Below are 72,089 nucleotides of genomic sequence, written 5' to 3'. Positions count from 1 at the left end.
AGAAGGAATTCAGGAAAGGTTTTGAAATGACTGGTTTGGGCTATGTTCATTACTATCATGGTATTGAAGTATCTCAACATCCGAAGTCTATATTCCTTTCTCAAAAGAAGTACATTGGAGATCTGTTGAACAGGTTTGGTATGACTGAATGCAATCCTCTAACTAATCCAATGGAACAAAACTTAAAGCTCACATCCATTGAAGGAAAATAGTTTGAGGATGCAACAAAGTATAGACAGCTTGTAGGAAGTCTCAACTACCTGACTACTACCAGACTAGGCATTTCGTTTGTTGTTGGAATCCTCTCCAGGTTTATGAAAAATCCTTGTGAGGGACATTGGTCAGCCGTAAAAAGTGTTCTAAAGTACTTGAAGGGAACTCAAGACTTTGGACTCAAGTATAAATAGGTGGGAAACTTTATTTTTATTGTATACTCTGATTCAGACTTTGATGGAGACAAAGAAACTGGGGTATCTACTTCTGCTTATGCTATGAGTCTTGGATCAGAGTTGTCTCATGGAGATCACACAAAAAATCAGTTCCAACGGATTCCACAACAAAGGAAGAATATGTGGAAGTAACTGAGGCAACAGAAGAAATTGTGTGGCTCAAGAAAATTTGGAAGATTTGCAGGTAAAACAAGTACATTCAACTCCACTCATGATTGAAAACACCTCTACAATAAAGTTGGCCAAGAATCCAAAGTTCCATGATCGAATGAAGCACATAAATACAAAATACCATATTATTCGACATCATGTTGAGGCCAAAACAATCCATCTTCGCCATTGTTCCACTGATGAGAATATTGAAGACATCTTCACCAAAGGGCTTGGAAGAGAAGAGCTTGAAACATTCAGAATGATGCTTGGACTCACCAACATCCCTTTAGATTAAGGGGGCGACTATTGACACCTAATCATAGGGATTGGGTAAACATTTGTCAATAGTGTAAATAATAAGTAAGGGAAAAAGAAGAGTCATCGGGAGATGAAACTCAAGAGTCACTCCCTCATGTATATAACTATGAACATCCCAAATGAATAAACATATTCTCATTTGAGGAGTTACCTCCTCACCAGACACTAGCCATTCATCATGAGATTCATTGAACCAATTTCATATAAGGAAGGATAAGGAAAATATGGATTCTTCCTCATATTTCCTTGAAAAGGCATCAACCATTGTATTTATTTACATTTTTTATCCATGATCCCATAATCATATTCAAATATACTCATGGCCCGCTTATGCTACTCTAAGGACAATAACCTTTGTTCTAGAAAAAAATCAAGCTACAATGGTTGGTTTTGATTTGGAAGTTCCTTCCTATGAGATATGAGTGACAAGTCTAATTGCATGAACGATGGCATCATGTATTTCTCGTAGGTATATTCTATCAAATTACAATCACACAACTAATTACTAGTGAATGCAGATGGATGTCATTTGTGCATCACCACCATGCTAATACCTTTTACAAAGGCATCACATTCCAAGACAAAAGTCTTGGTGAAGTTACACACTACTTAAACTAGAGAAGTGTATATGTTATACTCTAAAGTTGACAATGCCTACATAGTGGTTTTGCTGCATTCAAAGGAATAAATTTATAGTGGGGTTATTAAGGAGGTAACACATTTTCCATAACTTACGACATACTTCTTAAATAATAACTAATAATTATAGAGAAACCATATAGCTCCTTAAGATCTTGAAGCATGATATTAAGCTCTAAACAAAGCCCTTTCAATCAAGCTACCTTGGAATTTTCACTACAACTAATTTTTTGGAAATCTTCAAATATATTTTTTTTGGGGAAAATGAAGATAAATATCTAGGTACATGTGGTAAAATTTCAATTCATGATCGATTATACTTTTTGAGATATAGTTTGTAAATGTTGAGGTTTGTGACTACTTTTGAAATCAATGTCAATAGCCATCTTGAAATTTTTGTTGAAAATATTTTATGAAGAATTTCAAACTGTCATATTTCATTATCTTGAGTAGAAATAGAAAATCCCATGTGATAAAAAATTAGGTTTTGTTTCGGTGTACCTTGTAACATATAATTTATGGAAGTTCACACTCTTGACTAGTCCTAAAATTAGTATGAAATGAGTTGTTTGAAAATTTATGCTATAGCATTCTTTTAATGCAGATATATAGACTTTGAAATCTCAAAATTTTAATAAAACATATCTAAGGACATATGGTAGAAATGTATTTTTCTAAGATGCTATAATTTCTTAAATATAAATTGTGGAAATTAGGGTCTTAGTAACTAGTCCAAAACCTAGTCTCAAATAGATGTTCTTGGTAAAACTATTATGTATCTAGAACTTAGAAAGTGAAATTTGAGCTCCATTGGTTAATTTGAATAAAATATGTAGTATAATATTTTACGTCAAAAATACATAAATATATTTGAAATATTGAACAAGTGGCAGTCCATACAGGTTCACTATTTGGAAAGGGCCAAGAATCAACAAGCCTTGAGAAGTTACCATAAATTTCAATTGGAACATAAATGTTTGTCTAGACCTATGGTATTGTAGAGATGGCATATTCAAGTATTTTTGGGAAAAATTATAGACCTAGAAAGGCATAAATTTTAGAGATACATCAAGAGAAATTTTAGCTTCATAAGAATCTCGAAATCAGGTTTTTAAAGATATGTAAATTACCATCAATGTAGGTTTTGATTAGAAGATCTATTTTTTCTCCTTAAAAATGTGATCAAGAGTAAAAAGAGGATTATTATTATTATTCTTATTTCACATGGTAAAGGGTGCTAAAAAAAATTATACTCTTGATAAACATTTACAGATATCAACCATGACTCAGGAAGAAAGAAACTATATTTTTTCACTAGCTAGCCAAATCGAAGAAGCAATTTAATGAATTGAATGTTAGGTCAATACAAATTAATGATTTGAATGATAATAAGGAACAAATGGATAAAAATATGGATGAAAATATTGATTATATGGACAAAAAATATGAAAGAATTGAAAATGTTAATGTCCCTCAGGTTCTTGTGTACTATAAAAGACATATTCCATAAAGGAGATATATGAATGTAAGGAAATTATGAACATTTGTAGGACATAAATAGTGAATCTTATAACCATGGTTATTCATCACCTATAGGTCCACATCATTAGAGGTTCCGTGCAGGAGAAGGGAACTACTTAAATCCCATGATTAATATGAGGAAATTTGATGGGTAAAGATCCTATGGCATGGATATTCTAGATGGAACAATTATTTTATCCACATGAGGTTTCAAATTTACAAAATGTAACTATTGTAGCCTTGTATTTGGAACCTAATCAATTTGTTTTGTACCAATGGATTTTTATATAAAAAAAAATGTCTCGTTCTCTCATGATCCATTTTTATGGATGAACTAAGAGAACATTATGTGGATATTAAGTACAACACATTATTTAGTACATGATAAATCCTTGACAAAAATCCAATTACAAGGAACATTCAACAAGTAAAAAATATTATTCTTAGTGTCAATGATATTCTAAGGGATAATTGATTAGATCTCTTTTGGGCACATTAGTGGACAACAAATAGCATGAGGTGCATCTCTTCAATCCTACATTCCTACAACATACCTTTAGTATGGAAAGGAAAGAAAAAATTAAAAATATGTCTAGTATAAGCCTAGGGGGATTCACTCAATGAACCTCTAACATATCACATGCACTCATGGAATACTAAAAAATACCTTTAATTTGACTACATATTAGAGAATACCTCTAAAACTCAAATTAGTTAACCATGTACCAATACGAACCCAATACACCTTCCCGATTTAAAAAACCCCTACTTTATCTTGAGTGTGCTACATGAAGGAATTTGGAAGGCTAGATCTGCATTCACTAGTTTTGTGACCAAATTTATTGCATATGAAACACTCAATCTCACTCATTAGTGCAGAAAAATAATTATTTCCATTTGCATGCAAAATATTTGGACATTGAGTAACTCTTGATCTATCAACATATCTTCTAGGAAACATCTTCAACCTACAATTTATGGCTTCGTATCTAAAAATATTACATGCAAAACAATAACCGTAAAATAATGTAGGATACCAGACCTTTTGTTGCCACGATGGAGGTGTGAAATTTTATGATCTTGCTTGCTTCAATTGTTGATTTTATGATTTTACTTCAGCTTCATTCTTTTGCTCATTCTTGCTGTTTGTTGCAACAATTTTTGTTTGATTTTCTTTTCCTTTCAAAGCATATGCATAGTTGGTACTTGGCTGATCTTTGACCTTTTGTAGAGGGGGCTTAAACCCCAAACCAATTTTGTCCTCTGGTGACCTTTCCATGTTGAGGATATTTTGTAAGGTTTCATATCCCTTGACGAATTTATGATTGGGGCATGCTTTAGTTTTTTTTTTGTTAGATTGGCCTTTAATGCAATAATTTCTTCCTCAAGTTTGTGATAATTCTCTTTAGATTATTCTAGCTGATTGGTGAGCACATTCTCCTTCCTTTTTTCTTCTTCCAATTCTCTCTTTAAACATATGATGTCTTCTTCATGGGTGCATGCAATGGGAGCTCCTCCAATATGTTACTTCAAATATTCATTTTCTTTCTCCAACTCAGCTAGATTATTTTTTTTAGCCAAAATGTTTTGTAGCAAATTTTCCTTGAATTTATTAAGCTCATGCAACCGGGTCTTCAAAGAATTATCAACCAAATAAGGTTTATTCTACTTTATCTTGCGTATTTCTTATTTCAGCAGCTTGTTTTTGTTTCTAGATTTGCATATCTCATCAAGTGCATTAATGAGCTTACCTTCATAATCAATCTCTCCATCCTCAAAATATGATTCATCTTTGGACTCAAAGCCCATAAGAACACATTCAGTGTTCTCTTCTTCTTCTGATGAATATTTCTCACTAATTTCATCTGAAGTAGTAGTTTATTCTTTGGAGTAGTAACTACTTCTCTTTTGAGATTTAACTTTTCGAAATTTCTGAGTTTTATCCTTGCTCTTCATATCCTTCTTATTTTCCTCCTTTTTTATTTTCGTGTGTGGAAATTTTGCAGCAAAATGCACAACTCCTCCGCATTCGGAACTCTTGAAAGGAAGCATGCCTTTATATTTTCTGGAACCTCTCTTTAAATTATTGGAAAACTTAGAAAAATCTTCATCAGATTCACTACTTGAGTACTCTTCTTCTTCCTTGATTTTCTTTGGAAGTTTCTTGATATTTTTGGTAATACCCTTAACCTTCTTATAGGCCTTGAATGTATCTTCACTAGATTCAAATTTCTCTTCTACGATACACAACTCATAAGCGGTATGAATTCCAAGCAATTGCTCCATAGTGAGAGTACTCAAATCAAATATTTCCTCAATAGAAGAGACCTTGGGGTTAAATATTGCTAGTAAATACCTCAATATCTTTTGAATAATGACTTCGTCTTCAAATTTTGCATCAATGCTCTTGATCATATTGTTCACTGTTTCAACTCTTCGAAAATATTTTGCAATAATTTCATCTTCTTTAATTGTTAAGCTCTCAAACCTCATCCTATAGGATTGGAGCTTCACTTTATCCACCTTCTGATCACCTTCATAGCTATTTTCAAGTTTGACTTTTATCAGCTCATTGTCACCAAGTGTTGCAATGAAGTCATTTATGGCTTTAACATTGTTTTGAAAATTCTTCTTTTCATCAGTGTCTAAATAAAGAACATCAAGAACACCATATCTAGATACCACATCAGAGAAGACCTTACAACCTAAACTCATGTGATGCCCCTACATTATCATCTTCCATACGTTATAGTTTTCAACATAAAAAAATGGATCCATAAAAAATGATAGATGTCTTATCCTCTTAACACCATTCTAATTCAAGACTTCATAAATTGTTTCGATAAGTTGTGGAAAGGGCTAAAATTACAAGACTAAGTATCTCCTCATGCACTCTAGGTCACAAAGATGGGTCCAATGGTGGATATGAGCTAGATGATTTCAAGGTATTACGGGAATATCGAAATAGAGGCTAAATATTTAAGAATATAGGATGCTTTCCATTTTACCATAAATTCATAGGTGGTAATGATAAAGTCATGCTAGAATTCATAATTTCTTTAATCGAATTAGGGCACAAGTTGGTGATTTATGGTTACAAGTGACAAAAATATGTATAGTTGGAGCTACATAATTTTAAAAAATAGGGGGAAAGTGGTTTGATAACCAGAGAATAAAGGAATACTATTGGAAACAATTGTTAAAAAAACAAGATCAAGCAATGAGATATATAAAGGGAATTATAAGGAAATTGTTGAAGAGGAAATGGTGAGTCATCATGTTCATCTTCCAAAAGAATAACTTGTGAAAGAAGTCATGGCCTTATTTTCTTTTACCAGATGAGGTTATTGATGCATTTTTAAGCAAACAAGAAGACCCATTTTCTATTTTATCTATTGAGTAATCTATATAAAATTGCTAAAGGAATGCAAAGACACCTTAGGAATCAAAAAATAAGTTAATATCATTTTGGCTTAGTAAAAGTCATAATTGAAGATGATTTACATAGAAAAAGTGATACATGGGAGGATTTTTTTTGTAAGAATTCACTTTATAAAAACTCTTGTTGAAGCATAGCAGCAAGATGGGAACCTTGGTTTTAACATGTTTGACGTTTCAAAACCAAAAAAAAAGAAACGTAGTTTCAAAAAAGGAAGAGTTAAAAAATTGAACCAAAAAGTGAGAACAATGATTTGAAACCTGAGGAGATAAAGGTTTCAAATATTTGAAAAACTATAAGTCCAAAAGGAAAAGGCCAAGGATTTGAAATCAACAGTAGAAGAAGAAAATAAGTGTTTTAAACCCCATCCTAGAAACAAAGAAGTAATTAAAACGAAAAATAGGAAATATCCCTTTGATGTCATTCCTTCTATTGACAGAAGAGCCACAAGAAGCATTACGAGAAATAGGGGAAAACAGAGGAATGATGAAAGCTATGTCTAAGATAACTAGGGTAATGATATTGAAGGTTTTTTAGAGTAATTGAGCATAAAGGCATAAAAGGGTGATAAATTTATGAAAATATTGGTGAATAAATTTAGGACAAAGTCTACTTCAAACACTTCATGAGGATTTGATAAATATATGACAATAGATATTGATGATAATAGAGTAATAGAACCAAAATATTTTACAGTAGTAGACCTTGTAGAAAACTTTACAAATGAATACCCCATTGGATATTTTGTATTTGAAGAACTTATTTAGGAAGAAGAATTTTTATCCACTGCATCAGAGGTACATAAAACAAGTAAAATTAAATGACTGAAAATATAGACTTAGGAGCTAGAATTACCACACATGTAATTAAAGAATCAAAACACAATGCTCAAAAGTAATCTTGAAATGTTACAAAGAGAGAAGGAACAACCGAAAGCATAAATGAAATCATTATCTAAATAATTCAATAAATGGTGCAAGAAAATCCAAAAAATAAAGATAGGAAACAAGAAACTTAAGATTAAGATGAATATACAAAAACATAAGAAGAAAGTTGAAACATCTCGCTTGGAAATTATAGTTAATGCTTCAGAACATGTTTGAAGTCTTGATATAACGAATTTTTTAAAGTTTTGTAGAGAAGGACAAAGTATTTTTGGGATAAAATAAGAAAATTTGTTGTGTGAGGAAATTAAACACCTTCCATGTGGTGGAGATGCTGGGTCCTCATTTTCAACACCTTCATCACTCTTTTTTCCACAATTTTGTCTTCTGAACCTATAACATTTAATGTTTCATAACACATTTTCACTCCATTTTGTCATCATGCCTTCCATTTACAAGATAAGATACCAGGAAATAATTACAAGGTGAATTGTCTATTTTCATACAATTTTCATCTTTTAATGTATAATTTAGGTTATAAAATTTACTAGTAAGTCACTTCAAGAATATGTGATTCTCTAGTGGTCATCTATTTTAGAAAATAGTTTGTGGCAGATTCATTATCTTCTATGGTTGCGGATATCCGAAGGAGAGAAAATATCTTCGAGGAGATCATAAATGATATGAAGATGGACATGTGTTCTTCAGCTAGTTTCTAGAGTAAATAGATAAGTAGAAGATATCAGGTAAAGCCTAAGTCAACAGGAATTTCAGGAAATACAATGTACCACATCTGCATAGATCTGATTATAGAATCACCTTAAAGATTTATATATGGACTTGAATCAACCAATCATAAATATCATAATAGAGGTAATGATTTTGTGTAATTATGAAGGAAATTGAAGAAATATTTTTCTCTATTTTTATGAATACTTTGTTCTATAGTTGTGTTTAGTTTGTAAATTTGTAGGCTTTGGGATGACAATGACATTGATAGATCAGTTTTAGAAAGAACTTGAATGCTTTATGAAAAATATTATTAAACATTAATGATAATATATCTATCTAAGAAGTCATTTTAGTATTGTTAAAATTATGTACTTTGTTTCCTGAATAATTTAGTACAAACACAATGATTCATGTTTTTCATATGTTTCAATTCTGAAGAAGTGTGCTAAGTTAAGTTGGGTCTATAATGTTTCTTACAATGAAACCTGAATGGGTAGGGACCTCTATGTAATGATACTCATTTCTTAATTGAATTTTACTTAATTATTGATTTATGTTGTAGTTTGTGTTCATGTTGTAGCTTTGATGTATTTATTGCTTACAAATTGATTTGATGAATCTTTACAAATTTTTTATTTCAATATTGTTTTATGTTTTTAAGAGAACTACAAGAAAGTTGATATATGGTTGCAATTGAAAAAATTACTTTTTTGTTATTGTAAACTAAGTCATCATTTGTATTATATGATTAAAAGTTGTTGTGGGATGTTAAGCGAAGTAATTATGTACATGACAAATTTGATTAAATCTTCTAGCATGTTATCCTATTGTTTTCAAAGTTACCATTGAGTAATTAGCCTTTAGAAATAACTACATCGTACACAGATAATGTTACTTTATAATATTATGATTCTATTTAATAATTAGGTGAAAGGAATTCAAAAGCAATTAAGCTAACAACCATACATTGTTAAGAAATAACACACATACCTAATAGGGAGATACTTGAAAGTAAAAATAGATCATGATAATTTGAAGTACTTCTTCGAATAACAATTATCTTTTGAAGTGAAACAAAGAGGAATTACAAAGAAGCTAGGTTATGACTTTAAATTTATCTAAAACAAGGAAAATAAAAGATTGTGAAATATGCACTTTAATAAAAAGAGGAAGACATAGAGGGTTTGGTATCCACTATTTCCATTCCATAATTAGACTAGGTGGAAAAAGTAAGCACAAAATGGAAGAAATGTTAGAAGAAATCCAAAATCACTTTACAACTATAGGAGGATCTAAGTGTGTTAGATAAATTCATGTGGAGGAATGATTTGTTGTCGTATCATGACCACATATAATTATGCAAGAATTCCATCTTAAATAGAATGTCCTTTTGGAAATTCGTTGTTCTTCAAAACTTATCATTGTATTAAGAAGGTCTTCTTCTAGAAAGGTATTAAATGTTATGTTCAAAAGTTTGTAGTTGAATATGTCATTTTCCATAAGAGAGATGATCAATACCCTAACACTCCTACAACTACCAACCATACCAACTCTACGTTAGCTTTTGGCAGAGAATGATACCCATGTCATGTTTTCTCTGAAACCATTTTTTGCACTCCTCTATTTCTACCATTTCACCGGAAAACCATGGTTTAGGATTCTATGTTGTTTACAACCCTATCCATCGAATTCCACTTTTTGTTGGAACATTGATGTGTATGATTTTGTTTGTTACAACCCTATGCATTTGTTTCCCTCCTTCCTCTCCTTCTCTCCACCATTACTACAACTTTAGTTTTAAGTTGTCTCATTTCAATGTGTCGACCACCAGAGGAAGAGGCCATTTCTCTTAGAGATCACCCCAATATAGACCTAACATTTGGATCCATGAGTTGGCTTGAATCTACCTTAATGAAGGCTTATTGAACCAAGCCCCTCCTATTACATTTTTACGTGACAATTGGAGTGTTGATAACCCCTCAAATATAACCTTACAAGCACTCTGCTATTTAAGATATCCTAGGCACTGGTCTACAATCAATCCGTAGGCTATCTCTAGGGAGCTTTCTTTGTCTGCTGCTGCACATGCAATATTTAGCTACAACAAGATCGGTGAAGCAAACAAGATTTATTTTACTTTGTTAGATTGAAAGTACCTCACAGTGATATTGGTTCATGTGTGATATGGAATGAAATTACAATCCTTAGATCTTGTTATCCATGTGTTAGTTAAAGAGTTGATTAAAATAATAACAACGCATAGCAGATCTAAGTTTAACTTATATCCGAGCATGTATGCGTATGGGATATATATAACAAATTTATCATATAACCTGGAAGTAGAAGCACATAAATAATTCTACAAGTGTGAAATAGCTTTTATTCCCTTCTTCTCACATTCCTTTTTTATTTGTATATTATCTAAATGTTTTATTATGAGCACATACATATTAATTCACATGAATTTCACTTTCATGTGCCACATGCACATGATCTATAAAAAAGGCATTACTGAGCATTAACAATTTACTTATTAGCATTAGAAGACTCTACTATACTTTTTTCCAGTTTGATTTAGGAAGTTTTTTATTTGTATATTGTCTAAATGTTTTGTTATGAGCACATACATATTAATTCACTTGAATATCCCTTACATGTGCCACATGATGTGTAAAAAACACTTTAATGAGCATTAATGATTTATTTATTAGGATTAGAAGACTCTACTATACATTTTTCCAAATTTATTTAGGAAGTAGATGAGGGGTGCCATCATAGAAATTATTTATCTAACATGAACATGTCAAGGTCTCTTTGGTCGAGTGGTTAAGGCATGTGTCTGCTAAGTACATGGGTTTTCCTCGTGACAATTTGAATCTCTTATGTAGTGTTTTCATGCTTTTCAATAGTTCAGATCAGTAATGACACAATTATATTAGATATTTATTTATTATTTTTTTATATATAGATATCACATTATCGGAATTGGTAAAAGGCGTTGGTAACCTTTGATCTCTCAAAAGAAGATATTTTGGGAAATCACAATTCTTGGAATATAGGATAATTTCGTTAAACGTAATTCTCACTATCACTTTTATGGTAGAGAATATTGTTTTTTGTATTTTGATTAAGTAATCTTGTTAAAATGCTTCCACGTCATAATTCTCATTAGCACAAAGTTCTCATGGGGGTCTATCATTTCTTTTTCAATGTTTTGCATTGTAGGCTTCGAGAAAAGACAAAAGATAAATGATAGGAAATATATATTTTCCTTCTTGTCCCTTTGTATATTTTATTATATAATGCATGTCTTTTAACACATATTCATTAACCATTAATTTAGTTATATATTTATTTGTATTTCTTTTAATTATACTATTTCGCTCCTCTGCATACTTGTTACTAAAGTTTCAATAGAAGTATAGACAAGTAAATAACTTTAAGTCTTGCTCTTGAAATACAATGGTGATGATATATGGCTCACTATGCGTTGGGAGAGAGGGAGAGTGGAAATGGGAGGTCCCCTTCATGTAAAGGGCCAAACATATTTGCGTACTGTAGTAAGCATGAGTAGTGAGCATGAGTGACAATTATGATAGATTCTAACTTACTCAATGATTCATGCAAACAAAGTTTTGGTTGCCCCAATGTCAAGATACATTTTATGGCAAGGTAGGATCAAATACTAACATGTGAGTCAGTATCAATCGGTAGTGAGCACCAATTCCGCATATTTTGACTTTTTGATTATGGTTCCCGCATGTTTTGGTGGTCAACATGTTATTATAAAAGTGTTTGGTGAATAAAATGTCAGGCTAATGTCGCATTAGAGAGTTCTTTAGGGAATGAGAGAATTCAAAGTAGGTTGGCGGCTACTTATACAGATACCCTTACTCTGCATTTTCAAGTCTGGTTTTGGCAAATGTGTTAGGCATGAAATTTCTATTGGCGATGCCGTGTTAAAACGTCAAATTGATGAGTGTACGATATCAATGAAAGTAGAATTGGTAGACTGCGCCATCCATATTTGTTTGAGGTAAAAGAAGACAACTGGATGAGGTGGAAGATAATCCATCCACTTGCGTCTGGCGCATGGAGGGACCTGTGTGGAGGCCATGGATATGGTCACAATCTTCTGCGTTGTCAGAAAATATTCTGACGCGTGGACGGGCATGTGTGGAGGCCATGGATGTGGCGATGGAAGACGCCCAAGGCAGTGCAAGATATGTGCCGCCTCAGTTGATGTGGCATCGGTAATCGATCCGTGCAGTGATCCGGAGTTGGTGAAAAGCATATAGGTTATTTGTTCCAACATCACCTCTTGCATATATATATATATGTGTGTGTGTGTGTGTTTTGTGAGAGAGAGTGAGACAACAGTTTGTTGATACATTACATTGCAATTAAAAGAAAATTAATTCATTCTGCAATGGCTTTTAGATTTAGGTTTAAGGCTTTGGTTTTCTTTATCATATGTCTCGTGTTTGTCCAGATTGAATGCGATGAACTGCCTCATCGCGGTTCTCTTAAATCTACTAGCGACGTGACATTGGATCCAAAATTCTGTGTTTCGACAATGTCGAGCCTGTTTACTGGATCACTGCAAGCAAATTCCATAGATCTCGGTAGGATGGCTCTCAAGCTAGGCATTACTGAAGGACAAAAAGTGTTACAAATATTTTCTCGTCTGCCACGATTGGCATTCAAAGGCAAGCAACTCGATGCTATTGAAGATTGCATGCAGTTGTATGATCTAACGTTGGACGACCTGAGCAATTCCTTGTCGAATGTTACTCCTAATTCTTTGAAATGGAGGCAGGTAGTTGACATTCAGAATTGGCTTAGTGTAGCTCTTACTAATCAAGCTACCTGCCCCCAAAGTCTTGAGGAGGCTAGTGGAAGCTTGCAAAATATTTTGACTAAGTGGGTGCTTATTATGTTGCGAGTTGTGAGCAATGCTTTGGCTCTTGTCAAAAACATTTCTGTCGTTGGTAAAGATTCCAAGATTCCTCCTGCGCACAACCGACACCTGTTATCCAATCCAAAGAGTCATGATCAAGTTGATGTAGTCGATGATGATGAATTTCTTTCACATTATGGAGTCGTTAATGATGGATTCCCTTCATGCTTGTCTGCTTCAGACCGAAGGAGCCTTCTTCAAACCTCTGAAGAAGATGACGGTGCTTTAGACGAGAATGTTGTCACCATGGCTCAGGATGGCAGTGGTAATTATACCACAATTACTGACACACTCAATGCTGCTCCAAACAAAAGTTAAGATAGATATGTGATACATGTTACAGAGGGAGTCTACCAAGAATACATTGAGGTGCCCAAATGCAAAACAAATATTATGTTGGTGGGAGATGGTGTTGAAATGATAATTTCAACTGCAACAAAAATTAAACAGCGATAACAAACTCTTTTTCTCTTCCTTTGCGATGTGATCTTATCGCATATCGCAAATCGCTGCATGCCCTATTGTTTTTTTGTTATGACCTATGTTTTCTGCGATTGCGATCTTGTGATGCGATCGCAGATCGCATATCGCAACTTTCGCCCATTGAGCGTTAAGCCCTCCGCTTTTGTATCCACCGATTGCGATACTGCAATACAATATCATCGCACATCGCACATCGGCGCTTCTCACCTCACCTCATCCCCTGATAACGTTTTCTTTTGCGATGCAATCCCGCCGTTCATCTGTAGATCCGACGACTGAGATTTGTTCTCGCTTGTGTTCGCCACCGCCATGCCTCATTTATGTTTTAACCTATTTTTGTGTTCCCGAAGAAGAAAGAAGGCTTTGCGCCATAACTGCTCTCCAACAACATTAAAGAAGAATGATCGAGAACAAGAGGGACGAGCCTCGAGCAGCCAAAAGCATTGAAAGGTTATGGGTTTCATTTACTTTTTACTGCGTCTACCCCAGAAGGACAACAGAGCACCAGAAAATTTTGATTTGTATCAGAGGACCATGTTAGATTGTAAATGTGGTTGGTGGTCCATTATGACACCTCCACGCATAACCTAGCAGAGATATTTTTTTAATAGATCATATATATACCTAGAACAACAATGTAACAAGAGGTTAGGAAGTTAGTGGTGAGTTGATGAGAGTTAGAGCACAACAGTGCAGAACGCAGCAGCATAAAGAAACGTTTTACACAGTAGTGTTGTTGTAATCCCTCTGATAGAGGAAGACAAAACCTTTTGTAACAATAGCCTTTTAATGAATACAGAGTTTTTCTGTGTGTTGTTGAAAACTTTGTTCTCCAGCAAACAATTTTTTTTAGTTTCTGTTGTGTTAAGATCTTGTGTTCAAAACAGAGCATTGTTCTCTGTTCAGTCATTTTGTTTTGGAATTTACCAGAAAATTCCCAACATTGGTATCGAAGCTTGTCCAGGCTCTTTGAAGGTGTCAAAGAAGCTGAAGGAAGGATTTTTTGCTACAGCAGCTTCTCCAGCAGAGTGAAGACTCAGTAAAAAATCCAAGGTATTCCTCAAGCCAGTTATTTAAATACTTGATTGTATTTGAAGCCTAGCTTAGAGTGCAAGAATGGCTAGCTCCAGCACCAGCACCAGCAATAGCATGGGTATGCAGCTCCCACTATTTGATGGAAAAAATTATGACTATTGGGCAATAACAATGAAAGCCTTGTTTGCTTCCCAAGATTTATGGGAAATAGTAGAAGATGGTTTTAAAGAACCAACAAATGAAAATGAGTTCAATAGTCTAACTCAGGTAGAGAAGGATCTGTTGAAGAGCTACAAGAAGAAGGATTCAAAAGCCCTCTTCTTCTTGTATCAAGCAGTGCATGGAAGCGTGTTTCCGAGGTTAGCAGCAGTTAAGACATCCAAAGAAGCATGGCAAACTCTCAAGACAGCCTATCAAGGCATGGAGAAAGTGAAGACAACAAAACTACAGTTGCTAAGGAGAGATTTTGAGGATCTATGCATGAAGGAGTCTGATAATATTGACTCATTCTTCACACATGTGATTGCCCTGGTCACACAGATAAGGACTCATGGAGAAGTTCTTGAAGAAAGGAGGATTGTGGAGAAACCATTGAGGATCCTACCCTCAAAGTTCGATGTGATTGTCACCACCATAGAAGAGACAAACGATCTCACAAACTTTTCAGTTGATGAACTACATGCATCACTGATAACACATGAGCAGAGGTTGAGTAGAAATGAAAACTCATCTCTAGAACAAACCTTCAAGACCCAGATGTCCTTTGGAAGAGAAAGAGGTCAAGGCAGAGGAAACAAGAGAGGAAGAGGCAGAAGCCAAAACAGAGGTGGAAGAAACAGCCCAACAAATGCTCAAGAAAGGGGCAGCAATCCAAATCCGAACCAAGGCCATGGCAGCAGCCAACAAAGTGGACAACATCATGCTCAAGGACAAAGGTATGAAAAATCCAATGTCCAATGTTATTATTGTAACAAATATGGGCATTATGCAAATGAATGTAGGAAGAAGCAACATGATATGAACAATAGATCTAGTGCAAATATCACTAGAGAAAATATCAGCCAAGATAATGTGTTGTTAGCTTGTAATATGGCTGAAACAAACAGTGAAGATATATGGTTTCTAGATTCCGGTTGTAGTAACCATATGACAGGAAACATAGCCCTATTTTCTGCTTTAGATCAGAGTGTGAAATCACAAGTCACACTTGGGACTGATAGTAAAATTTTTGTTATGGGAAAAGGAGAAGTAAAAATATTTACAAAGAAAGGTGAAAAGAAAACCATAGGAGATGTCTATTATGTTCTTGGAATGAAGTGTAACCTCTTAAGTATTGGACAACTTGTTCAAAAGGGTTACAATGTTTTCTTTGAGAATGATGTATGCACCATCATGGATAGACCACCCAGCAAACGTAGTATTGCTGAAGTAAAAATGACGAGGAACAGAATGTTCCCTCTCAGAAGAAGGGCAGATTTGAAAAATAAAGAAGTAATTGCAGCAGTTACCCAAGAGGCTTTCCAAAGCATACCAAAGGATGAAAATTGGTTGTGGCATTTGATATTTGGGCATCTCAACTTTGGACGTCTTAGCTTGTTGAGCAGAAAAGGAATGGTAAGAGGATTACCATTGATAGAGAAACCAGACAACCTTTGTGAAGGTTGTATCTTGGGGAAACAACATAGAGAAAGTTTTCCATTTGGGAAAAGCATAAGGGCAAAAGCACCCTTAGAGATTGTCCACTCAGACTTATGTGGACCAATGAAAACACCATCACTAGCAGGTAGCCAATATTTTCTAATATTCATTGATGATTTTACCAGAAAAACTTGGGTCTATTTCCTTAAGAACAAAAGTGAAGTGTTTGAAAAATTTCGAAATTTCAAAGCACTTGTAGAAAATCAAAGCGGGCTGCATATCAAAGTTCTAAGAACTGACAGAGGAGGTGAGTATATCTCCAAGTAATTCCTACGGTTTTGTAGAGAAAATGGAATTCACAAGCAATTTACAGCTAGGTACACCCCGCAGCAAAATGGAGTAGCTGAAAGAAAGAATAGGACAATCATGGACATGGCGAGGAGCATGTTAAAGGCAAAGCATTTGCCAAATGATTATTGGGCTGAAGCTGTACACTGTGCAGTATATATTTTGAATAGATGCCCAACAAAAGCAGTCATGAACAGAGTGCCGAAAGAAGCATGGAGTGGGAGAAAGCAAGGAGTCACCCACATGAAAGTTTTTGGATGTGTGGCTTATGCACACATTCCAGATCAGCTAAGGAAGAAGTTGGACAGCAAAGGGGAGAAATGTATTTTCATTGGATACAGTGAGGAATCCAAAGCTTACAGGTTGTATATCCCATCTACCAAGAAGTTTTTTGTGAGCAGAGATGTTCAATTCATTGAGGAGGAAGCTTGGGATGGAAGCATAGAGAAAACAATGAATGTTAAAAACTGTTTGTCTCATGATGAAAATGATGAGGAGATGGCTGAAATACATCCCCAAATAGCAGCGCCAACACAAGGACAGCAAGGGACACCCTTGAGGAGAAATGAATGTGCTTCTCCAAGCACACCACAAGGAGGAAATTCAAGTGCTTCTTCAAGCACTTGTACACCAAATGAAAGAGGTAAGAAATTCAGAAATTTAAGTGATATTTATGATGAAGGTATGAATTCTTTGTTTGCTTTATATTGTCATGTTGATGACCCTATTCATTTCGAAGATGCAATTAAGGATAAGAAATGGATAGAAGCTATGGATGAGGAGATCAATGCCATAGAAAGAAACAAGACATGGGATTTAGTTGAACTACCAAAGGCAAAAGAAGTCATTGGAGTTAAATGGGTCTACAAGACCAAGAGCAATGTTGAAGGCAAAATAGAAAGACACAAGGCAAGACTGGTTGTCAAAGGATATAAGCAGCAGTATGGGAGAGATTATGAGGAGACTTTCGCACTGGTTGCTAGAATGGAAACAGTGAGAGCAATGCTGTCCATAGCAGCACAAAACAAGTGGAAAGTTTACCAAATGGACATGAAGTCAGCATTCCTAAATGGAGTATTAATGGAAGAGGTTTACATTGAGCAACCTCTAGGCTATGTAAGAAAAGGTCAAGAGCACAAAGTGTGCAGATTGAAGAAAGATCTTTATGGGCTAAAGCAAGCACCAAGAGCATGGTACAGTAGGATAGATTCCTATCTACTGGAAAATGGATTTGAAAAATGTGAGGGAGAACCCACTCTCTACATCAAAGAAAAGGATGGTAAAATTCTAATTGTTGTGTTATATGTTGATGATGTTATCTTCACAGGTAATGATGAATATCTCATTGAAAGTTTCAAAGCAGTCATGAAAGTGGAATTTAAAATGACTGACATGGGTTTGCTGAGATACTTCTTAGGAATAGAAGTAGATCAAAATGAAAATGGAATTTTTATTTCACAAGAAAAATATGTTAATGAAGTATTGGAAAGATTCAACATGTAGGACAGTAAGGCAGCAATCACTCCCACAGTGACGGGATTAAAACTCAGCAAAGAGGACAGCAGCAAGGATTTTGATCCTAGTTTGTACAAGAGCATAGTTGGCAGCCTAATGTATTTGACTGCAACTAGGCCAGATATTATGCATGCTGTTAGTTTAATTTCCAGATTCATGGAGAGGCCAAAAGAAACACATTGGCAGGCAGCAAAAAGAATTCTGAGGTATGTTAAAGGTACTATAAGATTTGGCATTTTATATACTACTTCAGAATGTTCAGATTTAGTTGGATACACTGATAGTGATTGGGCTGGAAGTGTAGATGATCAGAAAAGCACATCCGGTTATGTTTTTCACATGGGTTCAGGAGCCATTTCATGGGCTTCTAAAAAACAGCCTATTGTAGCGTTGTCTACAGCAGAGGCAGAATATGTGGCAGCTACAGTAGCAGCATGTCAAGCAGTTTGGATGAGAAGGATGCTAAGGAGCTTATACCAAGAGCAAACAAATGCAACTGTGATTTTTTGTGACAATAGCTCCGCTATTGCATTATCCAAGAATGTTGTGTTTCATAAGAGAACGAAACACATTGACACAAGGTTTCACTACATCAGGGAATTGGTAAACAATGGAGAAATCATTTTAAAACATTGCAGAACTCAAGAACAGGTTGCAAACATTCTGACAAAGCCACTGGAACATAAAAGTTTTGAGTATTTGAGGAAATGTCTGTGCATGACTGATAACCCAGCAGTTGAAATTAAAGGGGAGTGTTGAAATGATAATTTCAACTACAGCAAAAATTAAATAGCGACAACAAACTGTTTTTCTCTTCCTTTGCGATGCGATCTTATCGCATATCGCAAATCGCTGCATGCCCTGTTGCTTTTTTGTTACGACCTTTTTTTTGCGATTGTGATCTTGCGATGCGATCGCAGATCGCATATCGCAACTTTCACCCATTGAGCATTAAGCCCTCCGCTTTTGTATCCGCTAATTGCGATACTGCGATACGATATCATTGCACATCGCACATCGCCGCTTCTCACCTCACCTCATCCCTCGATAATGTTTTCTTTTGTGATGCGATCCTGCCATTCATCTGTAGATCTGACGACTGAGATTTGTTCTTGCTTGTGTTCACCACCGCCATGCCTCATTTATGTTTTAACCTATTTTTGTGTTCCTGAAGAAGAAAGAAGGCTTTGCGCCATAACTGCTCTCCAACAACATTAAAGAAGAATGGCCGAGAACAAGAGGGACGAGCCTCGAGCAGCCAAAAGCATTGAAAGGTTATGGGTTTCATTTACTTTTTACTGCGTCTACCCCAGAAGGACCGCAGAGCACCAGAAAATGTCGATTTGTATCAGAGAACCATGTTAGATTGTAAATGTGGTTGGTGGTCCATTATGACACCTCCACGCATAACCTAGCAGAGATATTTTTTTAATAGATCATATATATACCTAGAACAACAATGTAACAAGAGGTTAGGAAGTTAGTGGTGAGTTTATGAGAGTAAGAGCACAGCGGTGCAAAACGCAGCAACGTAAAGAAAAGTTTTACACAGTAGTGTTGTTGTAATCCCTCTGATAGAGGAAGACAAAACCTTTTGTAACAACAGTCTTTTAATGAATACAAAGTTTTCTGTGTGTTGTTGAAAACTTTGTTCTCCAGCAAAACAATTTTTTTTAGTTTCCGCTGTGTTAAGATCCTGTGTTCAAAACAGAGCATTGTTCTCTGTTCAGTCATTTTGTTTTGGAATTTACCAGAAAATTCCCAACAGATGGCATAAAATCCACTATGATCATTGAAATAGGAGCGTTGTGGATGGATGGACAACATTTTGCTCTGCAACAGTCGATAAGTTGTTTTGCTCGTTTTTCTCATTATGTTTTTAGTTCTTCCTTTGTCGCGATCAAGACCTTGTGTGAGGTTGAGGTATTGCTAATTTTGACAAATATGTTATCTATATACTTCATGAATCCAATAGATCCTTGCTTACATTTGCTCTTTTTTTCTTCTGACTATTTTTTATTAGTCACTCTGACATACTTATGTTATAAGGCAGATTCCCAAAATAATTCAGAATCTGACTGTCTAGAGAGGTCAATTGTGGATTGTAGATTCTGGGATATTCTTAGAATCTGATAGTCTGGAAAGGTCAATTGAATCTGGAAAGGTCAAACAATATTCCAGAATATTTTCAGAGATCATAATTTCCTAAAAATTGTCTAAACACTTAAAGCTAGATAAGTTGGGTATTTATATGTAGATTGCAAATTCGATGAATATCCCAGAATTTAATGATCACACTAGGGGTCAAACAATTAACCTATCGTAATCTTCAAATTCTCAAATTCTAAAATATTCCCATAATCTGTTCAAAGTTAAGAATTTTTGAATTTGTGTATCATGGAACTTATGAACATTCTTAGTCTAGCTTCGTAAGGTTCTTCTCTATTTATTACAACTTCGCTGTCTTCATCGGTTACTATACAGTCCCTTTGGCTAGAATTTTTCTTTTAGGGTCACACTGATTCGTGAAATATTTGTGATCGCAGTTGTCGTGGGGCAAGGCTTTAATGCTCGGGATATCACGTTCGAGAACACTGCGGGACCAGAGAAGCATCAGGCTGCCGCCCTCCGAGTTGGGTTGGATCTATTAACATTCTACCGCTATAGCTTTAAAGGCTACCAAGATACTCTCTACGGACATTCTCTTCGACAATTCTATAGGGAATGCGACATTTATGGCACAATTGATTTATCTTCGGCAATGCTGCAGCTGTGTTTCAAAACTTCAATCTATTGGCTAGAAAACCGATGGATAATCAAAAGAATTGTTTTATGGCTCAAGGAAGAGATGATCCAAATCAAAACACTAGAATCTCTATTCAAAACTGAAACATCTCTGCTGCGCTTGATCTAGCTCAGGTGAATAGCTCTTTCTAAACATTCTTTGGAAGGCCATGGAGAAACTACTCTCGTAGGGTTTATATTGAATCATATATAGATGATGTCATCGATCCTGCTGGTTGGCTACAATGGTCGGGGCACATTGCTTTGACGACGCTCTATTACGACAAATATATAAATTCGGGACTTGGCACAGGAACTACAGAGCGAGTTCAATGGCATGGATATCACACCATGAATATTTCTGATGCTCAAAAGTTCACGGTGGCTAATTTCATTTCTAGTGATGCATGGATAGAAGACATGCCCTTCGATGAAGCCTTAGATTAACAAGAATGACAATATCTTGTTGTATTCATCACTATTGTATTCGTCACTAAGAGCTACTTGGCAGCATTCAAGCGGAATTCAGCAACAACAAGACGAGCATTCGAATTATCTCCGTCCATTGTTTCTTAATTTCAAGTGTAGCATTCTTTATCAGTTCAACTGTAGAATTATTTATTTCGAGTGTTATGCAACTGTAAATAATCTACGTTAAAGCCTTTGATTCAAGTCTATTCATACAGGCTCTCTTGGCCGAAACCTCAGCCTAATTCCATGATCGTCGTGCTGCACTCGATACAAATTTGTTGAAAATAAGTTTCTTGTGGTAATGTTATCTTTTGGATTTATAATATCATTTTTTGGCTCTATTAATCTAAGAGTTCATATTCCTAGGGTATAATATTATTCATAAGGTTTATAATATTAATCTTAAGGTTTATTTGTCCATTAGGTTTATAATATTAATCCTAGGGTTTATAATATTAATAAAAGGGTTTATAGCATTAATCATAGGGTTTAATCCTTGGATTTATTAATCTATTTGGTTTATAATATTAATCCTAAGGTATATCAAATTAATGTTAGAATTTAATGTTTATTTTAGGTATTATAATATTTATCGTACGGTTTATATCCCTTGGGTTTATAGTATTGATCCCTTGGGTTTGTGGAAAATACTATCTCAATATGAAAATCAACCATTGTCAATCATGTTCAATCATACTCAACCATGGTCCAACGTCACATTGTGACAATGATTGTTTCAATATTAAAATCAACAATGATTAATCATGGTCAACCGTAGCCATTTTTGGTGAGTCATGGTCAATCATTAGGGTTTAATGTTAATTTTGGAGTTTATAATATTTTTCTTAGGGTTTAAATCCTTTGGGTTTATAGCATAAATCCCTTGGGTTTGTGACAAAGATGATATCAATATGAAAATCAACCATCATCAACCATGGTCAATCAAGGTCAACCATGGTCAATTATGGTCATTCATGGTCCAACATGACATTGTGACATATATTGTCTATATGAAAATAAACCATGGTCAACCATGGTCATCAATTCTCAACCATGGCCAATCATGATGAACCATGGTCAATCATGAGGAACCATGATTGACCATGGTCAGCCATGGTCGATCATGGTCAACCATGGTCTAACATCTCATTGTGACAAAGATTGTCTTGATATGAAAATCAACCATGGTTAGTCATGGTCAACCATGCACAACCATGGTCCAACTTCACATTGTGACAAATATTTTCTCAATATGAAAATCAACCATGGTCAATAATCATGATCGCATTGTGACAAAGATTGTCTCTTGGTCCAATGTCGCATTGTGACAACGATGGTCATCCATGGTCTCACATCACATTGTGGAAAATATTGTCTCAATATGAAAATCAACCATGGTTAACCATGGTCGACCATGCTCCAACGTCAAATTGTAAGAAAGATCGTCTAAATATGAAAATCAATCATGGTCCACCATGGTGAATCATGGTCAACCATGGTCAATAACCATTGTCACATTGTGAGAAATATTTTCTCAAGGTCTAATTTTGCATTGTGACAACCATGGTTAACAATGGGCCACCGTCACATTGTGACAAATATTGTCTCAATAGGTTTATAATATTTATCTTAGGGTTTACGTAACTTGGGTTTATAATATTAATCCCTTCAATTTAATATTATTTCCTTGGCTTTTTAGTATAAATCCCTTGGGGTTATAATATAAATTCCTTGGGTTTATTAACTTAAGGGTTCATATTCCTAGGGTATAATATTATTTATAAGGTTTAAAATATTAATCATAATAATGATCCTTGGGTTTATAATAATGATCCTAAGGTTTCTAATAATGATCCTAGGGTTTCTAATATTGATCATAGGTTTTTATTCCTAGTGTTTAATTTTAAGCCCATTGTTTATAATATTAATCTTCAGGTTTAATATTAGAACCTTAAGTTTAAAATACCTTAGGTATTTAATAATAATCCCTTGGGTTTATGAACCTTAGAGGGTTTATATTCGTATGGTTTAATATTAATGGTGGGGTTCATATGTTTTAATACTAATTGTGAGGTTTAATATTCATATGGTTTAAGATTGTCTCTTGGTCCAACGTCACATTGTGACAACAATGGATGTCCATGGTTTGACATCACATTGTGACAAATATTGCCTCAATATGAAAATCAACCATGGTAAACCATGGTCTAACATTGCATTGTGTGAGAGATTGTTTAAATATGAAAATCAATCATGGTCAACCATGGTCAATAATCACGGTCACATTATATGAAAGATTGTCTCAAGGTATATTGTCACATTGTGACCGCCATCGTCCACCGTCACATTATGACAAAGATTGTCTCAATATGAAAATCAACCATGCTCAACCATGGTCCAACGTCTCATTGTGAAAAAGATTATCTTGATATGAAAATCTATCATGGTCAACCATGGTCAACCATGGTCCAACGTCACCTTGTGACAAAGATTGTCTCAAAATGAAAATGGGCCATGCTCAGCCATGTTTCTTTTAGGGTTTATAATATTTATCTCTGAGTTTAGAGGTTCCATGCAGGAGCAAGGAACTACTTAAATCCCATGATTAATATGAGGGAATTTGATGGTAAAGATCCTATGGCATGGATATTCTAGATGGAACAATTATTTGATCCACAAGAGGTGACAACTTTACAAAAAATAACTATTGTAGCCTTGTATTTGGAACCTAATCAATTTGTTTCATACCAATGGATTTTTATATAAAAAAATGTCTCGGTCTCTCATGATCCATTTTTATGGATGAACTAAGAGAAGATTATGTGGATATTAAGTACAACACATTATTTAGTACATGATAAATCCTTCACAAAAATCTAATTACAAGGAACATTCAACAAGTAAAAAAGCTTATTCTTAGCGTCAATGATATTCTAAAGGATAATTGGTTAGATCTCTTTTGGGCACATTAGTGGAGAACATACAGCATGAGGTGCATGTCTTCAAGCCTACATTCCTACAACATAGTTTTAGTATGGAAAGGAAAGAAAAAATTAAAAGTATGTCTAGTATAAGGCCTCGGGGATTCATTCAATGAACCTATAACATATCACATGCACTCATGGAATACTAAAAAATACCTTTAGTTTGACTACATATTGGAAAATACCTCTAAAAATCAAATTATTTAACCCCCTACCAATACGAACCCAATACACCTTCCTGATTAAAAAAAGCCCTACTTTCTCTTGAGTGTGCTACATGAAGGAATTTGGAAGGCTAGATATGCATTCCCTAGTTCTGTGACCAAATTTATTGCATATGAAACACTCGATCTCATTCATTAGGGGAGCAAAATAATTATTTCCATTTGCATGCAAAATATTTGGACGTTGAGCAACTCTTGGCGTATCAACATATCTTCTAGGAAACATCTTCAACCTACAATTTATTACTTTGTATCCAAAAATATTACATGAAAAACAATAACCATAAAATAATGTAGGATAACAGACCTTTTGTTGCCATGATGGAGGAGTGAAATTTTAGGATCTTGCTTTCTTCACTTGTTGATTTTATGATTTGACTTCAGCTTCATTGTTTTGCTCATTCTTGCTAGTTTCAACAATTTTTATTTGATTTTCTTTTCCTTTCAAATCATATGCATAACTGGTACTTGGTTGATCTTTAACATTTTGTAGAGGAGGCTTAAACCCCAAACCAATTTTGTCATCCAGTGACCTTTCCATGTTGAGGATATTTTGTAAGGTTTCATATCCCTTGACAAATTTATAATTTAGGCATGCTTTAGTTTTTTCTTTTGATAGATTGGCCCTTAATGCAACAATTTCTTCCTCAAGTTTGTGACAATTCTCTTTAGATTATTCTAGCTGATTGGTGAGCACATTATCCTTCATTTTTGCTTCTTCCAATTCTCTCTTTAAACATATTATGTCTTCTTCATGGGTGCATGCAATGGGAGCTCCTCCAATATGTTACTTCAAATATTCATTTTCTTCACCCAACTCAGCTAGATTATTTCATTTAACCATAATTTTTTGCAGCAAATTTTCCTTGAATTTCTTAAGCTCATCCAACTGGGTCTTCAAATAATTATTAACCAAAGAAGGTTTATTCTACTGTAGCTTGCGTATTTCTTCTTTCAGTAGCTTATTTTTGTTTCTAGATTTTCTTATCTCATTAAGTGCATTAATGAGCTCACCTTCATAATCAATATCTCCATCCTTAGAATCTGATTCATCTTTGGACACAAATTCCATAAGAACACATTCAATGTGCTCTTCTTCTTCTTCTAATGAATATTTCTCACTAATTTCATCTGAAGTAGTAGTTTATTCTTTGGAGTAGTAACTACTTCTCTTTTGAGCTTTAACTTTTCGAAATTTCTGAGTTTTATCCTTGCCCTTCATATCCTTCTTCTTTTCCTCCTTTTTGATTTTCGTGTGTGGACATTTTGCATCAAAGTGCACAACTTCTCCACATTTGTAACTCTTGAAAGGAAGCATGCCTTTATATTTTCTGGAACCTCTCTTTAAATTATTGGAACACTTAGAAAAATCTTCATCAGATTCACTACTAGAGTACTCTTCTTCTTCCTTAATTTTATTTGGAAGCTTCTTGATATTTTTGGTAATACCCTTGACCTTCTTAGAGGCCTTGAATGTAGCTTCCCTAGATTCAAATTTCTCTTCTACAATACACATCTCATAAGTGGTAAGAATTCCAAGAAATTGCTCCATAGTGAGAGTACTCAAATCAAATATTTCCTCAATAGAAGAGACCTTGGGGTTGAATATTTCTAGTAAATACCTCAATATCTTTTGAATAATGACTTTGTCTTAAAATTTTGCATCAATGCTCTTGATCAGATATTCACTGTTTCAAATCTTCGAAAATATTCTTCAATAATTTCATATTCTTTCATTTTCAAGCTCTCAACCCAGTTCCTATAGGTTTGGAGTTTCACTTTATTCACCTTCTTATCACCTTCATAGTTATTTTCAAGTTTGTCCCAAACTCCTCTAGCTGATTTGCAATGCATGACTTGTATCAACTCATTGTCACTAAGTGCTGCAATGATGTCATTTATGGCTTTGGCATTGTTTTGAAAATTCTTCTTGTCATCAGTATCTGAAGAAAGAACATGAGGAACACCATATCTAGATACCACAGTAGAGAAGACATCAACACCTAAACTCATGTGATGACCCTACATTATCATCTTCCATAGGTTATAGTTTTCAACATAAAAAATTGGATTCATGTAAATCGAGAGATGTCTTATCCTCTTAACACCATTCTAATTCAAGACTTCATAAATTGTTTCGATAAGTTGTGGAAAGGAATAAAATTACAAGACTAAGTATCTCCTCTTGCACTCTAGGTCACAAAGATGGGTCCAATGATGGATATGAGCTAGATGACTTCAAGGTATTACAGGAATATCCAAAGACAGGCTAAATATTTGAGAATATAGGATGCTTTCCATTTTTCCATAAATTCATAGGTGGTAATGATAAAGTCATGTTAGAATTCACAATTTCTTTAATGGAATTGGGGCACAAGTTGGTGATTTAAGGTTACAAGTGACAAAATATGTATAGTTGGAGCTACATAATTTTAAAAAATAGGGGGAAAGTTGTTTAATAATGAGAGAATAAAGGAATACTATTTGAAATAATTGTTTAAAAACCAAGATCAAGCAATGAGCTATATAAAGGGTATTCTAAGGAAATTGTTGAAGAGGAAATGGTGATTCATAAAGTTCATCTTCCAAAAGAATAACTTGTGAAAGAAGGAATGGCCTTATTTTCTTTTACCATATGAGGTTATTGACGCACTTTTAGGCAAACAAGAAGATCTATTTTCTATTTTATCTGTTGAGTAATCTATAGAAAATTGATAAAGGAATTCAAAGAAACCTTAGGAATCGAAAAATAATTTAATATCATTTTGGCTTAGTAAAAGTCATAATTGAAGATTATTTACATAGAAAAAGTGAAAAATGGGAGGATATTTTTTGTAAGAATTCAATTTAAAAAATTTCTTGTCGAAACATAGTGACAAGATGGGAACCCTAGTTTTAATATATCTGACGTTTCAAAACCAAAAAAACAAAGCAACAATGTGTCAAAAAAGGAAAAGTTAAAAAATTGAGCCAAAAAATGAGAACAATGATTTGAAACCTAAGGAGGAGATAAATGTTTCAAATATTTCAAAAACTATAAGTCAAAAAGGAAAAGGCCAAGGATTTGAAATCAATAGTAGAAGAAGAAAATAAGTGTTTTAAACCCCATCCTATAAACAAAGAAGTAATTAAAACCAAAAGCAAGAAATACCCCTTTGATGCCATTCCTTCTATTAAATGAAGTGAAACAAGAAGCTTTTTGAGAAATAGGGGAAAATAGAGGAATGATGAAATATATGTCTAAGATAACTAGGGTAATGATATTGAAGGTTTTTCGAAGTAATGGAGCATAAAGGCATAAAAGGGTGATAAATTTATGAAAATCTTAGTGAATAAATTCACGACAAATTCTACTTCAAACACTTCATGAGGATTTGATAAATATATGACAATAGATATTGTGTTATGAAACCATCTCACAAAAAGATAGAAAAGATATATCAATGCCTTAGGAATAAGCATCTTCGAGGGGGCAACCTCCTTTACATTACACAAATAAACAATTCTTGGATTATTCAAATGAAAAAACCTCCTTTCTATATATACGAGTCTACAGGGTCACAATATTACCAAGTTGACCTAACAATAATAATATAAAGGCACAATAATAACAATATGGGGACAATAGGGGCACAATAATAACAATAAGGGATACAACGACAATAGTAATGGGGGGATCACTACTATTATAGGAACCTAACATGCTCCTCTTCTTTAGAAAAGTGTTGTCCTCAACGCGCGAGTAGTTCTGGATGCTTCTGTATAAAATTCTCATCCTCCCATGTGGAAAATTCAATGGGTAAGTTCTTCCACTTGATGAGATACTCTAAAATTGATCGATTTCATAGCTGTCTAGTTCTTGTTTCTTTGATTGCTTCAGATTCCAATATGATTTTTCCTTCCTCATAAAGTTATGGCAATATTGTATGAAATGGAAGCTTGTCACCTATAACCTTCTTTAAGCATGAAACATGGAAAACTGGGTGCACTTGAGAAGCTGCAGGAAGCTCCAATTTGTGTGCCATAGTACCTATCTTTTGCAACACCTTGTATAGACCATAATACTTTGGTGATAATTTGTTATCCTTCTTAGCTTGCCTGAGGGACATTTGTTTATATGTTTGTAGCCATAGGAATACCCAATCACCTACCTCAAAACTTATTTCGCTACGATGTTGATCTGCCTGTTGTTTCATTCTATTCTGTGCCAAGGTGAGGTTATCCTTTAAGAGTTGGAGAACTTCTTGCTGATGCTCGATGTGATCTTCCACTACTTGAACCTTGAATTTTCTCTTAAATATGATGTGATGGATGGTGGATGATATCCATAAAGTGCCATAAATGGGGTTATTTTTGTTGCAATATGGAAGGAAGTGTTATACCACCATTCAGCCAGAGGCAACCATTTGACCCATTGTGTCTATTTATTAGATACAAAGAAATGAAGATATCCTTCCAAACATTTGTTTACTATCTCAGTTTGCCCATTAGATTGAGGATGATAAGATGAACTATGAGCTAACTGAGTACAAAGATAAGAAAATAATTCTGTCCAGAAATTTCCAGTGAAAATGGGATCTCTGTCACTTACAATAATCTTGGGATTTCCATGTAGCTTTTGAATTGTTTCCATAAATGAAGTAGAAACTGTACTCGCTTTAAATGGATGAGATAATGCACAAAGTTGTGCATACTTGGTAAGTCTGTCCACTACCACCATGATAACACTCTTTCCTTTGGACTTGGGTAAACCTATGATAAAATCCATTGAAACCTCCTCCCAAAGTTGGCTTGGAATGGATAAAGGTTGTAGTAGTCCTCGAGTCTTAATTGTTTCAACTTTATTTTGTTGGCAAACCAAACATTCTGCCATAAACTTTTGAAAATCTGATTTAAGGCCATCCCAAAAAAATTCCTTCTTAACCCTGTGGTACGTTTTTAGAAATCCTGAGTGCCCTCCTAAGGGAGAGGTGTGTAATTCCCTAAGAATCTTTTGTTTGAGTTGGGAATTCTTACATAGGTATAACCGATCCTTGTACCATAACGAATCATTTTTCCAGATAAATGTATCAGATGTACTAGGATCTTGTTATATCTTTTGAATGAGTGCCCACACTTCCTCGTCATTCTTCCATTCATCCCTTGCTTCGTTTATCCAATTTGGTTGGATAATAGAAATGGCTCAAAGAAATGCTTCCACATCCTCATCCTTTCTTGAGAGTGCATCTGCCACAACATTTTACTTCCCTTTTTGTAAATGATTTCAAAGTCATAACCCAACATCTTTGTGACCCATTTTTGTTGCTCTTCTGAAGATAATATTTGCTCTAAAAAGTATTTAAGACTATCATGATCTGTTTTTACCTTGAAGTGTCTTCCCATTAGGTAGGATCGCCATTTCTTAAGTGCATGTAGTATTGCCAACATTTCCTTCTCATAAATAGCTTTGTGTAAATACTTTCCTTTGATTGGACGACTTTCGAAAGCAATGGGTCTTTCTTCTTGCATTAAAACAGCACCAATTCCATTTCCTAAGGCATCACTTTCAACAATAAAGGTTTTTGTGAAGTCCGGTGTAGCTAAGATGTTCAAAGGCCTTCATTGCTTCTGGAGTCCATGAAAATGCATCTTTCTTCAATAATGTTGTTAGAGGTGCTGATATTCTCCCATAATTCTTAACAAACTTGCGATAATACCCTGTCAACTCGAGAAATACTCGTAGATGCTTTATGGATGTGGGGATTTTCCATTCATTAATGGTTTTAATTTTGCTAGGGTCTACCTTAACACCTTCGTGAGATACAATATGACCCAGATATTCCACCTCTTGTACTCCAAAGAAACATTTGGAGATTTTTGCATATAATTGTTTCTCCTCCAATAGTTTGAGCACAATGTCAAGATGTTGGACATGATCCTTCCAAGACTTGATGTAGATTAGTATATCATGAAAAAATGGTAACACAAATTTTCTAAGGAAGGGTTTGAAAATGGAATTCATCAAACCTTGAAATGTAGAAGGTGCATTAGTAAGGCCAAAAGGCATGACCAAAAATTCATAATGACCCTCATGAGTTCTAAATGTTGTTTTTGGAATGTCTTCAGTCTTCATTATGCTTTGATGATATCCTGAACGAAGATCCAACTTGGTGAAGTAAATTGATCCATGAAATTCATCCAATAATTCATCAATGACAGGAATGGAAAATTTATCTTTAATAGTGAGCTTGTTGAGCTCCCTATAATCTGGACACATGCACCATGATCCATCCTTCTTGTGAACTAATACTACTGGAGCAGAGAAAGAACTTTGACTAGGTTGAATTATACCAACTTCTAGCATTTCTGCAACCATACGTTCAATTTCACTCTTTTGGACATAGGGATATCTGTAAGGCTTGATGTTTGGAGGAACACTTCTCGGAATTAAATTAATAGCATGATCATGATCATGAATAGGTGGGAAGCCATTGGGAATCTCAAATACCTTGGAATGGTTGTCCAAGACTATTTGGAGATCTGGAGAAATGGATGATTTCGATGTGGGAACCTCTAGTGAACATAATTGTGCAATTATGCCTCGTTGTTCTTTCTTTAGAAGCTTTGTCATTCCGTTAGAGTTGATTATCTTTCTCGGTTTCCCTGCGATACCCCTTAATTCAACTTCCTTTCCTTCTGAAGAGAATTTCATGAGAAGTTCTTGAAAATTAAAAGCTATTGTACCCAAGGATTGTAGCCATTGGACTCCTAGTACAACATCAACCATTGGAATGGAAAGAATTGGGCTATTCAATACATATTCTCCCATGGGTAGCTTTATATTGAGGCACTTTCCTGAGCAATTTGTGGTTCCTCCACTTGCAACCATCACTTGACAGTCTGGTGTTGGATATAGGAAGCAATTTAATTCCTTGGCTATCTTACAATGAATAAAATTATGGGTACTTCCCGAATCAATCAACACTATTACCTTTTTCTTCTTGATATGCTCTACTATCTTAATAGTTTGAGGAGTGGTAATTCCAGCCAATGCATTACAATATATGGTCAGATTCATTTCTTCTTTTTCTGGGGTTTGTTCCTGGTGTATATCCTTTTCTTTTGACATTTCTTGTTCCTTTTCTTCCTCCTCTTCACAATCTATGTAAAATAATTTCTTCTTGGCACACTTATGACCTTTAGTGTATTTTCTATCACAACTGTAACAAAGCCCTTTTGCTCCTTTTTCTTCCAATTGTTGTGGTGTCAAACTTGTAGGTTGTTGATGGCTAGGGGAAGTAACACTTCCATCTTTATGATTGTGAGTGGTAGTGTTAATTTTAGGTATGTTCTATGCTAGAGCAATTTATTTCAATTTCTTTTCACATTAGCAATCACATCAGCATAAAGTAAACTGCAGATAGAACATAAATATAAATCACAGAAGACAAGCCAAGACAAGAGGAGACAAGATGTGGCGCTAGCCAAGGACAAACCCCAATGTGGGGAAACCCTTGATCAATTCTTCTTTTATGCTCTTCAAAGTTCAACAGAGAAAGTGAGAGAGATAGTACATTTACAATAGAAGTCAATCACTTTGACTTTTGATATCGACATGAGATCAGTTGAAGACATATTGCTTCAACTAATTCTATAAGGTGACTTGTTCACCTATTATAGTGCTTCATCTCCTCTATTTGCAGCACATTACCATGTGACACCTTGTTCTACTGTCACATGTGTTGAACCTTGATGACTGAGCTACTCTCATATTCATGTTGTTCATCATGCTGCATCTTCCATGGTCATATTCATCATCAAGCTGCCCATGCTCATGATCTCATTCATCATTATACTACCCATGCTCATATCATCATGCATCATTATGCTACCCATGCTCATATCATCATGCTGCTTATTATGCTTCCCATGATCTTATACATCATGCTGCCTTCCTTCGGAGACAGATGCTCTGGTTGTTTCGGCAGTTCCTGGTAGTTTTGGCTTTTCCGGCAGTTCCGACAGTTCCAACATTTTCGGTTTTTCTGGATTTTCTGGCTTTTCTGGCTTTTATGGTTTTTCCAGTATTTCCAGCTTTTCCGGTGTTTCCGGCTTTTTCGGCAGTTCTGGCATTTTCGGCAATTCTGACAGTTCCAGCTTTTCTGGCTTTTCTAGCTTTTTCAGCTTTCCTGGATTTTCCGATATTTCTGGCTTTTCTGGCGTTTCTAGCTTTTCCAGCAGTTCCAACTTTTCCAGCTTTTCCGACAGTTCTGGCTTTTCTTGCTTTTCCAGATTTTCTGACAGTTCCAACTTTTCAATGACTTCAAGGCCTCTTCTATTTATACTAAAATGTAGAGGTTGAATAGACATGATTGTTGGGTTTTTGAGCCTACATAAGTTGCTAGCTGACTTAACAATTTGTCCATAACATAAATAAATTCATGACTTCATAAATACTTATCGAAATCGGATGATCTTTAGATCAATGGACTACACCTCTCAATGAGAGGGATCCAATAAAAATATCAGCTACCATAAATAATATGACCCACATGGAGTTTGGCCCTAGTTGCCAATTTTAGCACTCTCTCTCAACTAGGGAGAACTCCATCTGTTGATCCATATGTCCAACTGTACTATCTCTGCTATCAGTGCCCTGCACTGCTCTTCTCAGCTCTGCTAGCTCTACTAAGCTCTGCTGGCTTTTCTCTACTCTGCTCATCTATGCTGGCTCTGCTCTGCTCCACTGGCTCTGCTCTACTCTACTCAGCACTGCTAGCTCTGCTCTGCTCTGCTCAACTCTACTGGCTCTGCTCTGCTCTACTGGCTCTGCTCAGCTCTGCTGGCTCTGCTCTACTCAACTTAGCTCTACTGAACCAAGAAGAAGAAGAATTGATCGAGAATGTGTCATACCATTCTTCACTAACCCGAAGTCAGTCTCAGAGTGTGTACAACTGGTCCCAGACCAGTCCTCAACCGACCCAAAGTTAGTGTCATAGTAGGTACAACTCCTACCACTGGTCCCAGACTAGTACTCTACTGACTTGAAGTCAGTCTCGGAGTATGTACCATTGGTCCCAGACCAGTCCTCAATAGACCCGAAGTCAGTGTCATAGTGGGTACAACTCCTACCACTAGTCCCAGACTAGTATCATTGATCCCGGACCAGTATCATTGATCCCAGATCAATGAAGGTCATCTTAGCATAGGGAGTATGGTAGATACAACGATGCGTCCATCAGTACTACTATGGTCCTTATCCTCATTTCCCTGCTCATTGATCAGATGAGAGGTACTTCCCATGAGTCCCAGACTGCATGGGTAGGATGCCTCGACAGGAGAACTTAATCAATCCTGTCCTCATAGGAGAACTAATCATCCCGCTACACAATCGCCATGGAGAACACATCATCCAGGCATCATAGGAGAACTAATCATCCTGCTACACAATCGTCATGGAGAACACATCATCCAAGCTTCACAGGAGAACTAATCATCCTGCTACACAATCATCATGGAGAACACATCATGCATACATCAAAGGAGAATTAATCATCCTGCTACATAATCGTCATGGAGAACACATCATCCAGACCTCACAGGAGAATTAATCATCCTGTTACACAGGAGAGCGAATCATCCTGTCCCACAAGAGAGCGAATCATCTTGTCCCACAAGAGAGCGAATCATCTTGTTCACAGGAGAGCGAGTCATCCTGTCTATAGGAGAGCGAATCATCTTGTCCCACAAGAGATCGAATCATCTTGTCCATAGGAGAGAAAATCATCCTATCCACAGGAGAGCGAATCATCCTGTCCTAGTGCACACCACCAGGGGAGGATGAGTCACCCTATGGTCATATGCTGCTCCAGTAAGAACCACAATCCCCAAGAGCTCCCAGAGATCAATGTATACAACATGCAGGACCCTTGTACAAGTGTCTCTTGACGACTCCAAGTCCTTCGGGAAAATCACAGATTTGATCTTTCCCCCAGGGCTTAAATAAAGTGTAGCGACCTGTACATCATCTCATGGTGATGGAGCTTCCTTGCTCATAGACTTACCATATCCCAGATAGGGTAGTATCTAATGTCTATCTGCTAGAGCAATCGTCGAATACGAGATTCCTCAATAATCGAATCCCACCTCTTGGTTGTCATAGAGAATCACAGTGGTATAAACAGCTCACTTGAAGAGCTTCCCCAACTAAGCAGCTTCATACGAGATCATACTCGTAGATATGTATCTAGTCTCAGCAATGCTTACAACAACCGACTTCTGCTTCCTACTCATCCATGATATCGAAGCAGAATCCAAAGAGAAACAACACTAAGAAGTGCTCTAATGATCCTCCACACTGCCTGCCCAATCAGCATTTGAATAATCATGCAGTTTCATATTTCCGACAGTGTATCCCAATCCATGAGAGATTGTGCCCCGAAGACATCTTAGAATATTCTTGGCACCAATCGAGTGAGGTTCAACCAAATATGAGCTCACCATGCTAACTGCAAAACATATGTCTAGACAGAAGTTCACCAAGAACATCAACGCGAATTAGTTTATGAGACTGAGAGGCATTTCCCAAATCTGGTCCGACATTAGTACCATATAACTCCTGAAAGTTAAGATCCTCGAGGTAGTCACAAGCTTGCAGTTCACCATTCCACATCTGGAATCCAACACCCTCTTACTTCTGCAAATGAGAGGGTCTAGACCTGTTAGAAGTAGGTTGTCCTCATAAGGTGCTGGTATGAGAGGTATATCATCCACAACCTTCAGATGGTTTGGATCCGTTTCACTCCTAGTGAATCTCAGCTTTATCAGACAATTATCGATCCTCTCATACTATGCCCGGGGTGTTTTGCGTCAAGCCATAGAGGGCTTTCTTCCACCTGCATATGTGAGATTCCTAATTATCAATCTCAGACCCCTTGGGTTATTCCAGACCTGTGGACCTGCTACATGAGGGGAATGGCCCCCTTGTAAGATTTTCCTTTGGTACATATCAGACATGTACTCTCATGCTCCTTTTGAATTTAGGCATCCCTGTCACCATCTGACTCACAGACCTTCGGTGCTACGTGACAATGGACATCGTCCCCAATGGACTTCCTACAATTTGATACAACCCTGAACTCAAAAACATTGAAAATTCTATTTCCAAACATGTACCTTTCCATCGATGAGTGCCACCTTGAAACCTTTGACTTCCATTTCCGAGATGGACACCAGGTTCTTCTTGCGATCAGGTACATAAAAGTGATTCGGGGTTCCTTGCTTTCTTTGAAGAGTCGACCATTTCCTTGATGACCTACATTACCTTCAGACACTTCTTCGCATAATGGCCAAACTTATTGCAACCAAGGCATTCACCTTTCCTTCCACCCTTAGATCTGAACTTCCCAATGAAGTGATCTTTAGATGGGCCATTAGAAACTTCCATTATGCCATTCTGATAATATGTTCTGCTTCGACTTCACCCTTTGTGAACTTAGAAGAGAGATGTGGAACCCATTGATCCTTTTGTCTTTGGTGATTGCTCTTTCACTCCTGCTTGGGCATTGTCTTCACCTCAGCTCTGATACCATGTTAATTTTAGGTATGTTCTATGCTAGAGAAATTTATTTCAATTTCTTTTCCACATTAGGAATCACATCAGCATAAAGTAAACTGTAGATAGAACATAAATATAAATTGCAGAAGACAAGAGGACACAAGATGTGGTGCTAGCCAGGGACAAACCCCAATGTGGGGAAACCCTTGATCAATTCTTATTTTATGTTCTTCAAAGTTCAGCAGAGAAAGTGAGAGAGAGAGTACATTTACAATAGAAGTCAATCACTTTGACTTTTGATATTGGCATGAGATCAGTTGAAGGCTTCAACTGATTCTCTAAGGTGACTCATTCACCTATCATAGGGCTGCATATCGTCTATTTGCTACACATTACTGTGTGACACCTTGTTGTACTGTCACATGTGTTGAACCTTAATGACTAAGCTGCTCTCATCTTCATGCTGCTCATCATGCTGCATCTTCCATGGTTTTATTCATCATCAAGCTGCCCATGCTCATGATATCATTCATCATTATGCTGCCCATGCTCATATCATCATGCATCAATATGCTACTGATGCTCATATCATCATGTTGCTTATTATGTTGCCCATCATCTCATACATGATGCCGCCTTCCTTCGGAGACAGATTCTCCGGTTGTTTCGGCAATTCCCAGTAGTTTCGGCTTTTCGGGAAATTCCGGCATTTCCAGCAGTTTTGATAGTTCCGGCATTTTCGGCTTTTCCGGATTTTCCATCTTTTCTGGCTTTTCTAGTATTTCCGGTAGTTCTGGCTTTTCCGACAGTTCCTGCAGTTCTGGCTTTTTCGACAGTTCTGACTTTTCTGACAATTCCGGCAATTCCGTCTTTTCTGACTTTTCCAGCTTTTCCAGCTTTTCCAACTTTTAAGGATTTTTTGGCCTTTTCGGTATTTCCGGATTTTTTAGCGTTTCCGAATTTTCTGGCAGTTCCGGATTTTCCGGCAGTTCCAGTTTTTCTGTCAGTTCTGACTTTTCTGTCTTTTCCAGCTTTTTCGGCTTTTCTAGCTTTTCTGGCTTTTCTCGCTATTCTGGTTTTTCCGACTTTTCCAGCAGTTCTAGCTTTTCCAGCTTTTCTGGCTTTTCCTTAGGATCTCTCCTCCTACTAAAACCCAAAGACAAGTAAAGAGAGGAAGAGATCCAAGTGTGTGTAGAAATGACTTGAAGTCCTCTTCTATTTATACTAAAACGTAGAGGTTGAATAGACATGAATGTTGGGCTTTTGAGCCTACATAAGTTGCTGGTTGACTTAACAATTTGTCCATACCATAAATAAATTCATAACTTCATAAATACTTATCAGAATCAGATGATCTTTAGATCAATCCTACACCTCTTAATGAGAGGGACCCAATAAAAATATTAGCTGCCATAAATAATATGACCCACATGGAGTTTGGCCCTAGTTGCCAATTTTAACAGGTGGGCTTCCTTGTTGCCATAATTTTGCTTTCAATTTTTCTTGCCAACCTAAATGCCTTCTCCAATGAATCTGGTTCCCAAAGGTGAACCTCATGTTGGATGTTATCTTTCAAAGTCCCTATGAGCACATCGATCCTATGCTCCTATGGAATATATTTTACCCTTATATTCAATTTTTGGAAGTCCTCAATGTACTCCATCATTGAACCCTTTTGTTTGAGATTTATCAATTGGCTAAAAAAAGTGTTTCTTTTTGTATCCTCATAATGTGTTATCATTTCATCCATAAAAATAGCCCAAGTGACAATTTGTTTACGAGAGAAAAGCCATCGATACCATACAAGTTGATTTGGTTCCAAATATAAAGTTGCAATGCGTACCTTTTGTGTGTTTTGCACATTATGGAGATCAAAAAATTGCTCCATCTGTAGTATCCATGTTCTGAGATCTTTGCCATCAAAGTTCCTCATATCGATCTTTGGAACATGGTGGTTCTTTGATCCAACATTAGAGTCTATGAAATCATGATTAACATTTATTTTGTTCTCATCCTGAGTTTCCTTTACTACCCTTTCACAATTAGTAAGCATTCCTTGTAGAAGCTTTGTCAAATCTGTCTTCAAATTTGTTTACAAATCTTCCATGCCTTTCTTTAAATCATCCCTCTTAGCTTCCACATCATCCATCTTATCTTCCATGCCATCCATCTTAGTTTCCACGCCATCCATCCTTTCTTTAAACCATCCATCTTATCTTTTGTTACCTTTTGTGTGAGTGAACTTTGTTGCACTTGGTTTCATAATATTGATATATCATGTTGCATTTCTTCCTCTTCTTCATGAGTCATGCTAGAGCTTTCAGGTTGCTTACTAGGTGTTTCCATTTTTTTTCAAGGCATCAATTACCGATAATAATGCTTCACTATGCCCCTTGAATTCTTTCAAACTAATTTTTCAAACCAAGCTTAAGCAAAAATTTAAAAAAAATACACACCTTCTTTTTTTCTTTGTAGGAGCTCGATATTGAATCTGATGTACCTCTAAATTTTGGATCTCCCAGTTATGAAATCATTACTTGCAGTAGCTCTCTACGTCCTCTTTCAAATGCCACCATTCTGATCGAAATTGGATTCTCCAACGAAGAGTTATGCCAAATCTCCCACGTTGACTTGATTATAGAATAGTTCAGTAGAGCGAACTAGTACGATGTGCCACATGTCACTATTTTAACCTTAAGATTTGAAAACAATACATCGAAAACTATAGTCCATATTCGTTCTACAACTTCTTACGAAATTTCAATTTGATGCTTACAGAGAAATTTATGACGATTTTCCCAAGGTCACCTGTTTAGGATGTAATTCAAGAGCCTGCAGAAACCCTAAATGTCTCAGATTATATCTCCAAAAATGTAGCGAGACAAGATCTGAAATTCAGACCTGATGATCAAACCACTTTCTTCTCAAATGGGTTTTTTTCAACTTCTGAAAATTCGTAGCGAATAATTTATAGCAAAACGTCGACAATGACCTGTTTTAGATGAAATTCTAAAGCTTGAAAAAACCCTAACTTCCTCAGATCATATCTTCGAAATAAAGTGAGACATGATCTGAAATTCGGACCTGAGCTTTAGCAATATTTATTCTCTAATGGTTTTGTTTTTGTAGCTCTGAAACATTGCAGAAAAAAGTTATAGTGAAAATTCCACGATGACCTGTTTGGAGTAGCGAAACCCTAGAATCCAAAGCTCTGATACGAAATGCTATGAAACCAGCTCAAAAAAAGATAGAAAAGATAGATCAATGCCTTAGGAATAAGACTCTTCGACGGGGTAACCTCCTTTACATTACACAAATGAGAAATTCTTGTATGATTCAAATGACAAAACCTCCTTTCTACATATAGGAGTCTACGGGGTCACAATATAACCAAGCTGACCTAACAATAATAATATAAAGGCAGAAAAATAACAATAGAGAGATTCTATGGGGCACAATAATAAAAATATGGGGACAATAGGTTTACAATAATAACAATAAGGGATACACCGACAATAGTAATGGGGGGATCACTAATATTATAGGGACCTAACATATTCATGAAAATAGAGTAATAGAACCTAAACATTTTATAGTAGTAGACCTTCTAGAAAAATTTACAAATGAAGACCTTGTTGGAGATTTTCCAGTTGAAGAACCTATTTAGCAAGAAGACTTTTTATCCACTACATCAGAGGTACATAAAACAAGTAAAATTAAATGACTGAAAATATAGACTCAGGAGCTAGAATTACCACACATGTACTTAAAGAATCAAAACACAATGCTCAAAATTAATGTTGAAATGTTATAAAGAGAGAAGGAACAACCAGAGGCATAAATGAAATAATTATCTAAATAAGCCAATAAATGGTACAAGAAAATCCAAAAATAAAGATAGGAAACAAGAAACTTAATATTAAGATGAATATACAAAAACATAAGAAGAAAGTTGAAACATCTCGCTTGGAAGTTATAGTTAATTCTTCATAACATGTTTGAAGTCTTGATATAATGAATTTTTGAAAGTTTTGTAGAGAAAGACAGTATTTTTGGTACAAAATAAGAAATTTTGTTGTATGAGGAAATTAAACACCTTCCATATGGTGGAGATGTTGGGTCGTCATTTTCAAGACTTTCATCACTCTTTTTTCCACAATTTTGTCTTATGAACCTATAAAATTTAATGTTCCATACCACATTTTCACTCCATTTTGTCATCATGCCTTCCATTTACAAGATAAGATACCAATAAATAATTACAAGGTGAATTTTCTATTTCCATACATTTTTCATCTTTTAATGTATAATTTAGGTTATAAAATTTACTAGTAAGTCACTACAAGAATATGTGATTCTCTAGTGGTCATCTATTTTATAGCATAGTCTGTGGCAGATTCATTATATTCTATGGTTGTGTGTAGCCTAAGACAACGGGAATTTAAGGAAATACAATGTACCACATCTGCATAGATTTGATTATAGAATCACCTCAAAGATTTATCTATGGATTTGAATCAACCAATCATAAATTTCATAACAGAGGTAATGATTTTGTGCAATTATGAAGGAAATTGAAGAAATATTTTTCTTTCTTTTTAGAAATACTTTGTTCTATAGTTGTGTTTAATTTGTAATTTGTAGGCTTGGGATGACAATGATATTGATAGACCTGTTTAGAAAGAACTTTAATGCTTTATGAAAAATATTATTAAACATTAATGATAATATATCTATCTAGGAATTCATTTTTAGTATTGTTAAAATTATTTACTTTGTTTCCTCAATAATTTAGTACAAACACAATGATTCATGTTTTTAATATGTTTAAATTCTAAAGAAGTGTGCTAAGTTAAGTTGGGTCTATAACGTTTCTTACAATGAAACCTGAATGGGGAGGGACCTCTATGTAATGATACTCATTTCTTAATTGAATTTTACTTAATTATTGATTTGTGTTGTAGTTTGTGTTCATGTTGTAGCTTTGATGTATTTATTGTTTACAAATTGGTTTGATGAATCTTTACAATTTTTTTATTTCAATATTGTTTTAGGTTTTTAGGAGAGGTACAAGAAAGTTGATATATGGTTATAATTGAAAAATTACTTTTTTGTTATTGTAACATAAATCATCATTTGTATTATATGATTAAAAGTTGTCATGGGATGTTAAACTAAGTAATTATGTACATGACAAATTTGATCAACTCTTCTAGCATGTTATCCTATTATTTTAAAAGTTGTCATTGAGTAATTAGCCTTTAGAAATAACTACATCCTACAGAGATAATGTTACTTCAGAATATTATGGTTCTATTTAATAATTAGGTGAAAGGAATTCAAAAAAAATAAAGTTAACAACCATACTTTGTTAAGAAATAACATACATACCTAATAGGGAGATACTTGAAAGTAAAAATAGATCATGATAGTTTGAAGTACTTCTTAGAATAATAATTATCTTTTGAACTGAAACAAAAAGGAATTACAAAGATGCTAGGTTATGACTTTAAATTTATCTAAAACAAGGAAAATAAAAGATTGTGAAATATGCACTTTAAGAAAAAGAGGAAGACATAGAGGGTTTGTTATCCACTATTTCCATTCCATAATTATACTAGGTGGAAAAAGTAAGCACAAAATGGAAGCAATGTTAGAAGAAATTCAAAATCACTTTACAGTTATAGGAGGATCTAAGTGTGTTAGATAAATTCATGTGGAGGAATGATTTGTTGCCGTATCATGACCACATATAATTATTCAAGAATTCCAACTTAAATAGAAGGTCCTTTTGGAATTTCACATTTTTACAGCAAGGGGACATTCACGGTTTTTCAAGACTTATCATTGTATTAAGAAGGTCTTATTCTAGAAAGGTATTAAATGTTATGTTCAAAAGTTTTTATTTGAATATGTCATTTTCCAAAGGAGAGATGATCAATACCCTAGCACTCCTACAACTACCAACCATACCAGCTCTACACTAGCTTTTGGTAGAGAATGATACCCATGTCATGTTTGATCTGAAACATTCTTTTGCACTCCTCTATTTCTATCATTTCATCAGAAAACCATGGTTTAGGATTCTATGTTGTTTACAACCCTATCCATCGAATTCCACTTTCTGTTGGAACACTGATGCCTAGGATTATGTTTGTTACAACCCTATGCATCTATTCCCCTCCTTCCTCTCCTTCTCTCCACCATTACTACAACTTCAATTTTAAGTTGTCTCATTTCCGTGTGTCGACCACCAGAGGAAGATGCCATTTCTCTTAGAGATCACCCCAATGTACACCCAACATTTGGATCCATGAGTTGGCTTGAATCTACCTTAATGAAGGCTTTGTTGGAAATAATACTCAGAGGGGGGGGGGGTGGTTGAATCAGTATTAGCAAATCACTAACTTTTTCATTTCCATACTTAGATTCATATACGCCACTTCAGTTAAGGGAACCCACGTGTACATGCAACTTTTTTTAATGCAACTAATGTATATCCAGTAAACTTATGATTCAATTAATCCATTATATGTTGATCTTTAATTAGTGCATCAGAACTTCATTAACCATATGAACAGTAAACAGGTGTAGTAAAATAGAACAGATCATCACACATAGGAAGCACACATGAACACAATGATATAAGGTGGAAACCCAATGCGGGACAAAAACCACCTGCTGCTATTTTCTTTAAGATAAGAAAAACCTGTTTACAATCTTGTACTGGTGCAGACTCATACCAGTACATAAGCACCCACCTGCAGAAGGGTACAACCTTCTCTCATTCTCCAGCTACTACTGGAACGGAGCTATAACCCCCTAGCTCTTGTACTAGCTGATCCATTTACTAGTACGTAGGCGCCGGCCTACTGAAGGCTACAACCTTCTTGATTCATCACAACACCATAATATGAAGGCCACGTTTCATCCAATTTTCATATTGGACCCATCAACAAAATTGAAGCACAAATACAATCACCACTGCAATACAACCATCAACTACACTTGCATCATTCATTTCTGAATCACCGAACACTGAATCACTGAAACCCTGTCAACAAAACACAGTCACCAGAACACAGAACTCTGCAACAACAACCAGATCCAACTACAACTTCAAATATCATATCTCACAATGTATACGCTACTATGATGAACCAAACCAAAGTGTATACGCGCTTCTACCAAAGTCAACCTGTGTACACATCTGCAAATATTTTCTCATAACTTTGGAGCTATTCCAAACATCAGTCATACCCAAATCATAACATTTATACAATAAAACATGCATCAATAATTCAAATCTAGTCTATCCATGATCAAACCACATAATGATAATGCATTCCAAGCCTTATGATCCTGATCCATCATCCATCATCAACCGCATAGGTGCATCCTTGGTTCAGATCAAGCAAAGCATCATAAACCCATAACCAGCATACTAGATCTCACACTTCATCAGATATTCAATCCTTGCACCCTTGCACTTTGGCCTAATGTTATTCTTCTCCTTATATAGGTTTAGGCTTCTCTCAATACCATGGTCCAAAACCACGTAGGACCAATACCTTGGACCCAATACCTGGGGTCAATACCTCGAACCAAATACCATGGACCAAATACCACGGACCAAAACTTAGTTTTCCGACATGTACGCACCTTTCCTTCTGTGAAAGTGCATGTGTACATTATACGTGCCCTTGTATATAGTGAACCCGTGTGTATACACATCCTTGTCACAAAGAACTTGTGTATACCTCTCTGATAATTCTAGTTGTACTATGATATGTCATTTGAGTGAGTTGCCATCAAGGACAACACCTGTATCATACCTATATCATAATGCCAACAAGCTTATTGAACCAAGCCCCTCCTATTACATTTTTATGTGACAATTGGAGTGTTGATAACCCCTCACATACTACCTTACAAGCACTCCTCTATTTAAGATGTCCTAGGTACTAGTCTAGAATAAATCTGGAGCATGTCTCTAGGGAGCTTTCTTTCTCTCCTGCTACAGGTGCGAGATTTAGCTACAACAAGATCGATGAGGCAAACAAGATTTATTTTACTTTGTTAGATTGAAACTACCTCACAGTTTTATTGGTTCACCTGTGATATGGGATGAAATTAAAATCCTCGGATCTCGTAATCCAAGTGTTAGTTAAAGAATTGATTAAAATGATAACATCACATAGAAGATCTTATTTTAACTTATATCTCAACGTGTATGCATATGGGATATATATAACAGGTTTAGCATACAACCTAGAAGTGGAAGAACATAAATAATTCTACTAGTGTGAAATAGCTTTTCTTCCCTTCTTCTCACATTCCTTTCTTATTTATATATTATCTAAATGTTTTATTACGATCACATACATATTTATTCACATGAATTTCACTTTCATGTGCCACATGCACATGATCGGTAGAAAACACATTAATGAGCATTAACAATATACTTATTAGCATTAGAAGACTCTACTATACTTTTTTCCAAATTGATTTAGAAGTTTTTGATTTGTATAGTGTCTAAATGTTTTATTATGAGAAAATAATTATTAGTTCACATGAATATCCCTTTCGTGTGCCACATCATGTGTAAAAAACACATTAATGAGCATTAATGATTTGTTTATTAGTATTAGAAGACTCTACTATACTTTTTTCTAAATTGATTTAGGAAGTATATGAGGGGTGTCATCAAAGAAAGTATTTATATAACATGAACATTTTAAGGTCTCTTTGATCGAGTGGTTAAGGCATGTGTTTGCTAAGTACTCAGGGTTTCCTCACCAGAATTTGAATATCTCGCACCATGTTTTCATGCTTTTCAATAGTTCAGATTAGTAATCACACAATTATATTAAATATTTATTTATCATTTATTTATATATAGAATATATCACATTAAAGGAATTTGTAAAAGGCGTTGGTAACCTTTGATCTCTCAACAACAGACATTTTGGGAAATCACGATTCTCGGAATACAAGATAATTTCGTAAAAAGTAATTCTGAGTGTCACTTCTGTGGTAGAGAATATTTTTTTCCATAGATCGATTAAGTAATATTGTTAAAATACTTCCATGTCATAATTCTCATTAGCACAAATTTCTCATGGGGGTCTATCATTTCTGTTTCAATGTTTTACATTGCAGGCTTCAAGAAAAGACAAAACATAAATGATAGGCAATATATATTTTCCTTCTTGTCCCTTTGTATCTTTTATTATATAATGCATGTATTTTAACACATATTCATTAACAATGGTTTTAGTTATATATTTATTTGTACTTCTTTTAATTATACTATTTTGCTCCTCTGCATACCTGTACTCTGCTAAAGTATCAATAGAGTTATAGAAAACTAAAGAAATTTAAAACTTGCTCTTAAAATACAATGGTGATGATATATGGCCCACTCTACATCAGGGGAGAGGGAGAGTGGAGATGGGAGGTCCCCTTCATGTAAAGGGTCAAACATATTTAGGTACTATAGGGTTTTGGAGTGAGCATGAGTGACAATTACGATAGATTCTTACTTAATAATTCATGCAAACAAACTTTTGGTTGCCCCAATGTCGAGATACATTTTATGGCATGGATATGTCAATTGCAATTGCAATCACAAAGGTTCCCTCTTATTTGTGCCACTCCAATGGTCAAGAGATACAAAGAATTATTGACATAATATATAAGCTCAAGCCACATATTTTTGAGTTATTCTACAAAAAATGTTTAATAGAGTTGATCCATAGACATCCATAGTCAAATCCCCATTCCAACTCGTTGATTGATGGGCCAATTAGAGGCTATCATCTTAGAAAAATTGTGCAATAACATGTAAAATAACTTGGATGAGAAAGTGTCAAAAGTTTTCCTGATGATTTGAGGCACTTGTGAATAACTACAAGCGAAGGGGAAGCTGGGTCATTGCAGCTCCATATGGAAGATTTTTATTTACTACAAGTTGTGAATTTTTGGGTATGTGGCTTGAAGGATCACTTATTCGATAATAAAATCTCTTTTAAGATGAATATTGAACCTATGATTTAGAACCTTCTTATGACATACCACATAATTGGGGATGAGCACATGGTTATTCAAACATTAGGTACATTCTAGACTGTCATATTTTATTATTGATATGTGTTGTCTTGTTTGGCATAATTGCAATGTTTAGCTTGAGTAAAATTAGTTCAAGGGTTTTGTGGCATGTGTTACACAAGAATCTTTCTAAGCAATGTTGCACAATTTACTCCATCTGGGGGAAGGCTAGAGCTTGGAGTAAAGTGTGAAGAGATTGTGGAGATTGCGGCAACTAGTTTATTGCAGTAGTCATGTTTCCAATTAGCAACACCATTGGAAAATTTGCACCACTCTGTGATGTTTCCTTATAATGGTGTTGGCATGAAACATAAAGTTTCCAAAATTGTGCTTGCTATGAAGGAATTTCCAATATGTAAGCTAACAATAAAGGAATATGCATAGAATTCCTGAAACATTTTCTTTGCCAAAATAATAAGCTTCAATAGATTTTAGTATTACAGATGAAAAGTTTATAGTTATATTATGTATGAAAGTCATCCCCAATGCCTTATCTCTGGTTTGTAGTATGATGATGCATTACCAAGTTTTAATGAAATACTACAATTTCAGGAATATCTTTGTAGGATCAGTCAAAGTGGTTTGATATGTACTCAATAGCATCAGGGAAGGACCCGAACCATGGATATTTTGGTTTGCGATTGAACATGGAAGAGCGTTTTGATAGATGAGTGGGTGGTTTCATTGGAGTAAAGTCTATAAATGGTAAGGATAAGATTTTCTATTTTCTGATTCCATATCCATAATTGTGGAGGAACAAATGTTGTAGGAGTAGATGTTTATAAACTCAATACAACAGATTGGAAATCAACATGCAATTTCAAAGATGAACTCAAAATTTCATCTCATAGCAAGTAGAGAGTTCATATATATTTTGCCTCTATTTCAAATGCTATTGTATATATATTCCAAGGGTCAAAATAACCCCAAAATAGTATGGGTGTGTCCTTAAATATTTTAGTGCAAATGATAATAAAATAACCACATATAACATCCATATGAAATCTATCATTGCTTGAACATGAAATACAAGATACACTGGAATAATCGCATGTAAAATTCATATAAAATCTATCATTTGCCGAAAATGAAATACAAGATATATGTGAAAATAAAGAAAAAACCAAAAAATAAAAAAATAAAAATATTTTTCTAGCTTTGTGTAATCCCCAAACTACTATTACTTAATTAATGTCTTTCCATTACTTGATGTTTGTATCGTTGAAAATGCTATTACTTAATTAGGTCAATAGGCCTTCCTTTGAATCAGTTTAGTAGTCTACACTTTCATTCCATAATTGACATCTTGATCTTCTGTTGTTTGACATTTGGCACAATTTTTTCTCTATCCTATGATTAACATTTGGACCTTCTACTGTTTAACATCTGGCACAATTTTTTCTCTATCCGCTTGACATCTGTTTCCCACAGGCATCATTTTTCTGGGTTTCTCCACGTCTGGTTTGGTGGCATTATTCCTTAGCTCTCTCTAAAACCTGGTTATACCGTGCACGATCAACAAGTTCAGTGCATTTACATTATGATGAAATGTAAATGACGAGGCAGCACGAGAAACTTGGATAGAATCCAAAAAGCTATGGGCTATTTCAGGCCCTGTGATTTTCACTGCTCTATGCCAGTATTCGCTGGGAGCTATCACCGAGACCTTTGCTGGGCATTTGGGTACTATTGAATTAGATGTAGTGGTTACCGAGAACTCTGTTATAGCAGGGTCAGCCTTCAAAACTATGGTGGGCCAAACTAAAAACTATTTTCTATTGGTAGTTTTTCTGTTTGTTTCAATTTTGTAAAGTTTGACTTGAATTGAATTGTAGCTTGGCATGGGCAGTGCACTGGAGACACTGTGTGGTCAAGCCTTTGGAGCAGGGTAGATACACATGCTGGGAGTGTATATGCAGAGGTCATGGATTATACTTCTTGTCACAGCATCAAGCTTAAGCCTCATTTACATTTTTTCACTGCCCATATTGAAGTTCTTTGGGCAATCTTATGAGATTTTTGACTTGGCTGGGAAGTTTGCCATCTGGATGCTTCCTCAGTTATTTGCCTACGCACTAAATTTTCCAATGCAGAAGTTCCTTCAATCGCAGAGAAAGGTCATGGCCATGGCCTGAATCGCTACATTGGCTTTAGTCATACACATTTTCTTGAGCTGGCTCTTTATTTTGAAGCTAGGATGGGGTTTGCCAAGAGTAGCCATAACTCTCAACCTTTCATGGGTTATAGTTGATGTGAGGTAGCTAATATATATAATGTCGGGTGCCTTTCCTAGTTCATGGACTGGAATGTCACAGTTGGCATTCCAGGATTTTCCTGCCTTCATCAGGCTTTCCTTGGCTTCTGCTGTGATGCCACGTTTTTTTTTCTTCGATCATTTATTGCTATGCTCTCTGGTTATACTGTTTAGTTTGTTCAAATCTTAGCAAAAATACTCGTTCTGATCCTGTACTCTTTAATTGGCAACCTGGAGTTCTGGTATCTTATGATATTGATCATTTTAGTTGGGCGCCTGAAAAATCTAGAAATTGGAGTGGACTCAATCTCCATTTGGTATGATAATTTGCAAAATCATTTCCTGTATATAATATTCTTTATTGGTACATCAAAGTTACAGAGTATAGTAATTATCTTACTAGCAACCATTATGCCTTTGCAGTATGAATTTGAACGGATGGGAAATGATGATAGCCCTTGGATTCAATGTTGCTATCAGGTATGTTGGGTGTTTCCAGTTCTTCCCTATGATAGTCTGTTGAATTGAATAAAATCATTTGAGTCGTGCCCAAAACCCAGAGTATGACAATCTCTATCTGTATTCGGTTTGTTCTGCTGCAGTGTGAGAGTGTCGAATGAACTTGGAGTTGGGTGCCCAAAGGCTAGATAGTTTGCAGTAGTAGTGGTGACCTTGACCTCACTAATGATAGGAATAACATGTATGATCATTATTTTCGGTACCAGAAAGGAATTTCCAGTGGCTTTTACGAATAACAAGGTGGTTATGCATGCAATATCCAAGCTAGCAACTTTGCTTACATTGAAAATGCTTCTCAATAGTGTGCAACCAGTTCTATCTCGTAAGATCTTTAATAATTTATTTTCCGATCCTTCTTGTTAGAATTGCACAATACTGTTTGCATAGTGCAACATGTATAAAGTGAACAGAGTCCACTGGTTTGAGATTGTATTGAGGATTTTCTGTTTTTTCCTATCATTAATTTTCTGAGTAATTTTTTTTACATTCTGTATAACAAAGATGCAGTCTATGCTTTTATAATAAAATTACTGGCCATGAGATCCATTTTTAGAAAACCTTTTCCTGACCCCATCTATATTAGCGATATTGAAGAAAAACTATAATAGTCATTTTGTTCAACACATACTTACAAGCATAGTTCAGTAAGAATAGTTAGGTTTCTCACAGTGGTAAGGAAGAGGACTCACACGCTACAACATCTTAAGATAAATCCCAAGGTGTTGTTGCTATGACTATACAATCAGTAATGCCAGTGGGTATCTATTAACTGCTAATTGGCTAGGTCTGGTAATTGATGAGACCAAGATGGATGAACATTGAAATACCTTCATGGTCCCATTTATTGGGGGTTATGCTTGCTTCAGTGGTAATTAGGGAGATAATATAGAACTTAGGGACTATTGGGTTGAGAATAAGTGTTTGCTCCTCTGAGTGTATTTACAATGTTCTTGAGCCTCCCACTTACTACTACTACCTACCTCCTCTTATAAAAATAATACTGATAAATGGGTCTTATTGCATTGCAAGAATGTGGCATTTAGGGATGCATTGTGTAATCTACTGATTGCGAAGAGCTTTATAGAATGGTGATGGATGCTCTGCATCATACTTACCTTGTTTGAAAAATTATTCTGAATCTCCTAGTTCAGAGTCATTGAACCTTTTTTCAGCTTTCCCCACTAGTCAAACTATGACTCAATCTGCCCAATGCCCCACCTCTTTCCTCCAAGGTCTTCCTCAGTTATGATCCCATGACAATCAATTATATTGTTAAGAGTTGATTCTATTTTTATTAGGTGCATTGAATTTCTCAGTGGTGATATATCACTTGCTTTTCTTTTTGGCAATGGTGAGACTACATCATAGTCATGTTTAAAAATAACACACGAATAAGGCTGGGAATTGAACGGGTGAATTAACATCTAAGAATGCCTTAACCACGCACTTGATCACAACTTATCCAAAACCTGTGACATCTGTAAAATACTTGGAACAAGCATTGCCAGTAAAGATCCTCCAACTAAGCTACCAAAAGGATTAAACTGACTGTTGAAACCCATATGTTCCATTCCTTCCATGACTATTGCAATACGGATGGCATGGATACATATTTCTTCAACTTCAACAAAATGTTTGTCTTGAGCAAATGGCAGCCGAAAAGTTAGAGACATTCATGACTTAGCATTTAATATCTCACTTTTTGCCTTGTAGAATGTCTTTTCCGGCCCTAAATTGTTTGCAAAAAAAAGGAGGGATTGAATTAACCTCTTGTCTAGCTTCTTCAACCCGCTTGTTTTCTTTTGAACATTCAGCTGTGCTTACTATTCCCATGTTCTCTACTAGAGAATGCACTTGAAAATATATGTTACTATTAGGATGTTCATGCCCAGTCCTATCATTAAGATCTTTGATCTTCCAATGATCCTCATCAACTGATATTGTTGGTTTCTTGTTCATTACACCTTCAATAGTTCTCCTATCATTCAATATTTCAAGACAAGATGTAGCTCTAGCCTCATAAGAAGAATCCAAACCAAGGGAATCAGAAAGCTTTACATCAACCCAACTATCCTCATCACTGTTGGGAGACTCACCTTCAGTAATATCTTTCAGAAACTCATTCAGATCCCTCTGCAACATGTTATGTGGGATCCTTGTCAAATATTTCCAAATTCAGGTTGTGAGCTAATTCTATGTAAGATTCCTTGACCTCCTCAAATGCCTGGGTTCTATCCTCTTCCATTGAATGTAGAGAACTGTTGAAGGACCTATTCATGAGGCTGGCCCTATTAAGTGGGTCACCTTTTCCTTCAGAAATAGTTTCTCCTTCACAGTTGGAATCGTAAATCCCTGTAGCATTTTCACAATGGACAGTGCATACCATTGTCACTATGAAGCTCTGGCAAACTGTATCATTCATGCAACTGGGTAGTGCTTCTTAAGCAAATGCTGGTCTTTCCATAAAATTGACTGCACCAAAAATGACATCCATAGATTTAGAGAAGCCTACACCACTGATTGGATAAATCAAATCATGGAACTCTTCAAGAAACTCCATTTCTAATTTTTCATTTCTAGGCAAAACAAATGGAAACATCCTCCTTATGATCAAAATCCCAACACCCAAACATCTGTCAAATAAAACTTATTTATCAGCACGTGATAGACCAACCAAGACTTCATGCAGAAAAATTTAAATTGTTAATACTTGCAAAAAAAAATTCACCAGGATTCCAGAAAGTTGGAATCTAATAAAATAGACTAGAAACCGCCCTAAAACAAATCCATTCACCAGGAATATAATCAAAGCTTGATAAATCAAAACATGATTAATATTTCTGTAGCTCTAATATATGATACACCATAAAATTTGTCATTTTTAATGTGCTTCGGCCATCCTGTGCGTCAAGATATGTATAGCTGAGATTCTTGGGGGATTTCACGTGCCTTAAAGAGTCTCTACATTTTTAAATTCAGTAGTTGTACGTTTGAATGAAAACAATGCATTTTTTCTGTTCTTCTCTCTTAATTCCCTTGGTGTTGCCTTTAAAGCATAATTATTGAGAAAACCATATAAACTAGTTAGTGAGCCTTATGAAAAGTAACAACGCTAAACCATAGAAGCCCGCTTGGTCATATATGAGTGTTGCATTACCCGAATTGAATTTGAAGTTTTCTTGATGCAATATCTATATGAGTCGTGAGTTTTTTCATTTAGTAAATTACTCTAGGTAAGTTAGCCGTCAAGAACCAATCAACTCCTAGGACTTGGAGAATGAATAACAGGTTTGCAGGTTCTTCAGCTGTCTAAAATTTGGAATATACATGTGATCTGAAGTTGTGGAATTTGTCATGATTAACTCAATGACAAGCATTGATCTGTCATATGATCATACTGACTCCTGAATTCCGTAGAATTCTTGGATTTGATATCATTTTTTCTCTTCTGAATGTTTGCATGTGTTCCTTCATCCTTACCAAATTATTTAGGGGCCGCTTATATGCCACGTACCTTTATAAGCTCTTCACTTGAAGTTACATTTCCCATAGGACCATCATTCCAGAGAGATACATATTTAAATTTCTTAACACCGTGATTCTTAACATTACTTGAAGCACATTTTTAACCGAAATGGCTAGATTTATAGCTTGTCTTATGACTTACAAAGGAGTACACACAGTTTAGTTGCCAACAACTAAGAAGTCTGCAAAATATATAGGTCTCAAGCACCATTTTTATTCAATCCTAGTACAGTTCCGAAGATCTCAAGGCAGTTGCAGAATGACTCCTTCCAACTACACAGGGAGATATATGGGGTTTTGACACTGGAAGTGGATATGATTTTCCTTGCCTTGAAATCAGTATAAGTAGCAACTGTAACCATGGATATAGCATACTACTCTAGCATTTGATCAATGGTGTGATTGTGAGTTATGTTGGAACATGTCTCTATAGATATGGGTAGGAATTTACTACAATCATCTCTTGGTTTTTATCGAACAACATTTTGTAGATGCTCCAACAATATAAATATTATATATTAAATTCGCATATATTATAAACATATTAAATTTCCAAACCATACATCAAAGGCATCCAACAATGCTCAGAAAGTTTTAGTCTAAGCCACCCACCTTGTTAGAACTCCACTACTATTAGGGGTTGATTTCTTCTAGAATATGTAGCTACTTATCCTTGTACACAGATTACGGTGACAGTAGGTCATGGTGAAACCTATCAAGGTTGTAGTACTTGTAATTTTAAAATCTGAAAGAAAGGTGCAAAGATGCAAGACAAAACATAACTTTTAGGGTTTCTTTTTATGATTCTTTCTTTTTATCAGCAATGTGCTTTTTAAGTTTGTAGGGTCTATGTGCATCCCACATTAGAAAACTGGAATCACCCCCTCTAGGTTGAAAATAGTTAGCCTCTAGGAGGTAGCCAGGAAAGAGTTTAGAAAGTTTTCCATGAGATTTTTGCAAGTTAGCTTATGATCTACAAGAGCATTTATGGCTTGGATTCTTCAACAACTCTAGTATTTGATCGCTAGTGTGCTTGTGAGTTATGTTGGAACATGTTTCTATAGATAAGGGTAGGAATTTGCTACAATGATCCCTTGATTTTTCTCCAATTGCATTTAGATGCTCCAACAGTAAAAATATTATAAATTTATTTTATATATTTTTAAATTAGGAAATATTCATTTTCCATGAAGGTAAGAAAGGTAAAAATACTTTTTCTATATTATTAAATTTATATAGGTGATTTTAGCTTAAAGTTTACGAATCTGAGAAAGTTTAAAAATTATAATTAATTAGGGAACAAATTTAATATTTCCATTAATTAAATCAATTAAGATTTGAAGAAAAATTGAATTCGTATTATATTTTTGTTTTTTATATTGAAATTTGATTATGTTTTTGTCTTTTACATGGGGATTTAGTGGAAAATTTTGGTATTTCTTTAGTGTATATAAGAAGCATATTGTTAGAGTGTTTTTGCAAAATTAAATAAATATTATCAATTATATTATATTGTATAGTGTGTTTTTTATGTTGGTAACTTAGAAGACATTGTATTATAGAAAATGTACACAAATTACATGCATATGATCTTTATGATGTACATAGATTACATAGAGAACGACCAAAAGAACAAAACAAGAAAAGTAAATTTAGGTTGGAAAAACTTTTTTAGATGTCAAGAAGATTGTCAAATTCTTGGATATAATATTTTATGTGTTATTTTTCATTATCAATCTCTAATCTCATGGATAGAATCCTTTATCTGTTATTCTGCATTATGATTTTGAGTAAAGTGATCTACGATGTATGATTTTGAGTAAAGTGATCTACGATGTACTATGAACACCTGCACATATGCTTTGCTTCCTTCAATGTGAAGCTCAAAGACAATTGCATCATTCAAAATTCAGTATTCCAAATCAAAGTTCATTTAATACTTGATTATGGAAACCAAAATGCATTTTTTGCAATTTAAAAATCTTATCGGCCTCTCTTTGCACCTTTTGGGACAATTGCTAGTTAAGATATTTCCATTACTTGATATGTGTATCTTTAAAAATGCTATTACATAATTAATGTCTTATCTTTGAAAATGCTTATGGCAAGGTAGGATCAAAGACTAACATGTGACTCAATACCTACAGGGAGTGATCACAAATTCCGCGTTTTTTGACTTTTGATTATCGTTCAGGGATGTTTCGGTGGCCTCTTTCTTCGGCAGGTTAAAACTGTGGTCAACATGTTATTATAAAAGTATTTGGTGAATAAATGGCAGGCTAATGTCGCTTTAGAGAGTTCTTTAGGGAATGAGAGAATTCAACGTAGGTTGGCGGCTACTTACAGAGATACCCTTTCCCTGCATTTTCATGTCTGGTTTTGGAAAATTCTTCCTTCTAAACTATGTATTGCATTGTGTTATAAAATCTATTTTATAATTCAATTCGTTAGACGCGAAATTTCTATCGGCGATGCCGCGTTAAAACGTCAAACGGATGAGTGTACGACCTCAACGGAATTAGAATAGCTAGGCTGCGCCATCCATATGGTTGAGGTAAAAGAGGTCAACTGGATGAGGCGTAAGATACTCCCCACAGGCTGCAAGTTACGTCCTTCCATCCACCTGCGTCAAGGCTATGGATATGGCCAGAATCTTCTACTTTGAGAGCAAATATTTTGTCGCGTGGAGGGGCCCTGTGTGGATGCCACAATTTCTGTCCCTTGGGGGGGCCCTCTGTGGAAGACACCCAAGGCGATGTAAGATACGTGCCGCCTCAGTTGATATGGCAACGGTAATCGATCCGCGCAGTGTTCCGGAGTTGTTGAAAGTCGTATAGGTTATTTGTCGCAACATCACCTCTGTCGGGAATTTCTGGTTATTCCAAACAAAATACAGTGGAAAAATCCTCTGTTTCCACTGTTGAGAATTTTCTGATAAATTCCGAAACAACAAAAATATGAACAGAGAGTAATACTCTGTTTTCTGATAATTCAAAAGCACAAGAACAGAGCATAAAATAATACTCTACTTTGCCTCAGGATCAAAAACTGATGAAAATAATACTCTGTTTTTGACACAGAAAAATACTCTGTTTTTAACTTAGAAAAACAGAAAAATTCGTTCTCTCGAAACGATGTTGCAGCAACACAGTTTTTTTTCAGTTGCTGTAACTTGTGTTGCAGCAACGTTGTTCGTGGTGTTGCAGCAACGTAAATTTTTTACGTCAAGTATTTTTTGAGTTACGGTGTAACAGCAACAGGGATTTTTGACGTCAAGTATTTTTCGACTTACGGTGTAACAGCAACAGGCAAAAAGAAACTTCTATTTATAAAAATAAACTAAGTGCTAAAACTAAGTCTTCCTCACATAGAGGGATCTTCATAAAAGATTATGCTTAAGAGCATCTTCCTCTTGACAGAGGGATTACAACAGGAACGCTTCAGTTCCACAAAACAACTATCTCAGAAAATTTCAGCACTGCTGTGCAATACAAAAAAAACTCTCTTGTTCTACACTGCTGTGTGTTACAAAAGGACTTTCAATCTATCTATATTTTTCTACACTGTTGTGTCTGCATTTTATAGTGCGGGAAAGGGTCTTCACCGCTTTAACTTGCTGATGAAGTCTCTGCTGCTCATGATTAACAGATTTGATCTTTTGCTGTATTTCTTGAGTCGGTGGTGATGAAATCTATGACTGATAAATGCTACGTCGACTCGAGGCTAGTTCTTTTTTCTTTCAGCCGTTCTGCTCATTAATATGGTTGTTGAGAAGTAATGATGTAGTGCTGTATCTGATCTTCATCCTTCGGGAACTCAAAAATAATTAAAGAGTGAAAAGATGGTAATGGCGGTGACTTAAAAGATCGGGAAAAAATGTGGGGCGCCGGATCACGACAAATGAATAAAGTAGCTACTGTTGTTCTGTTCACTGCAGTTGAAATTATAATTTCAACTGCTCATAGATATATATATGTTTTGTGAGAAAGAGTGAGACCACAGTTTGGTGGGAGATGGCATAAACTCCACTGTGATCACTGGAAATAGGAGCGTTGTGGACGGATGGACAACATTTCGCTCTGCAACAGTTGGTAAGTTGTTTACTCGTTTCTCTGGTTATGTTTTTAGTACTTCCTTTGTCGCGATGAAGGCCTCGTGTGAGGCTGAGGTGTTGCTAATTTTGACAAATGTGTTATGTATATATTGCATGAATCCAACAAATCCCTCCTTACATTTCCTCATTTTCTGTTCTGACTATTTTTTATTAATCACTCTGAGAATTACCTGGCTTATGTTCAATAACATCATGGACATCCTTGCAGAATCCCAGAATAATTCAGAATGTGGCTGTCTCGAGAGGTCAATTGTGGATTTCAGATTCTGGGATATTTTTAGAATTTGGGATATTCTTAGAAAGGTCAAACAATTGACCTTTCTGAGATTCCAGAATATTTTTCCTGAGATCATAATTGTTTAATGAGGTCTTTTCCTAAATATTGTCTAGACACTTTAAAGCTAGATAAGTTGGGTATTTATATGTAAATTGTAGATTCGATGAATATCCCAGAATTTGATAGTCACGCTAGGGGTCAAACGATTAACCCATCCTCCAACTTCAAATTCTCAAATTCTAAAATATTCCCATAATCCGGTCAAAGTTAAGTATTTTTGAATTTGCTTATGATGGAATTTAGGAAGGATATGCCACTTTTGTAAACATTCTTAGTGTAGCTTCTTCTTTATTTATTACAACTTCGCTGTCTTCATCCGTTACTATACAGTCCCTTTAGCTGGAGTTTTCTTTTATGGTCGCGTTGATTCGTGAAATATTTGTGATCACAGCTGTCGTGGGGCAAGGCTTTATCGCTCGGGACATCACTTTCGAGAACACTGCGGGACCAGAGAAGCATCAGGCTGTCGCCCTCCGAGTTGGGTCGGATCTATCAGCATTCTACCGCTGCAGCTTTAAAGGCTACCAAGATACTCTCTACGCACACTCTCTTCGACAGTTCTACAGGGAATGCGACATTTATGGCACAGCTGACTTTATCTTCGGCAACGCTGCAGCTGTGTTTCAAAACTGCAATCTATTGGCTAGAAAACCGATGGATAATCAAAAGAATTGTTTTACGGCTCAAGGAAGAGATGATCCAAATCAAAACACTGGAATCTCTATTCAAAAGTGCAACGTCTCTGCTGCGCCTGATCTCGCTCCGGTGAATAGCTCTTTCCAAACATTCTTGGGAAGGCCATGGAAAAATTACTCTCGTACGGTTTATATCGAATCATATATAGATGATGTCGTCGATGCTGCGGGTTGGCTGGAATGGTCGGGGGACTTTGCTTTGACGACGCTCTATTATGGCGAATATATGAATTCGGGACCCGGAGCAGGAACTACAGAGCGAGTTCAATGGCATGGATATCACACCATGAATATTTCTGATGCTCAAAATTTCACAGTGGCTAATTTCATTTCTGGTGATGCATGGATAGAAGACGTGCCCTTCGATTCAGCCTTAGATTAACAAGAATGACAATGTTTTCTTCTACTCGTCACTAAGAGCTGCTTGGCAGGATTGAAGCAAAATTCAGCAACAGCAAGACTAGCATTCGAATTATCTCCGACGTTCATTGTTTCTTAATTTCAAGTGTAGCATTCTTTATCAGTTCAACTGTAGAATTATTTATTGATTTCAATGTAGCATTCGAGTGCGATGCAACTGTAAATAATCTACGTTAAAGCCTTTGATTCAAGTCTATTCATACATGTTCTCTTGGCCGAAACCTTCAGCGTAATTCCATGACCGTCGTGCGGCACTCTACAAACTTGTTGAAAATGTAGAGATATCAATGACACTTAAAAATAAGTTTCCTCGTAATGTTATGCATTTATTTTATAAGTATTTTTATTGGTAAGCGATGACTTTCGTACCAATTCATTAAAATAAGCGGTGACTTTCATTTTTTATTTTAATCGACGGTCCACATAAATCCTAGAATGAATATGTCGATATCGAAGGAAGGTATATCTTTCGTCTTAGTCAATAAATCCTAGAATGAATATGACGATATCGAAGGAAGGTATATCTTTCGTCTTAGTCGATATCGAGGGCTGAGGCGTTAAAGGCACTGTGTTGTCTTTAAGGAGATTTTATGGAAGTTTTTTTCGTGGGTTTTTCTGGTCAAAATCTGATAGTGATTTATTGAAATCTCAAGTTTGATAGGTAATTTCTGCACAATCAAACAGTCCCAGGGGTTTTTCACGGTGCTAAGAGTTTGAACAGTTTGGGAAGAAATATAAAGTCAAAAAAACCGAACAAACTTAAAGTAAAATAATTATTTATTTTCATGTACGAGGTCATTCTCATTTCAATATTATAATGATAATTAAATTTAAATGGATCAGAATTTCAGTTAAATAGATAAATTATATATTTTTATACCAGTAAAAAATAATTTTAGTATTGATTTTTTATGATTTTAGTTATATAAATTAACTTGTTGGTCATCTATAATTATCAATACTTAATAAGCATTAAAAAACTTAATTTATGATAGATTTGGCATTTCATATAATAAAATTTCTTATAAAAATCAACTATGTTATAATTTTATTTTAACTTATTATTATTAATTATATAAAAAAATAAAAAAATTAAACATATGTATACATTTTAAAATGCATATAAAAATATTAATTATCATTCTTTTGGCAACTCAACTTTTGTGTAGTTAAGATTCCGAAAGTCGCTCTGAGAAGCGGATTAGGGTTCCTGTACTCACCTGCAACGGCAGGTCTGCAGAACAGAGGACTCCAGAATCAGATCGCGACAACGCAGATAACAAAAGACTGGGGGTTTTGACCGGCGGGTACAATGAACCCCCATCCGGGGGAAGGAGGGACGCCTCCCTCAAACGGCAACCAACAAGGGAATCCTGAGGGTTCCGACAGAGAACGGGAACATAATGATGGAAGCACAGGCAGCAGCAACAGACTGAACAGGCACAACAAGATAAACCGAAAGTCAGTTCGTCCACATGCAAGCCAGTAGCTGCACACAGACCAAAAGTGGAACTACCCAGTCACCGTATAAATGCCAGAATTCAATACATGAGAGATCATGCTCTCATAGGCAAATTTATCGGAATATGGCCAAACGAGAAAGCATTGAGAGCATGGATAAATGTCAAATGGCATCCAAAGGGGCACATAACCCTGCATCTAGGGCCGAAGGGTTTCTTCACTGCAGTTTTTAACTGTTTGGAGGATAGGAACAGAGTTTTTGAAGGAGGGCCTTATTTCTTTAACTCTGCTGGGCTATTTCTCAGAGAATGGATTGAGCGGTTCAACCCGGATAAAGAGGACCTAAGTTGGGCGCCGGTGTGGATCCGGCTGTACTCTCTACCATTGGAATATTGGGAAGAGGAGTCCCTCAAAGCTATTGGCAAGGTTCTGGGCGACTTTGTCAGAATAGCTGAAGATACAAAGACACAGAGATATACCTCATATGCAAGGATCTGCGTCTACATGGACCTGAAACAACCTCTGCCAGATACGGTAAGTCTCTTTCATGAAGATGTGGAATGTATTCAGTTAATCGATTATGAACATGTTCCCTTCAGATGTAGGAAATGTCATGACCTAGGTCACCTCTTCAGAGACTGCCCATTAAATAGCAAACCTACGACTCAATCTGAACAGGAAAACCCATCGGTAGATGGTTTCACCAAAGTGACAAATCGCAGAAGAGCGAGTAAAAAACCAGCTGTTACTATAAAGAAATCCCTAGAAAATCAATCAAAGCCATCTACTAGTAATAGCTTTGCAGTACTAGATAATCAGGATTCGCAAGATCCAGACGACTCAACCCATAATAAAAGAGGGCCTGCTCAGGAAAAGGAAAAAATGGATCGATCCCAATCGAAAGAAAAAGAAAAGGAGATAGATCTAGAAGGTAATCAGCCCAAGACAGCCTCCAAAGACTGGAGCCTTCCTGAAATGGATATAGATGGCATAAATCCCAGCATAGAAAATGAGAAGGAAGGCGATAGTCACTCTCAGGAACCACAAATCATGGAGGAGGATTCGGAATCAATAGACATTGGTGAGCTAGATCTCTTGGGATTAGAACAGGCTTGTAAAACAGGGAACTTCGACAAAATACCTGACAAACAAGTGGACAATCTAGTGGAAGTCCTCAATAAAGCCCGGAAAAAATATTCACTAGGGGTTCAAATTGGCAGCCAATGGGACGACAAATTCATTACAAAAGACAGCAAAAAAAGGGGAAGGAAAACTACCTTGGAAAGAACCATCAAGATTGGAGAAGTGCTGGTAGATTCTGGCAGATATGCCAAGCTAACCAAGTATTTCAACATCAATCCCAAACCTTCCCAATGAAGTTGATCTCATGGAATATCAAAGGGCTTAACTGCCCAAGGAAAGGAAAACTCTTAAAAAACATGTTAATGGAAGAAAAACCAGCAATTCTTTTTCTACAGGAAACAAAATGTAATTCGACAGTTTTGGAAAAAATAGCAGCTAAGGCCTGGCCAGGGGGGATAGTAGTAGCTGTTGATGCTCAGGGCGCATCTGGAGGACTTGCAGTGCTTTGGGATGCAAGAAAGATTCAAATGACCAACATACATGCAAATAAAAATTTTATCCAAGCAATATTCCATATAATAGGAACCAACATCTATGGGCACATCACTAATGTGTACTTTCCCCAAGAATCCCAGCAGAAGAATGAAATTCTGGAGGCTTTAACAAATCTTAGCACAAATAGGCAATACCCGTTATGGATAGTCGGAGGAGACTATAATATGATCGCTTCGGTGGAGGAAAAAAAGGGAGGCCGATGCAGAACAAACAGGGACGGATCTCTATTAAAGAATTTCATACAGAAAAATTGGCTTATAGATATTCCTACTAATAATGGCCTCTACACCTGGAACAACAAACGGACAGGTCCAATGCAAATAGCATCGCGCCTGGATCGCTTTTTAATCTCTGACAATGCAGTTCATGTAGGTGGAGAATTCACAGCTTCTATTCTCCCTTACTCTGGTTCCGATCATTGGCCGATAGCCCTCCAGTGGAATCGTCCTGGCTGCCATATTAGACGTCCCTTTAGATTTGAGGCTTTTTGGATGTCTCACCCGGACTTCAACGAATTTGTTAAAGCAACCTGGGAAAAATGCAATTTTACGGATGGTACAAAAATGGCTTCATTCCAAAGGAAGCTGAAATATCTCAAAGGGGAAATTAAAAAATGGAATCACTCTGTCTTTGGCAACATTTTTAAGGCTAAGGAAATCCTCAATCAAGAAATGAAAGTGGTTCAGCAAAGAATGATAACTGAAGGACGCTCGGAAGAACTTAGCAAGAAAGAGCAGTCCTTAGAGAATCAACTCCTCGAGCGAGAGTCACAGGAGGAAACTCTCTGGAGACAAAAATCGAGAGTTAGATGGCTGAAGGAGGGTGAGAAGAACACGAAATTCTTCCACAAATCTACAGTGCAAAGGAGAATGATTAATCAAATTTCTCGGGTGACCAATGAACAAGGAGGCAACATCGAAACACATGAAGGGATAGAACAGGTGTTCCTCAACTACTTCAAGAAGATGAATCAAGAGCCGTATATAAACATAACAGAAGCTATCGGGAAAACCATCAGCAATATTCCCAAATTAATCACGGATGATCATAACACTCTCCTTCTCAAACCCATAATCCTCCAGGAAGTTGATGATGTTGTTCATCAACTCAAAGCAAGAAAAGCTCCGAGACCCGATGGCTTTACTTCAAATTTTTTTCATCACTTTTGGGATCTGGTCAAATGGGAGGTGTGGCAACTGGTGGAAGAATCGCGTACCCTCAGATGGATGTATCCAGGACTGAACGCAACATTCATAGCTTTAATCCCCAAAGAAGAGGAATCATCCACTCCAGATAAATTCCGTCCGATTGCCTTATGCAACATCATATACAAGATTGTCTCCAAAGTGATAGCTTCCAGATTGAAGCCCCTGCTTCCACTTCTCATCTCTCTAGAACAAACTGGTTACGTTGAAGGAAGGCAGAATACGGATGGGATAATTCTAACCCATGAGATAATCCACTCTCTCAAGCAAACAAAAAAACCAGGTATGTTGCTCAAACTCGATCTATCTAAGGCTTTTGATAGTATCAGTTGGGAATATCTGCAACAAGTCCTTCAAGCCTTTGGTTTTGCCCCCTCTTGGATTAGATGGATCAGTAGTCTCATTTCCTCTTCGTTCTTCTCTATTCTCATCAATGGAATCCCCTCATCCACTTTTTGTCCTTCCAGAGGCATCCGCCAAGGGGATCCTATATCACCCTTCCTGTTTGTCATTTTGGCTGAAGGTTTGGGTCGTAGCATTAAAGAAGCCCTCCGCTCTCATCATCTCAAAGGTCTAGCCTTCCACCAAGTCCCTGCTTTTTCACACCAGCAATTCGTTGATGACAACCTACTTTTTGGTCACCCGTCTGTTCAAGAAGCTCGAGCCCTTAAATCTATTCTTGCAGACTTTTCGGAGGCCTCTGGTGCCCTCATCAACAAAGTCAAATACCAGATCTTCTTCTTCAACACTTCGCCATCCATCCAAAGAACTATTGCCCGTATCTTTGGTTTTTCCATTGCTTCCCTTCCATCTAAGTATTTGGGGGCTCCTTTATTTGCCACGGCTCTTAAGCATGCCTCATGGAACAATCTTTTAGAGAAACTGGAAGCCAGATTATCCCTGTGGACGCATAGAGCACTCAATATGGCAAGTAGGCTAGTTCTAATCAAAGCAGTGCTTCAAACCATGCCTCTTTACCTTTTCTCCATATTGGCAGCACCCAAATGGGTCCTTAAAGCTATCAAGCAGCTTCAGAGAAACTTCCTTTGGGGTAATTCAGGACCTAATCGAAAATGGGCATTAGTAAAATGGGAGAAAGCATGTCTTCCCAAAAAGGCAGGGGGAATTGGACTAAGAGACCCAGAACATAGTAATATGGTTATGGGGGCCAAAATCTGGTGGAAATGGCTAACCAATCCCACAACACCTTGGGCCTACCTTTGGACAGCGAAATATGCAAGCAACAAATCCATGGAGGAGAGACTTAGAATGTCAGAAACTAGTAAAGGATCCGTGATTTGGAACTCAGCCATTCAACACAGGGATATAATTCAGAAACACAGTTTTTGGGAGGTGAAGGATGGTCACACGGCTAGATTTTGGGAAGACTCATGGCAGCAGCTCCCTAACCTCAGAGACACAATTCCAGGTATTGCTGATCAAGACATACAACAACATGAGAAGGTGAGTCGATTTTGGGACTCACACAACACTCAAGAACATAGAAAGTGGAAAGAGGCCAGGCACATAATACCACATAGCCCGGAGCAAACTCAACTCTCCCTCTCCACTGAGCTTCAAAAAAGGAAAATACTCACTTCGGCAGGCCGGGACACCCTTAGATGGGGATATGAGGAAAAAGGCACTTTCACCACCAGGGAAGCTTATAAAATACTCATCAAAGAAAAGATAATGAAAGATCAATTATGGGATCGGATATGGAATCCATCCATATGGCCGAAGGTCTCAACTTTTTTATGGCTTATCTCTCACAACAGAATTCTCACATGGGACAATCTCAGGAAAAGGAATTTTGTTGGACCTTCCATTTGCCCAAACTGCAAACAGGAAGAGGAATCAACATTACATCTTATGCAATCCTGTCCAATGGGAAGGAAACTCTGGGAAAAAATTGCCTTCCGATGTCAGAAGGATGGAAGAGTGAATGGAGACATCAAAGGGACTCTCCGCACCTGGCCCCAAGAGCCGTATAAAAGTAAACTCTTAAACACACTATGGCAGCTCATACCAGGATTACTTATGTGGAATATTTGGAAGGAAAGAAATAGAAGGATATTTAAAGATCAAGCTCAATCAATTGAACAAATTTGGCAAGGACTGCACCAAAACATTAAAGAAACTCTGTCTGTTAAAGGATGGTCTAAAGAGGACTTCCCATCTCTCCCGCAGGAACAAGCCATATGGGATAACTGGCAGATTCAATTACAACATCCGTTAATATCAAAGGATAACTCTTCAAAGCATCTAGAATCTCCATCAAGTTGGACACCTCCCCCAAATAATGCATACCAGCTTAACTTCGATGGAGCCTCGAAAGGGAATCCAGGAAAAACAGGATTCGGAGGAAGCATCAGAAACTACCAGGGACTCCCCCTAATAACCTATGTTGGCTCAATTGGTTGGAATACCAACAATGCAGCAGAATTGGAGGGCCTATGGAGAGGACTAAAGTTGGCACAGGAACGGAGACTCTTGCCTCTTATAGTGGAAGGGGACTCCCAAATCATCATCAACATGGCCTCAAAGTTAATGCAGGGATCTCACGTATATAAGGTCAGTAGTAGTTGGAGATTGGCCACTAGACTAGAGCTTCTCAAACAATGGTTTACCAATCACCAAGCAATTTCCTTTAAACACATTAGAAGGGAAGGGAATAAATTGGCTAACTTTCTTGCAAACATAGGGGTGGAAAGTGGAAGGGAATTCTTTGAAGGCTCAATCTCCAGCATAGTTTCAGAGAATCAACTCTCCATCTTCAAGACTATAGTTACTAGTGATATGCAGCCGCAGGAGAACTCGCACCCGGATGCGGGTGATATTATCATTAGTTAATGCCCATATGAGCGACGCTGGCATTGGGCACCATCGTAGAGCAAGTAGGCGACTTTTGGCAGCGCATTAAGTCACATTAATGAGGAATTGGGTGTACAGCATGTGGAGTAAGTACTTCAGGATGATGAGCGTACGATCTATTTCAATTGCCCAGAGCTCGACAATCTCTCTGGCTCATTCTAGCAGAGACATTCCAGGTCGATTTGGCTCACAGGAGTTAGGTGCAGTACTAAGCATTTGGAAGCCATCAGGGCTCCATCGAAGACCGCAACAGGCCAGCCTCAAGCATCTAACCACGGTTCTTCTGGCTCGCATCTGGTATGGTCATTGGTTTTTCCTTGGATATATAACTGCAATTGGTTGGGTCACGGAGTCTGATGAAGATGTTTGGGCCGGGTGTGGGAATCATTCAGACAATTCTGGTATTTATTTCAGGGTTCTGTTTTTTATCTGTGTGGTGCTTTCTCTGGGCACTTTCTACTCTGAGTACTGTTATCCACGGTTTATTTCAAATTGGGGTGGGGCGTTCTTCTTCCTCATCCAACCCTTTTGTCCTCTCAGTTTATCAATCATTGCTGGTATGGCTCGACCTCGAGGAATTTCCCGGAGGGGCACACGGGGGGGTGTTAGAGGAAGGAGAGGTCCTGTTCCTCGACGCATCTCCCCGCTTGTTTCTGTCTCGCCAGCCTCTCCATCATCCGACCACTCTGGTCCGTCCCTCTCCAGTTCTTTCCACTCCTCCCGTTTCACTTTTAAAAGCAAGCTAAACAAGCCTACTATCTCTGCTATTATCACGGTCATCTTCTCAGAGGAAGAAGATGACCCCCCTGGCTCTGATGAACATTCCATGGACAGGACTCTCTCTCAGAATTCTAAGGACTCTCAAGGAGGCAGGGTAGAGGATATCCCCATTCTTCCAGAGGGGCAGCAGGATGAAGGTCATGAAGAGGATGCGCATCTTCAGCAAACTTCTTCACACGAGGAGGTCATTATTTGTGCACCGGCGCGGTTCTCTGGCACTGTTCTGTATCCAGTGCTCCCTCCTGGTTGCAATATTACGGATGTTGAAGACAATGTGATGATTGATTGGGTCAGCTCTCCGTGCAAAGCCAACAGCGAAGATGCAGAGTTACCACCTCAGGCAGAATCAATCAACGGCGGAGATTGATGGAGCAGATCGGACGGCGGTGGAGGATTTTGGAAGGCTCTTTTTGGCGGAACTTTACGTCCCGAAAAGTCAGAAATGATGACGTCAGTCGAGAGCCACGCGTCAACAGAAGATTTTATCGGGCTCGTTCATACGGATACCGCTTGCTGGTCGACGACGGTCCGATAAACTGGTGGTTTTTGTTAAGCGGTTTAATGCTGCCGCTGATGTCCACGTCAGTTTTTTTCAGTGTAATTCTCCATCGTCTTCTTGTTTTTGCTTTTTGGTGGTGGTGTCTAGTTCTACAGAGTCCTGGGCTCTCGTTTTTTATCTATGTAAACAAACAGTTAAGAGCTGATGGCAGAAGTTTTCTTGACAGAGGGCTGGCTTTAGCCCCCTCAGAGGTTCCAACCTCTTTGTAAATATTTTCCTCTTTTATTTATACATAATAGAATAGTCTTTACTCAGAAAAAAAAAAACTCAACTTTTCTGCATATTGTTGATACATAGTGTTATTAATGCATAAAGTTATTAAGTTAGTTTATATACTCTTATTATTAGGGATATATATATATATATATATATATATATATATATATATGAAATTAAAATAAAATAAATTTATAAGAATTTTGTAATTTTAAAAATATTTTTTCAATTTAATTTTTATCTTAAATTATTAAATAATATATTTTTTTTCTAAAATAAAAGTGAGAATTATAATGTTTTTTATGAAAAATATTATATTTATATAGAAGATGAAATATCATATCTTTTTTATTAAGTGAAGTGAATGATTAAATCATTTTACAATTCTAAACAAAGGGGACTATTTTTTCAAAAGAAATTGATATGAAAATAAATATAAATCCTATGAATAATATTATATCCTAGAAATATGAACCTTTAGATTAATATTATAAACTCTTAGATTATTATTGTAAACCCTAGAATTATTATTATGAACCTTTAGATTAATAAAGTCAATGGACTCATATTACCCAAACGACTAATAAACCCTTTGATTAATATTATAAACCCAAAATACTAATGGATTAATAATATAAACCCTATGAATAATATTATACCCTAGGAATATAAACTCTTAGATTAAGAGAGCCAAGTGATTGATGTTATAAACTTAAAGGACTAATAAACCCAAGGGATTAATACTAAAAAGCCAAGGGATTATAAATGCAAGGTAATAATATTAAACCCAAGGGATATAAGTCATAACATAAATATTATAAACCCTAAGATTATTTTTATCAACCTTGTGATTAATATTATAAACCCAAGGGATTAATATTAAAATCCAAGGGATTATAGAATAACATTAATTGCAGGATTTATATTCCTAGGGTTTAATATTAAGTAAAATGTCTATAATATTAATCAGAGAGTTTAATAGTAATCTCTTGACTTTATAATCCCTTCGTTCCATAAATATTAAGGTTAATATTCCTAGGTTTAATGTTATTCCCTTATGTTTTTAATATTAATCCCTTGGTTTTATTTATCCTTTGGGTTTATAATATTATTGCTAAGGTTTATAAAATTAATCTTATAGTTTAATGCTTTTTTAGCATATAATATTTAACTTACAGTTTATATCCTTTGGATTTAAAATATTAATCCTTTGGGTTGATTAGTACTTTGGGTTTATAATATCAATCCATTGGCTTATTAATTTAAGGGTTCTTATTGTTTGGGTATAATATTATTCATATCGTTTTATTATATTAATTATTTATTTTTATATGAGTCAAAAATAATTTTAGGTATTGTTTTTTATTAAATTTATTTTATTATTTTAAATATATAAATTAAATTGTTGGTGATCATTTTTATTTATAATTATCAATTCATAATAAATATTAAAAAACTTAACCTATGATAGATTTGACATTTCAGATAATAAAAAAATTCATAAAAATCAACTATGTTATAATTTTAAATTATTATTATTATTATTAATTATATAAAAAAATAAGAAAGCTAAACATATATATACATTTTAAAATGCATGTAAAAACATTAGTTATCATTCTCTTGGCAACTCAACTCTGGTACACATTGTTGATCATACATCGCGTTATTATGGATAACATTATATAATCTTATTATTTAGGGAAATACATCTCTCTCTCTCTCTCTCTCTCTCTCTCTCTCTCTATATATATATATATATTACATTTTAAAATATATTAAATTAAAATAAAATAAATTTATGAGAATTTTGTAATCTTAAAAATATTTTTCAATACTATTTTTTCAAAGGAAATTGATATGAAAATATCTATAAACCCTATGAATAATATTATATCATAGGAATATGAACCTTTAGATTAATATCATAAATTCTTAGATTATTATTGTAAGTCCTAGAATTATTATTATGAACTTTGAGATTAATAAAGCCAATGGATTGAGATTATAAACCCAAACGACTAATAAACCCTTTGATTAATATTATAAACCCAAAAGACTAATAAACCCTAGGATTAATAATATAAACCGTATGAATAATATTATAACCTAGGAATATGAACCCTTAGATTAATAGAGCCAACAGATTGATGTTATAAACTTAAAGGGCTAATAAACCCAAGGGGTTAATACTAAAAATCCAAGGGATTATAAATGCAAGGGAATAATATTAAACCCATGGGATATAAGTCGTAACACAAATATTATAAACCCTAAGATTATTTTTATCAACCTTGTGATTAATATTATAAACCCAAAGGATTAATATTAAAACCTAAGGGACTATAAAACCAAGGGAATAACATTAATTGTAGGGTCTATGTTCCTAGGGTTTAATATTAAGTAAAAGGTTTATAATATTAATCGAACGGTTTAATATTAATCTCTTGACTTTATAATCCCTTCGTTTCATGAATCTTAAGGTTAATATTCCTAGGTTTTATTGTTATTCCCTTAGGTTTTTAATATTAATCCCTTGGTTTTATTTATCCTTTGGGTTTATAATAATAATCCTAAGGTTTATAAAATTAATCTTATAGTTTAATGTTTTTTAGGCTTATAATATTTACCTTATAGTTTATATCTCTTTGGTTCATTAGTCTTTTGGGTTTATAATATCAGCCCTTTGGCTTATTAATTTAAGGGCTCATATTGTTGGTGTATAATATTAGTCATAGGCTTTATTATAATAATCCTAGGGTTTAATCCCTTGGGTTTTTAATATTCACCCCTTGGGCTTTCAATATTAATCCCTTTGATTTAATATCTATCCTACGGTTTAATGTTATTCCCTTGGGTTTATAATCCCCTTGGTTTTTAATATTAATCTCGTGTGTTTATAATATTAATCCATTGGGTTTATTAAATTAATATTAGGGTTTGATGTTTATATTAGGGTTTATAATATTTACCTTACGGTTTATATCCCTTGGGTTTATAATATTAATTGCTTAGGTTTAATATTATTCCCTTCGGTTTATAGTCCCTTTGGTTTTTAGTATTAATCTATTGGGTTCATTAGTCCTTTGGCTTTATAATATCAATCCCTTGGCTCTATTAATCTAATATTTCATATTCCTAAAATATAGTATTATTAATAATGTTTATAATGTTAATCTTAGGGTTTATTAGTCCTCTCGGTTTATAATACTAATCCTAGGATTTATAATATTAATACAAGGGTTTATAGCATTAATCCTAGGGTTTATTAGTCCCTTAGTTGAATTAGTCCTTTGGGTTTATAATATTAACCATAGGGTTTAATCCCTTGGGTTTATTAATCCTTTTGGTTTATAATATTAATGCTAAGGTATATCATATTAATGTTAGAGTTTAATTTTTTATTTTATGGATTATAATATTTATCTTAGGATTTATATCCCTTGGGTTTATAATATTGATCCCTTGGGTTTGTGACAAACACTATTTCAATATGAAAATCAAACATTGTCAACCATGTTCGATCATGCTCAACCATGGTCCAACGTCACATTGTGACAATGATTGTCTCCATATTAAAATCAACAATTATTAATCATGGTCAATCGTAGCCATTTTTGGTCAATCATGGTTAATCATTAGGGTTTGATGTTAATTTTTGGAGTTTATAATACTTTTCTTAGGGCTTAAATCCTTTGGGTTTATAGTATAAATCCCTTGGGTTTGTCACAAAGATGATATAAATTTGAAAATAAACCATTATCAACCATGGTCAATCAAGGTCAACCATGGTCAATTATGGTCATTCATGGTCCAACATGACATTGGGACAAATATTGTCTCTATATGGAAATAAACTGTGGTTAACCATGGTCATGTTTCATTTTGTTTTTCCATGAGAGAAATTCAACTCTATTGGAGTATGTGAAGATGAATGGCAGTTTAAAGAGCATAAGGAGGTGTTGGCGCAGATGACAAAAGATAAAGAGCACATCTGCTCAATAGGGTTTACAATTTGTGACTGATTATGAATTAGAGCACATTTATTTACTCCCACTCATATACAATGCCCTAAACAAACTAAAGTTTGACAGATTTTTTTTCTTCTGAATTAGTCTACTTCTATATTGATACAAAATATTTTTACATAGAGGCAGCGACTTCGAGAAGTCTAGCCCAGAGAGGCGGCGTACTCACATTACATAGCTGAAAATTGACCCAAAAAGACTAGCTAATGACTGACTAGAACCAGGACCATGACTAGTGCATAGAGACAGAATACAACATTGTCAAAACTGTAGACTGACCAGAGGACCAAAACGACTTGACTGAGCTTATACATATGAACAGGGGAGCGCTGCCCAGGTCAAAGCTGTAATCTAAGTCGTAAAGCAACTATACCCTTAACTTTGAATAAACATGGAAACTACAACCAAAGAACGAAGACCTGGTTATGCATCATGAGCAGTGGAAGGCACTTCTTCCACGATTCGACATCCAAAACTGAAGGGATCATCATCATCGGAGGGATGGCCCTCTTTTCTTGAGGAACCGCCTTCAATTGGAACACTTGGACTCCCTTGAGTTTGCATATCTTGGAGGCAATACCACCTGGAGCCTTATTCTGCTCGCTGTGAAACTGAGAAGAGCCAGGTGACTCTTCCGCCCTGGTCTCCGTAGTCGCTCCTAGAGTGGCAGCCACCAAACCAACCGTACCCTTGCATAGTTCAATAGTAACAGAAGCAATGAAAGAGTGATTACTGAGAGTGCAGAGGATTTGAAAATGGGCCGTATGAGCATGAGTATTGTGAGAGCTTGACGGTAAAACATGTTGCCCCCGACCTCGTCCATGACCTCTCTTAGTAGCTGGATGGCGATCAGAGCTGAATCCTAAGGAGCAACAAGAGGAGTCCGTGGTTGAGGAGGAGGGCTGGCAGAAGGGTCTCCCACGGGAGCTTCCCCTTCTGCAGCCCATTCTTTGGCGCAGTTTAGGCATGTTGAACAGAGCAGAAGGAGCAGAACAAGCAGCAAACCTTTGCAGGTCGGGAGAGACTAAAAGGGGGAGAGCAACCTTGCATGAAGGAGCGCTGAGAATGACAGAGGACAAGCTGCACTTAAAGTTGCAGGAAGGACTTTGGAAAGCCAGAAGTCTCAGCTGAGAATCAACACCACATTCCTGAGCGCAGACTTCCTGGATTGACCTAAGAGCAGAGCGCTGCGGCAACGAGGAAGCAAAACATTCGTGGGGGAGGAACAGTGAAGAACT

At 35.9% G+C, this 72,089-nt stretch overlaps 2 pseudogenes; both read left to right on the top strand.

Annotated features, from left to right (window-relative positions):
* Positions 1-12,227: 12,227 nt before the first annotated feature.
* On the top strand, positions 12,228-58,052 carry LOC149175140 (pectinesterase 2-like; annotated as a pseudogene).
* On the top strand, positions 47,391-49,362 carry LOC149175141 (protein DETOXIFICATION 33-like; annotated as a pseudogene).
* Positions 58,053-72,089: the final 14,037 nt, after the last annotated feature.

This window comes from Pinus tabuliformis, chromosome 4_1 (genome assembly GCF_031772625.1).
Source record: "Pinus tabuliformis cultivar Carrire ecotype Pingquan chromosome 4_1, CPIR1, whole genome shotgun sequence".
Lineage (NCBI taxonomy): Eukaryota > Viridiplantae > Streptophyta > Pinopsida > Pinales > Pinaceae > Pinus > Pinus tabuliformis.
The sequence above is the reverse complement of the archived record's forward strand: the minus strand, read 5'-3'. Positions and strand labels throughout refer to the sequence as shown.